This window comes from Pinus tabuliformis, chromosome J (assembly GCF_031772625.1).
Source record: "Pinus tabuliformis cultivar Carrire ecotype Pingquan chromosome J, CPIR1, whole genome shotgun sequence".
NCBI lineage: Eukaryota > Viridiplantae > Streptophyta > Pinopsida > Pinales > Pinaceae > Pinus > Pinus tabuliformis.
The window spans coordinates 435,627,233-435,699,321 of NC_142295.1; positions in this window are offsets into that span (position 1 = coordinate 435,627,233).

Here is a 72,089-nt window from a genome sequence, read left to right on the forward strand (position 1 = left end):
TGTCCTGTTGAAGGCTGGAACTTGACTGCCTCGACATCGGGGAATACCACTCGGTCGGGCGCTTAAAGCAACTACATTTCCATTGAAATTGGTGGGTCTGACTAGGTATAAAGTGACCAGTTTCTTGTTTTAAAGAGATTTAATATAATAACAAAATGAAACTGATGAAATGATTTTATATTTAATGATAGAATTACTAAATAAACGTATTCTACTTATTTCCCATGATAGCACATCTTTGTATGTGATTCAAAGAAATATTTCACAATGCATATAACAATATAGATCATTCAATATTTTGATGAAAAGAAAGCATATATGATAAAATAAATTAATTAAATAGTTAATTAATCTAGTTGGTTAAAACTCAATCACATAAAAGATCTCGTTATCTCATACATAATCACAAATCATTCAATTTTGCACATCAATAATGATAATGACTGATTGTTTTCAAAGAATTTATATAACAAAATAACGCATAAGAGATTCACTATATAATTCAGTAATACATAATGATAACATAAAGATAATAGTATATGACTCATTAGCGCTCCGCTTATGAAAAATATAGCTTTCAGGCTCAAATTCTCAATTAGATATCTTTGGATCAAACAATAGTGCAAGTTCAAAGTTGTCTTCTCAAAATTCTGGACCCCTTTCTACATGCATGAAAGGGGTTTAAATAACCTATTAATATTACAAAAATAGTAAACTTAAAATAAAAGTCTTCAAAAAACTTCAACAAACTAAGCTAAGATAAAGGACAAATAAATTAGTGATCTATTGTAACAAGAGCTCATGATTGTGCTCCATATTGATTCTTCATCTGCTTTCTGAGATCATATATGCCTGAGATTGGCTTCAGCTGAGGGGGATGTATTGATTGCATGTTCATTTGTTCTGTAAACACTACATCACTAAGACTTGGAATCAATTGCATTGTTGCATTCGAGAGACACCTCAGCACGAGCCACTGACTATGAGGATTCACTAGAAAATGCCAATAAATTTCAAGGTTCACTTGTGATAAACTCTAAATTTCTTGGACCTTCTTCTTAGATGTCTCTTGCCAAGATTGTTTTAAATCTTTGACATAGAAAAGTGTCCTTTGGGAATTCTTTGTTAGGAAATTATATATTACGGAGCAATGGAACACATAAAATATTGCAGAAATATAAACACAAAAAATGCATAAAACAAGAGAGACACAGATATATGTGGTTCACCCAGTTTGGGCTACGTCCATGGAGAAACAACCAGTCCCTCCTTTTATATTATCCAGCAAACTGAAGAGATACAACCTATAGCAAATCCGTTGTAACACCCTCTTTGCTCTCAATCTCCTCTCTCTTCTTCACTCAAAATACAGATATGCATAGACGCAATGCAATTCCCTCATATATAGTGACGGGTTGCCTTCTAGGGCAAAAAACCCTAAATTAAACATAACTTCTACCGTCAGATCATCCGCCTAATGAACGTCCCAGATTGACTAGAAATTACTAGACTTTTACAAGGTAATTTTACATCCATTTTTAGCTTCGGGGGCGTTGCCCCCGAACCCCCACCGTGGAACCGCTAGCCCCTTGACCCCCCAGCCAGGGGGGATTAGCCCCCCCGGACCCCCAAGGGGGGGACAAGTCCCCCCCGCGTGGAGGGGTGTATAGTCTTCCTAGGGTATACATTCGGTTGAAACCTTTGAACACAGAAGATAATCAGGCTCCACACCCAACAATCTCCCACCTAGAGACTGATTATAGCAACTCCACCGTTGCTTCATTTGCTAGAAAATAACTCCACTTTGGACCTGGCTGTTTCTCATCTACTTCATCATACTTGAAGACCAATTGAAACTGAGCATATTCTCAGTTTCTCCCTAGTTACAACTTTTGTTAACATATCTGCAGGATTCTGGCTAGTCTATATCTTTTCCAACTTCAACTGTCCATCTTCCAATGCTGACCGTATGAAATGGTACTTGAGCTATATATGTTTAGTCTTTGAATGAAATGCAGAGTTCTTTGCAAGATGTATGGCACTCTGGCTGTCACTGTATAACCTACCCAACTCCTGCTTCTTGCCCAATTCATCCAGAAACCTTTGTAACCAAATCATTTCTTTACTAGCCTCTGTAGCAGCAACATACTCTGCTTCTGTTGTTGAAAGTGCAACAACACTTTGGATTTTTGAAACCCAACTGGTAGTTGTTCCACCTACAGTAAACACATACCCTGTTGTGCTCCTCCTGTTATCTCTATCACTTGCCATATCTGCATCAACATATCCCTGTAGAGCAATGTTTGAACCACCAAAGCATAATGCTTGATTTGTGGTACCTCTCAAATACCTGAGAATCCACTTCACTACCATCCAATGTTCTTTTCCTGGATTGTTCATGTACTTGCGTACAACTCCCACTACATGTGCAATATCAGGCCTTGTGCAGACCATTGCATACATTAAGCTTCCAACTGTTGATGCATATGGAACTTTAGACATATGATCCATTTCTTCCTGAGTCTTTGGACACGCCTCCTTACTTAATTTGAAATGGCTAGCCAAAGGTATACTAACTGGTTTTGCATTCTGCATATTAAACCTTTTCAACACCTTTTCTATGTACTCACTTTGAGACAATGTTAATTTGTGATTCTACCTATCTCTAGTTATTCTCATACCAAGGATTTATTTTGCAGCACCCAAATCCTTCATTGCAAATGAGTTTGCCAATTTCCTTTTTAGCACATTTATTTCCTGCATGTTAGAACCTGCAACAAGCATGTCATCTACATACAATAACAATATAATATAGTTGCCATCATTTTTCCTTTTGAGATAAACACAATGATCAGAGTGACATCTAGTATAACCTTGTTCAGATATAAACCTGTCAAATTTTAGATACCATTGCCTTGGAGCCTGTTTTAAGCCATACAAGCTCTTCTTCAACCTGCACACTAGTTTCTCCTTCCCTTTTACCTCATATCCTTGTGGTTGTTGCATATATATCTCTTCCTCCAAATCCCCATGGAGAAAGGTTGTCTTACATCTAACTGCTCAAGATGCAAATCTTCAACTGCTACTTGACTTAAAATAGTTTTGATTGAAGTCATTTTAACAACAGGAATATTTCATCAAAATCAATATCTTTCTTCTGTGCAAACCCCTTCACCACAAGTCTAGCTTTGTACCTCTGTTTTCCTCCATCTTCTTCCTTCAGCCTGTAAACCCATTTATTCTGCAATTTTGTTTTACCTGTAGGCAACCTGACTAAGTCCCAAGTCTGTTTATGTGCTAAGGAGTCCATCTCTTTTTTCATGGCTTGCTCCCACTTCTTCCTAGTTTCTACCTGCATTGCTTCTTCATAACATTCTGGTTCACCACAATCATTCAACAATACATAATATAATGAAGGAGAGTATCGTTCGGGGGGTCTACTTATCCTGGTAGATCTTCTAACACCACTTTCAGGTGCTTGAAGTGCTTGTTGCTGTTGTGGTTGTTGTTCTGGTTGTTGATCATTATGATTTTCAGGCACCATCACTTTTCCTGTGATATCGTCAAGCACTATGTATTCCCTGTTTTCTTTTTCTTGTTTCTTTTCCTGCAACTGATTCTTATACAAGACCTTTTCATTGAATATTACATCTCTGCTCCTAATGATTTTTTGATTTTCATAATCATATAAGCGATAACCAAAATCATTAACACCATATCCAATAAAGGTACATTTCTTTGATTTTGCCTCAAGCTTTGTTCTATTTTCTTTGTTAATGTGGACAAAAGCTTCACAACCAAAAGTCTTTAAAAATGAGTAGTTTACCTTTTTACCTGTCCATGCCTCCTCTGGAATACCACCATCCAAGGAACTTGAAGGCCCTCTGTTTATTAGATAAACAACAGTATCTACAACATCTGCCCAAAATTGTAAAGGCAATCATGCATGCAATCTCATGCACCTTGCACGCTCCATGATTGTCCTGATCATCCTTTCTGACACACCATTTTCTTATGGTGTTCCTGGAACTGTCTTCTCTCTGCGAATTCCATTCTCTGAACAGTACCTATCAAACTCTTTTCTACAATATTCACCTCCATTATCTGATCTGAGACACTTCAACCTTTTCCCTGTCTCATTTTCAACCAAAGATTTCCATTTCTTGAAAGTATCAAATACATCATATTTATTTCGAATACAATAAATCCAGGTTTTTCTGGTTGCATCATCAATAAAAGTAACATAATAACAAGAGCCACCAAGAGATGATACCTGAGCAGGTCCCCATACATCTGTATGCACAAGCTCTAATTTTTCGCTCTTCTTTTCTTTCCCAACTCTAAGGAATCTGACTCTTTTGTTTTCCATAAACACAATTCTCACAGAATTTTAAATCAACATGCTTCAAACCTGGCAACAAATTTCTTGAGTGAAGAATCTGCATCCCCTTCTCACTCATGTGCCCGAGCCTATGATGCCACAATGTCGTATCTTCTCCTGTAGAGGTTAAAGCATTAACAGAATTAGAAATACCATTGCATAAATACAATGTACCAACCTTTTCTCCTTTCACTATTACCAGGGATCCTTTAGTGACCTTCCAGGTTTTATCTGTGAAAGTAGTTACGCAACCTTCACCTCCCAACTGCCCTGTTGAAATCAGATTTTTCTTTAGATCTGGAACATGCCTTACCTTCTTCAATAGCCACTGATTTCCATTTTGTTGTTTTATGAAAACTGTACCCATTCCAATGATTTTACAAGGTTTATCATCACCCAATCGAACTTGTCCAAAATCTCTTTGAACATAATCCTGAAAATGTTTCCTATTAGGTGTGGCATGGAATGAGGCCCCTGAATCTACCACCCAAGCATCAATAATATTTTCTAATGAAATAATCAAAGCATCTTGCAACACATCACCTGTTACATTCGCTTCATGATTGTTTTCTTGTTGTGCGTCTCCTTCTTTTCCCTTCCGCAACTTGCAGTCTTTCTTCAGGTGTCCTTTCTTCTCGCATTTCTAGCACACTATCCCCGATCTGGACTTGGATTTGCCTTTTCTTGACTTAGTGTGATATCTTGGGCTCTTTCCTCTTTCCATTTTTCTTCCCATAGTCTCTGCAGTCAAAGCATTACCTGATGTCTCACCGAAGCTTTTCCGTCGCATTTCTTCGCTAAGGATTGCACCGACAACATCATCAAAATTTAAAGTACTAGATCCAGAGACAAAGTTACTAACGGCCATAACTAAGGCATTCCAACTTTCTGGCAATGAGCACAGAAATAATAGAGCCCTAACTTCATCATCAAAATTTACCCCTACAGAACTTAACTGACTTGTAACTGTATTAAAATCATTTAAATGGTCTGCAACAGATCCACCTTCTGACATATTCATATTAAATAAATGCTTCATAAGAAATACCTTATTTGAAGCCGAGGGTTTTTCATATAGTTTGGCCAATGCTGACATTAAACCCTGTGTTGTCGTTTCCTTTGAAATATTAAACGCTATTGACGCCTCTAGGCACAACTATATTATTCCAAGTTCCTTTCTGTCCAAAATATCCCATTCTGTGTCTGTCATACTCGTCGGCTTCTTTGTCTTTCCGCTCAATGGTAGGTACAGATCTCTCTGATACAGATAATCTTCCATCTGCATCTTCCACAACTGGTAGTTTTGGCTATTGAATTTTTCAACCCTAAACCTACCATCTTCCGCCATTGCTCCCACTTGAACTAGGAACCCTTCTCTCCTGCGAGTTTATTAGCTAAATAGACCTTCGACTCGGATACCAGTTGTTAGAAAATTATATATTACGAAGCAATGGAACACATAAAATATTGCAGAAATATAAACACATAAAACAAGAGAGACACAGATATACGTGGTTCACCCAGTTTTGGCTATGTCCATGTAGAAACAACTAGTCCCTCCTTTTATATTATCCAGCAAACTGAAGAGATACAATCTACAGCAAATCCGCTATAACACCCTCTTTGCTCTCAATCTCCTCTCTCTTCTTCACTCAGAATACAAACATGCATAGACGCAATAAAATTCCCTCATATATAGTGAGGGGTTGTCTTCTAGGGAAGAAAACCCTAAATTAAACATAACTTCTACTATTAAATCATCCGCCTAATGAACGGCCCAGATTGACTAGAAATTACTAGACTTTTACAAGACAAGTTTACATCTATTTTTAGCTTCGGGGGCACTGCCCCCAGACCCCCCAGCCGGGTGGTATTAGCCCCCCCGCACTCCCCCCCCCATGTGGAGGGGTGTACAATCTTCCTGGGGTATACATCCGGTTGAAACCTTTGAATACAAAGATAATCAGGCTCCACACCCAACATTCCTGAATTAGATTGGCTTGCAATAAGGTATCTGTAATGTATTCGGTGAAATTTGAGGGAAGATTTTTGGCTCTGATAATAGCCATTTCTGCCTATTTCATTTTGATATGCCAGTCACCGAAAATGATATCCTTCTGTGATTCTTCAATTAGAGGAAGATCAACTGATATTCACATTGTCTTGCCAATCTATATACTCATAAATTTTCTCGTCAATTTCTTCATAAAACGTCCTCAAATAAAACAATTGGTTTACTAAGGAATCGCTGGTCTTTGACAAGTCATGAATTACAACCAATTTGTGATAGAAGATAGCATGTTGCTTTGTTAGGAGTATATCTAGTTCTGATGCCTTCTTGTGGACTTCATTTATCTCTAGATTTTCCCTCAGATAGTTTATCCTTTGTTGCAATTGCAGTATCTGTTCATCTTTGTCCTTCACTTCAGATTCAAATTGTAGCTTTAAATCATTAAAACTTTTCTACAACTCGGTAATATTTGCTTGTCATTGTTGCACAAATGCCTACTTTTCAATCTAGAAAGTTTGTTCTAATTGAACAGTCCTTTAATCTTTTTATTTCATTAGTAGTTGTATTTATGCGGCTTTATCAATGGTAGCACTAGTGTAAGCTCCTATGAACTGAGATAATATGTTCAATTCCTCGTCAGGAGTTGTTTGAGCTCCTTTCCAAAGAATTTGAAAAGGAGTCTCATTTGTAACTAGTGCTTGCGATTGCTCTAACTTTCTTTTCTTCCTTGACCTGCTCATTATTGCTTTATGCTTTGGACTATAAAATACATCCAAAGGGAGTATTTCTTCAATCTTAAGGACTATCTCGGCAGTAGGGAATGAAGGAATTATTTCCATATCATCAAAAATAGTTGATTGATTGACAATTTCAGCATTAATATTATTCTTGGGAGTTTTAGGAATAGTATTCCGTTGGGAAGCCTCAACAGTAAACGAGGTTGTCACTATAGTTTCTAGAACCTATTTTGTCTCTCTGCTTACTGTAACCTTTTTTTCTTGTATATCGGCCGAGATACCTGTAACGCGAGTTTCTTTTGTTTTCAAAACATGGTTGAACTCCTCCCATAATTCATCAAATTTTTTATCCTCTTTAATTTCACTTGTTTTCTCAACAACTATAGTAGTTGTTTCAAATACTTGGGAAATAATTGGAGATTTTGAAGAGGAAGTTGATGCATCTGAAACTTATGAATTATGTTGAAATTGTTTCCACAGGGATTCTAGCAAATGGGTTATTCTTCGCTAATGATCTTGATTGAATCTAATCAATTCGTCATGACTTAAACGATCTGCTGCCAATTTTTCTACCATATATTACTCTGGAACCATTTCAAACAAATCATCGAACTTGTTAGGCTCACCTAAAAACAATTTGAGCTTAGCCTGTGTTGTAACATCTTTCACTACACCATTAGGGTCATATGGCCTGTTTAGTATGGTTGGAAAACTAAAGGCTTTTAATTGTTAAAATTCAACTAAGAAATGCTTGAAATTCTCTAAGGCATAGGTACCGCAGGGGATAGGAAAATATGGCCAGGCGGATTTCTTGGCATCTTTAAGTACTTTAGTTAAGCCCTTACCAACTATTTTATAAGTGACTTCCTTGGCCAGCAATTTATCTGGGAAAAGGAGGAAAACATGAGGATGGGCGAGGCTACCAAAAACCCGAATTTAAGTAAATGACTCTACTCCAAACCACTTTCCTATATGCTTTAAGTCTTTATTAGCTTTTGCAGTAAATCTAGGGGCTTTTCTGCCAAAGACCTCTTGGTGGGTAGGGAACATGACCACATGACAAATTTTGTAGAAGTGAGCATGGTATTTGGTTTCCCAAAGGATATCGAGATAAACAAATATAGGACTACGAAATTGGTCTGTCCATTTCCATATTCGAGATGGAAAATCATAAGAAATAAATTTGAGTCCATGACATAGGCGGTCATAAAGAAAGTAGGAGTCATTCTTTCGAGAACATCACGCTTATGTCTGTAATTGTGGATTTGAGTGGTGTTTTCGAGAAAACTAGTGTCTTTTTGATCTGCTAGTCCCACTAAGACGGGCAGCTATCTTAGAAACAAACAATCAAAGCAATTTGAGATTTCCTTTATGTATGATAGATGAGAGAGAATCAAAGGGGACCAACCTGGATCTTCCGCTTGGCTCCTTACTTGATTTCTCTCTCCTTTGATAGAGTTTTCAACTCCTCTCCTACTTGTCCCACTTTAGAGAATACCTGTAGAATCAAAGTAACAAAACACCATCAAAGAACCTCGATCTATAATATCATAAACAATGCAGAATCAGAAATAGATTGACCATACAATTTCATTCACAAATACACGATTATATGGAGGAAAACTCAAAGAACTTTATTAATAGTAGAAGAGAGGATTACAACCTAACTGTCTGATCTAGCATCATCCTCCCAGCATCAAAGCCCTCTTCACCTCATGAAACGAAAGATCACCCAACAATACAATGTCTCTTCTCAGAGATAAACCAACAGCACTTCCTTACAAATTACAAAATTCCAGCCTCCATATCTCTCAGATGAGGGATCCATTTATAAATGTCTTGCAAGGGTGTGAGTCAGCTCTGGGTTTTTGATTAGTGTCATTCCACTGATAGTTCTTGGTTCCACTTGGAGATTTCATTGATATCTTACTCATCCCTGGGTGAATTCAAAGATGCAAGTGTCAAGGGAGAAGTTTCTAGAAGATTCCATGAGCTTCCACTTAGCAAACTATCTCTGACATTTGTCCATTCTCGCTCATCACACCCTACAGAAGGCCTCTTCAGTATGCTTCGCAGTTGGCTAGTGTAGCAGCCAGTATGCATCGCACCTTGACCATGGAGCAGTCAGTATGGTCCAGTTTTGGCCAGTTCAGAGTGGTTTTTCAGGTGGAACTTCTGGGAAATGATGTAATCAGTTGACCATGATCCTTTAGGGTATGAAACAACACTTTTAGGGGTTAAAGAGCCCTTGTTTTATGGACATATAATTTTGGGGTTGCAGTGCCCAAATATGTCTATAACAGTTTCCCCCTAAAGTATGAGGTCGTAAATCTTTTGATGTCAGGTGAAATGATTTATCATGAGGATCCAAGCTATTCGAACTGGAAGGTGACCTGTATAAGATACAATACAATACATCATCATCATATTATTTTTATGAATTAGCTGAGGCGGGCATTCCCATGCTTATCTTTATAAATTCATTTTCATGTACATAGGACAGATAATCATTTGTTGTCGCAAACTGGTGATTCTTTATATGTAGAGTCATCATCCCTTAGCTTGGATGATCATCTGTGCAGCTTCTATGTACAATTGATGTCTTTATTTTCCTGAATATATCGCAGCTCAGATTGATGAAACTAGATCCGGGTCTTCAAACTTGTTCAATCTTCGCCCAATGTATAAGTCGATCCATGTGAAAAGATGTTCTAAAGTCAAACATGGAAAGACATCGCCTGATTACCAGCCAAAAATGTAAGTTGTTAATCGGCGCGAGAGGAGTCACCGATAATGATAATGATCCTCAAGGTACTACAATACAATTCACGTGGTGTGAATATATGAGCCGATGTTGAACACCATGCAAAATCTTTCAATCGAAGGCCATTGATGTAAACTTGTCGTCAGAAGTGAGAAACTTGCCATTGAGGCATGCAGGCTTCAAAGTACTGAAAGGGTTGTTTCTAAGTCAACTTCTTGGATAATGAGCTGATGTCGACAAGAAGTGACTTGCCGTAGGAGGGCCTTAATGTATCCCACATCTATGACACGAAATGGAGCAAATGATTTTTTGGAGGTGAAAACGATATGATGATACAAGGTTCAGGTTTGGTGGTCACGAAAAATGAAGGGTGAAGGTATTGCAGTGGATGAGGCGTTAGCTGGATGGTGAATTCTCTGAATGACTTCTCTTGAACATGGTGGCGACACTGAGATGGATTAGTAGCATTAACCCCAAAAGATGGATGGTACAGAGGACCAATGGTGATATGACCGTGAACGGAATAACCCAACCTGACTCAATCATGGTGATGGAGTGAAAGTGTCATGTTCAAGAGCGACCTGCTACCAATAAAATTCTTCAAGTTTTCTTCCCTTTTTCCCCAGTCATTGCTGACCAGTACCTCTTTATTTTTTTCAAGCTTGAGGAGGATAACATATGCTTGTTCTATAATTTTCCCTTCGGGCAAACCTGTTGCTATGTTTTAGCGAGCCTAGCAATAGCGAAACTCATTCTTGTCTGGATGGACAAGTTTGTAGCTATTGCTTTAACAAGTTTAACGAAAAAGATAACTCGGTCCTTTTCATGTTTAGAGAGTTTGAAAAGGGACGAAAAGGAAACTCCAGCAGTCCTTTTTCGTAGCATAATCCCTTAAGTCCGAAAAAGTATAAAATAATATGAAAGGGATGAATTTTCGATCGCTTTAGCAAGCCGAAAAATACAAGAGCTCGATATTTTTGTTTGATAATCCCTTAGGTCCAAAAAGATTAAAATGTACAGGAGGGATGGCGCTTCCCGTTACTTTAACGAGCTGGAAAGGCCAATAGCTCGACAATATTTTTATATTTAACAAGTCTAAAAAGAGTTTAAAAGAGACTTGTTTTTTAGGAACGAGTGGTGTTTTGGGTAGCAACTAGTTCCGGGTAGGCTTGGAACTTCTCAAAACATGGCAGTCTGAAGAGGGTGGCTAACAGGACCACTCGTCACAGTTGTTCCTCAAAAGGGTAAACAATCAAGTGGAAGCATATGATTGGCCAAAAGAATGGAGGTGACGGTAGGAACACAACCAAGGTTCAAAAGGTTGATAGCAGGGAAATCACAAAGGTTATTTACCGAGGGTGGATTCATTTTTTAATGAGCTCGAACCGGGAGAAACTATGCTCATAGGCGGGTTTAATTTTTAATGAGCTTAAACGTTGCGGAAACATTGCTCATAGATGGGTTTATTTTTCAACGAGCTTGAACGTTGCGGAAACATTTCTCATAAGTGGGTTTATTTTTTAACGAGCTTGAACCTTGCAAAAACATTGCTCATAGGCGGGTTTATTTTTTAACGAGCTTGAACCTTGCGGAAACATTGCTCATACTAGTCGTTTAAAGATGTGTCTCATTGGTAGGTTTATTTTTTAGTGAGCCTGAACTCTATGTTAGAAAATTATATATTACGGAGCAATGGAACACATAAAATATTGCAGAAATATAAACACAGAAAACGCACAAAAAAAGAGAGACACAGATATACGTGGTTCACCCAGTTTGGGCTAAGTCCACCCCAAACAACCAGTCCTTCCTTTCTATTATCCAGTAAAATGAAGAGACACAACCTACAGCAAATCCGCAGTAATATCCTCTGTTTTCTCTCACAGTCTCACCTCTCTGTTTCTTGCTCACAGAATACACATCTATTTCATAGCCTCAAATACAATACCCTCATATAAAGAGAGGGGTTGCCTTCTAGGGCAAAAAGCCCTAAACTAAACATAAGTTCTACTGTCAGATCATCCGCCTAATGAACGGCCCAGATTGACTAGAAATTACTATACTTTTACAAGGCAATTTTACATTTGTTTTTAGCTTCGGGGGCGCTGTCCCCGAGCCCCTGCCGGGGGACCGCTGGCCCCCGGACCCCCGCGAGGGGGACAAGTCCCCCCGCACCCCACGCGTGGAGGGGTGTACAAGACTTCCTGGGGTATACATCCGGCTGAAACAAATACCTTTGAACAATCATGCTCCACACACAACAATCTCCCACTTGGAGAATGATTGTAGCAACTCCACTGCTGCTTCATTTGCTGGACAATGACTCCTCTTTGGACCTGGCTGTTTTTCATCTTCATCATCATCCTTGAAGACCAATTGAAACTGAGCATGTTCTCAGTTTCTCCCTGGTTACAACTTTTGTTAGCATATCTGCAGGATTCTTGCTAGTGTGTATCTTTTCCAGCTTCAACTCTCCATCTTCCAATACTGATCATATGAAATGGTACTTGAGCTGTATGTGTTTAGTCCTGGAATGAAATGATGAGTTCTTTGCAAGATGAATGGCACTTTGACTATCACTGTATAATGTGCCCATATCATGCTCCTTACCCAATTCACCCATAAACCTTTGTAACCAAATCATTTCTTTACTAGCCTCTGTAGCAACAACATACTCTGCTTCTGTTGTTGAAAGTGCAACAACACTTTGGATTTTTGAAACCCAACTGACATCTATTCCTCCAACAGTAAATACATATCCTGTAGTGTTCCTCCTGTTATCTATGTCACCTGCCATATCTGCATCAACATATCCTTGTAGGGAGATGTTTGAACCACCAAATCATAATGCTTTATTTGTGGTACCTTTCAAATATCTGAGAATCCATTTCACTGCCATCCAATGTTCCTTTCCTGGATTGTTCATGTACCTTCTTACAACTCCCACTGCATGTGCAATATCAGGCCTTCTGCAAACCATTGCATACATTAAGCTTCCAACTGTTGATGCATATGGAACTTTAGACATATAATCCATGTCTTCTTGGGTCTTTGGGCACATTTCCTTGCTAAGTTTGAAATGGCTAGCAAAAGGTGTACTAACTGGTTTTGCATTGTGCATGTTAAATCTTTTCAACACCTTTTGTATGTACTCATTCTGAGACAATGTTAATTTACGATTTTTCCTATCTCTAGTTATTCTCATACCAAGGATTTGTTTTGCAGCTCCCAAATCCTTCATTGCAAATGAATTTGCCAATTTTCTTTTGAGCACATTTATTTCCTGCATGTTAGATCCTGCAACAAGCATGTCATCTACATACAATAACAATATAATATAGCTGCCATCATTTTCCTTTTTCAAATAAACACAATGATCAGAGTGACATCTAGTATAACCTTGTTCAGACATAAACTTGTCAAATTTTAGATACCACTGCCTTGGAGCCTGTTTTAAGCCATACAAGCTCTTCTTCAACCTGCACACTAGTTTCTCCTTCCCTTTCACCTCATATCCTTGTGGCTGCTGCATATATATCTCTTCCTCCAAATCCCCATGGAGAAAGGTTTTCTTTACATCTAACTGCTCAAGATGCAAATCTTCAGCTGCTACAAGACTTAAAATAGTTCTTATTGAAGTCATTTTAACAACAGGAGAAAATATTTCATCAAAATCAATACCTTTCTTCTGTGCAAACCCCTTCACCACAAGTCTAGCTTTGTACCTCTGTTTTCCTCCATCTTCTTCCTTCAGCCTGTAAACCCATTTATTCTTCAATGTAGTTTTTCCTGCAGGCAACCTGACTAAATCCCAAGTCTGGTTATGCATTAAGGAGTCCATCTCTTCTTCCATGGCTACCTCCCACTTCTTCCTGCTTTCAACCTGCATTGCTTCTTCATAACATTCAGGTTCACCAGAATCAGTCAACAATAAATAATATAATGAAGGAGAGTATCATTCAGGGGGTCTACTTATCCTGGTAGATCTTCTAACACCACTTTCAGGTGTTTGGGGTGCCTGTTGTTGTTGTGGTGGTTGTTGTTGTTGATTATTATTATTTTCAGGCACCTTTACCTTTTCAGTGATTTCATCAAGAACTGTGTATTCCTTGTTTTCTTTTTCCTGTCTCTTTTCCTGCAACTGATTCTTATACAAGACCTTTTCATTGAATATTACATCTCTGCTCCTAATGATTTTGTGATTTTCGTAATCATATAAGCGATAACCAAAATCATTAACACCATATCCAATAAAGGTACATTTCTTTGACTTTGCCTCAAGCTTTGTTCTATTTTCTTTATCAATATGGACAAAGGCCTCACAACCAAAAGGATTTAAAAAAGAGTAGTTTACCTTTTTACCTGTCCATGCTTCCTCTGGAACACCACCATCCAAGGAACTTGAAGGCCCTCTGTTTATTAGATAAACAGCAGTATCTACAGCATCTGCCCAAAACTGTAAATGCAATCCTGCATGCAATCTCATGCACCTTGCACGCTCCATGATTGTTCTGTTCATCCTTTCTGACACACCATTTTCTTGTGGTGTTCTTGGAACTGTCTTCTCTCTGCGAATTCCATGCTCTGAACAGTACCTATCAAACTCTTTGCTGCAATATTCACCTCCATTGTCTGATCTAAGACACTTCAATTTCTTTCCTGTCTCAATCTCAACCAAAGCTTTCTATTTCTTGAAAGTATCAAATACATCAGATTTATTCTTAATACAATAAATCCAAGTTTTTCTAGTTGCATCATCAATAAAAGTAACATAATAATGAGAGCCACCGAGAGATGATACCTGAGCAGGTCCCCATACATCTGTATGCACAAGCTCTAATTTTTCATTCTTCTTTTCTTTCCCAACTCTGAGAAATCTGACTCTCTTCTGTTTTCCATAAATGCAATTCTCACAGAAGTCCAAATCAACATTCTTCAAACCCGGCAACAAATTCCTTGAGTGAAGAATCTTCATCCCCTTTTCACTCATGTGTCCGAGCCTATGATGCCATAAAGCTGCATCTGCTCCTTTGGAAGTTAAAGCATTAACAGAGTTAGAAATACCATTGCATAAATACAATGTACCAACCTTTTCGCCTTTTGCTATTACCAGGGCTCCTTTGGTGACCTTCCAAGCTTTATCTGTGAAAGTTGTCACACAACCTTCACCACCTAACTGCCCTGTTGAAATCAGATTTTTCTTTAGATCTGGAACATGCCTTACCTCCTTTAATAGCCATTGATTTCCATTTTGTTGTTTTACAAGAACCTTACCCATTCCAACGATTTTACAAGGTTTATCATCACCCATATGAACTTGTCCAAAATCTCCTTGAACATAGTCATGAAAGTATTTCTTATCAGGTGTGGCATGGAATGAAGCCCCTGAATCTACCACCCAGGAATCAGTAATATTTTCGAAAGAAAGAATCAAAGCATCTTGTAACACCTCACCTGTCACATTTACTTCATGATTATTTTCTTGCTGTGCATCTCCTTCTTTTCCCTTTCGAGATCTACAGTCTTTCTTTAGGTGTCCTTTCTTTCCACATTTCCAGCACACTATCCCCGATCTGGACTTGGATCTGCCTTTCCTTGATTTACTGCGATATCCTGAGCTCTTTCCTCTTTCCATTTTTCTTCCTCTAGACTCTGCACTCAAAGCATTTCCCGATGTCTCACCGGAGCTTTTCCATCGCATTTCCTCGCTAAGGATAGCACCGACAACATCATCAAACTTTAAAGTACTAGATCTAGAAACGGAGTTACTAATGGCCATTACCAAACCATTCCAACTTTCTGGTAATGAACACAAGAATAACAGAGCTCTAACTTCATCATCAAAGTTTACCCCTACAGAACTTAACTGACTTGTAACTGTATTAAAATCATTTAAATGGTTTGCAACAGATCCACCTTCCGACATATTCATATTAAATAACCGTTTCATAAAAAATACCTTGTTTGAGGCCGAGGGTTTTTCATATAGTTTCGACAACGTCTGCATCAAACCCTCTGTCGTGGTTTCCTTCGAAATGTTGAAGGCGACTGACGCAGCAAGGCACAACCGTATTGTTCCGAGTGCCTTTCTATCGAGAAGGTTCCATTCTTCGTCTTTCATACCCGTCGGCATCTTTGTTTTTCCGCCCAATGGTAGGTATAGATCTTTCTGATACAGATAATCTTCCATCTGCATCTTCCACAGTGAGAAGTTTTGGCCGTTAAATTTCTCGACCCTAAACTTACCATCTTCCGCCATTGCTCCCACTCGAACCAGGAACCCTTCTTTCCTGCAAGTTTATCAGCCAAATAGACCTTCGGCTCTGATACCAGTTGTTAGAAAATTATATATTACGGAGCAATGGAACACATAAAATATTGCAGAAATATAAACACAGAAAATGCACAAAACAAGAGAGACACAGATATACATGGTTCACCCAGTTTGGGCTACGTCCACCCCGAACAGCCAGTCCTTCCTTTCTATTATCCAGCAAGATGAAGAGACACAACCTACAGCAAATCCGTTGTAATATCCTCTGTTTTCTCTCACAGTCTCACCTCTCTATTTCTCGCTCACAGAATACACATCTATTTCACAGCCTCAAATAAAATACCCTCATACAAAGAGAGGGGTTGCCTTCTAGGGCAAAAAACCCTAAACTAAACATAAGTTCTACTGTCAGATCATCCGCCTAATGAACGGCCCAGATTGACTAGAAATTACTATACTTTTACAAGGCAATTTTACATTTGTTTTTAGCTTCAGGGGCACTGCCCCCGAGCCCCCACCTGGGGACCTGGCCCCCGGACCCCCCAGCCGGGGGGATCGGCCCCCCGGACCCCGGGGGGGACAAGTCCCCCCCGCGTGGAAGGGTGTACAAGACTTCCTGGGGTATACATCCAGCTGAAACAAAGACCTTTGAACAATCATGCTCCACACACAACACTCTAAGATAACATGTGCTCATTGCCTTTTTATGTAAGCTAGAAATGACCAAAATACAAAGCTAACTACATTAAAGCTAAGGAACTACTGAGGTTAGGTAGGATAGTTCTGTCTGTCGTCTAGAAAAAACACTTCCTTTGCTTCGTCCGCACGTTGCAGACAAAGGTGAATGGTGGATCAGACCAAACACCAAACCTAAGAAGTTGAACTAAAATGCTAAAAAGCTAAAAAATGAAATTGGTCATTTTTCACTTGCATAGAAAGGTTTGCATGCCCCCAGGTATTGAGAAAAGGAGAGTTTCCAGGTCACCATATGGAAGTCACTGTGGTTAGGCAAGATTTTTTCTGTCAGCGATTAAACAAAAAACATTTCCTTGGCTTTGTCCATTGAAATAGACGAAGGTGAATGGTGTGAGCTTCCAATCACATAACCTATTAGGAAACCTATATTTTCAGCTGGGTTTGCCTGCCGAAGCAGAACAAGGTGCATGCCTCCTAAGCTTTGTTACATTCACCGGACTACTTGTGGTAATTAGGTGGATGAAATGAAGGTTGAAGAGACATTCTTGATGCAAAGAGACCATTTAGGGATGATGTTTGACTCGTAATTGTGTTTGAACCGGGAAATGAAAGCTGGTCGATAAGCTATACCATTTGGCCTTCATGCGGGAAACATATCACTCGAAAGAGTGTGGAAACAATAGCTTCCATGCTATAAACATAGTCACGCCCAAGGAGTAGATTGTAATCTAATGGCCCTTGGACTACCATCACGTTCAAGTGAACAGTTTTCCTTTTCAAAGTTATTGGCAACTTCGGAAGGATCCCTAACAGTCGACTGGTTCCTTTGTTAAAGCCTGACAAATTTTTCATCTCAGGCAAAAGCGATGGCGAACCAAGCGCTTTCCAAGAAGTTGAGGAAAGGATACTCGCTGAAGCCCCTTCATCTATGATAGTGCCAAACATAATCATTTTGTAAACTTGTACTATGATCCGGAATGGTACATTATACGAAGGCGGGGTCTTGCTAGTTGATTCCAATCAACAGAAATGACTAGCCTGCTCGGAGGAGGTACCAGATAAACAACTAGATGAACTTCATGAAATGGGGGGCTTTCCTCCTGTTGTAAAGGAATGGGTGGATTACCCCCATGTTCATTAGACTTTGTATTGACAAAAAGAATTTTAAGGGTGTCATTCTCATTCTCTTTGGAAATTGTATCATCTAAAGGTTGACTTTCTGAAGGCAAGACTGGGTCAACTGCCATCTCGACATGTTGACTTTAGTCTAGTATAGACTCAGAAGGTTCACTTTCCACAATAGGCGTTTCGACCGACAATTGAGTTATGCCAGTCAGGTTTTCAACTAGCGACGAACTTGGTGAGTGTTTCTTGTATCCAGGTGGAAGTCGCTGCGGTGAAGCAGGACGGTTATCCAAGGCACTTTTGGCTTTGTCCAAAAAAGTACAATGGTGAAGAGCATGACTACCTTCACATAACCTACATGGAAATCTGACCTTTCCTTTCTGTCCATTGACTTCATTTTCACTAGTTGATGGTGTGTTGTCAACCTGATTGCCAAAGGTTGATGACACCAGATGGTGCGAATGGGGAAACCATTCTCTCAAGATCCGCGGAATGCAAGGACAATCTCGATGACAGTGGTATCCCTTGTAAATTATGCATGGAGATCTATGCTTGGAAAGTTTGGTGTGTGGATTTTCACCGGACGATGCATGGTTGCCCTCTTGTTTAACTAACTTCTTCTTCTTCTTCTTTTCCTTCCCTTTCTTCTTCTTCTCAGCTACTTGTTTTTTAGTATCACTAGTTTCACCAAGCAAAGAGGAAGAAGGGGAGGAAGAAACAAACGAAGTAGAAGGTGAAGGGACAACTTCAGTATCATCTGGTTGCTGATTCGATTGCTGAGGAATCACAGTATTTTGAACGACAGAGGTTGAGAATAGCCACACCAGCAAGCCAATTGTGATTCCTAGAAGGGACAATGTAGCCATATACGAAGCACCAATATCTCCCCAAGAAGAGAAAGGATTAGGATCCCCCCCAAGAGGGGTTCCTTGATTGGTGGACTCCATTATCTCAACCTAAGATCAACGAAGGAACACGGATGTTATTCTGATTTAAATAAATTTTAAATGATGCTTTGACACAAGTTTGCTTTTTCAATTTTGAAGAGTCGAGAAAAAGCTAAAGATGACTCTAGTCGCCTTCGATTTTTAATGAGCCTGAAGTGACAAGTGCTCAGATGGGCCTTTTCTTTTAAGGAGTCGAAAAGGAACGAAAGTGACTACTCTGGAAATCTAGACAGAGGGATTACCAAACCAATCGCAAAACTGCAAAATACACCTTGGTGATAAATTAAAGAGAAATTACCAAGGACTTATGTACAGCAGTCAATCTTCCTGAATGTTGTGTTCAATGCATTGTGATCGATAGGGCGGTGGACACGACTTCCTACGGATAAAGGATATCAGCCTATTGTGGTCTCCCAATATATACTCGATGGTACGGGGAGCACAAGTCCGTACTGGCATTTTTCATATCACAGAGGAGGAATCACCCAACCTTCGATGAAAACGATAGTTACCAGGTTTTGTGACGCTGGAACACGTCTCTAGCCTAGACTTCTAGATGTGTTGCGTTAGGTTCCAAAGCATTTTTATGTTCATTGAGATTTATTTTAGAGTTTATCTTGTTTAGAAGTTTGTCTTTCAAGGTTCACCACGTGATGTAGATGTAAAATTCCTCAATATACAATCTAAAATGATAAACATATGTTTATTTTCTTTTAGCAATGAAAATCCTAGCTACTAAGGAAAGAAGATTATGATTCTTTCAACAGGGAGAAAAGAGCACACACTAAATTCACTTTTCCTAAATCATTTTCGCACATAGTCTAAATGCAAATGCACATGCATGTATTTGTTTTTCGTTTCCTTAATGTGAGAATTCCAAAAAGGAAAACTAAGTATAGATCTGAATTATTTTCTTCAAAGCGACATTTCGACAATTTCTTTTCAAAATGAGAGGAAGACTAAACGACACTTTTCGATTTCGAATAGAAAACTGCTCTCGGCACTTCAAATATTAACAATTCAAATCAAATAGATGACAAAAAGTACAATCGACTATCTAGAAGAGGAAGACTTTATGACACTCTTATTTTTGACTCAAAATGACAGTTACGACACTTTTTGCATCAAAATGACAATTCGATTAAGCTACTTTTGACTAAGGATTGCAAATGATGGACAAATACATAAAAACATTCACTACTCCTAATCAATGGAGGCTGAAATATGTAAAGGAAGGAGGCTTCAGCAATGAGGTACTGATCATAAGCAGCAACACAATCAAACAGAGCTGAAAACAAGGACAAAAACCAAATTTCAAAGAGAGAAACGAGATTACTCAGTCATCGCACCTGTGCTTCTCAGAAACAAGGATGCATCTCACCTGCTACACACGGGAGATGTGATGCATACTGGTTTCCAGTTACAGACAGTGTGATGGGCCAGGGAGCGAAACTGAGTTAGGTTTTTGGTCAAATTTTCAGCTGAGTTTAGGGATTTAGGCTGAGCTATTATGAACAGTAAAGAACAAAGTACAGGGGTATGATATTAAGAGGTTGTTGAGCTGCCACAAGGGCGCTTAGAATGCTTGTAAGTCAGATGTTCAGTTCATAAACCAATCTGGAGATTAACTGAAGTAGCATTCATCTACTTTGCAATTACATAGCAAGAGTAGTTCGAAGGCTATCTGGCTAACTTCAGGCTCCGTCTGTAGTTTATAAAGCAAATAACAATAACAAATAAACAAACTATTCACTCCCCAACGAAGTCGCCATTTTGTTTCCGAGAAAACTAGTGTCATTTCGATCTGCTAGTCCCACTAAGACGGGTAGCTATCTTAGAAACAAACAATCAAAGCAATTTGTGATTTCCTTTATGTATGATAGATAAGAGAGAAGCAAAGGGGACCAACTTGGATCTTCCGCTTGGCTCCTTGCTTGATTTCTCTCTCCCTTGATAGAGTTTGCAACTCCTCTCCTACTTGTCCTACTTTAGAGAATACCTGTAGAGTTAAAGTAAAAAACAACATCAAAGCACCTCAATCTATAATATCATAAACAATGCAAAATCAGAAATACATTGACCATACATTTGCATTCAAAAACAACAAGATTCACAAATACACGATTATATGGAGGAAAACTCAAAGAACTTTATTAATAGTAGAAGAGAGGATTACAACCCAGCTGTCTGATCCAGCATCATCCTCCCAGCATCATAGCCCTCTTCACCTCATGAAAATAAAGATCACCCAACAATACAGTGTCTCTTCTGAGAGATAAACCAACAGCACTTCCTTACAAATTACAAAATTCCAGCCTCCATATCTCTCAGATGAGGGATCCATTTATAGATGTCTGACAAGGGTTTGGGTCAGCTTTGGGTTTCTGATTAGTGTCATTCCACTGATAGTTCTTGGTTCCACTTGGAGATTTCATTGATCTCTTACTCATCCCTGGGAGAATTCAGAGAGGCAAGTGTCATGGGAGAATTTCTAGAAGATTCCATGAGCTTCCACTTAGCAAACTATCTCTGCCATTTGTCCATTCTCGCTCATCGCACCCTACAGAAGGCCTCGCAGTATGCATCGCACCTGGATAGTGTAGCATCCAATATGCATCGCACCTTAACCATGGAGCAGTCAATATGGCCCAGTTTTGGCCAGTTCTGAGTGGTTTTTCACGTGGAACTTGTGGGAAATGATGTAATCAGTTGAACATGATCCTTTAGGGTATGAAACAACAATTTTAGGGGTTAAAGAGCCCTTATTTTATGGACATATAAGTTTTGGGTTGCAGTGCCCAAATATGTCTATAACAATTGGTCAAATTTTTGGATAAAATAGTCACCCAATCCATGACATAGCCATCAACAGAGACCTCTATCAATGACACCCATTCTTCAGAGAATTTCTGCATATTTGGATAACCATAGAGGCGACATAACATAGCAGAAATATGAGAGAGAGGGCCAACAATAGAGGATAATGAATACATACCCCTATCCTCTTGCTTGTCTTTGCTTGGGTCCCTTCTCCATTCTCTGATCAGCTCCATAGGATTCATATTCTCTTGCATGAATTTCTGGACTAATTATGTATCATATTTCTTCTGAGGTTGAGGTAGATGATACATTTTCCTTAAATCCTTAGCTTTAAAAGACCCAATAACTGTCTTCCTCAGAGTTATAAACATTCTTTCTGTAATTTCTAGATGGTCAACAACCCATCTCACCATATCTGTATATGGTAGAATTTTGGGGTGGGCAACAATTCTGTGGAGAAATGAATTGGCCACATCATTCCATGTGTCATTGTTACTCGGAGGAGAATCATCAGCAGTAGCATCCTGTTTCATGATTATTCTCAGATTTCCATCCTCAAATAGTTTGTATATTGCCTCCCAAGGGGAAGAACCTACACCCAGAGTGCATGTAGTATCTGTAAATAGTGGAGACATCTTGGACACTTCTTTAGGGGGCAAGGTTGGTTCTTGTTGTATTATAGACTTCCTCCTCACTTTGATTACTCTTGAAATGTCCTTTAACTGCTCTTTATTGGAATTTACTTGTAAAGAAACAAACCAAGAGAAGAATCAAGAGCTTTGAAAGATGCAAATAGTCATATCAAGTCAATGCGAGATTTATGGAAAATCCTTTCACATTAACTCAAAATTATTACAAATCATAAAAAAATCTTGAAATTAGAACTACACAGAGTGGTCATTTAATTTTCAAACATTTGGTCACGTGGCACTGACACGTCATTATATTGGAAAATCTTTTATCAGTGTTTGGTATCGGGTGATATTAACATAACTCAGCGATATGCGATTTCCAAAAAACATATAGGTATGGGATCTATATTAGAGAAATATTGGAGTTTTAATAGAATGGGATATCGAATTTTGGCAGATTGCGATATTGATTTTGGCATTTCTCATTTCGACTTTTCGCTATTTCGCTTATCAACTTTTTACTGTTTCGCTTATGGGATTTTCGCAATCGAATGTTCGTTGTTTTTCTATTCTTTGAAACTACCGATACTACGTGTAGGTTTTAATAAGACCAATCTTTTACGATATTTTTATTTATTTGTTATGATTTTAGGATTCGTAAGACTTGAAATTTATCTCCTAAAACTACAAAAGGATTCCTAAAAGGTTTTATGCCCTTTTCATAAACTTTCTTGTTTTATTAAAATATAAAAGAGTAAATATAAAACTTATCCTATTTTATCTAAAAAAGGAAGGATTCTATCCTAAATTTTTTTAAAGTGTCCCCATTATTCTTTCTCCTAAGTCTAAAGCTAATGGGGGATTGTTGAGTACCACAGCTTGTCCACGCTTCCTCTTTTCTAAATGTCTTCGAAAAAATGCCCCTCATTTACCACATTGTGATCCCTATTCTATGCATCTCCTTCTCCTTGTTTATTCTCTTATGTTACGTGTTAACTAGAGTTTACTCTCTTCGTCTCATGCAAACATGAATGGCTCATATTTTTACTCAAGTGCCCATATTCTAGTGTTAGTGTCTATACAACATATTTTTAATGCGACAGGGAGACAGGTGGAGATTAAATGTATAATTCTGAGTTTGGCTATTTTCTCAAGCAATTCCCAAGCAACTTCCCCTCCATAGACTCTAAATCTGTGTCCCATCTTAAGTCCAATCATCATTTGACAATTTTCATCAATTTACATGAAGAAATCATATAATAGTATTTGGATTAGGGTGATAAAAAAAAAAATGTTGTTCCAATTATTAATTTGGATAATATGTATTATATAGATACACATATAATAAGAAAGTTAAGATTTTTAAAATGTATAAAACTCCAATAAATTATTTGAATTATTAATTTGAATGTGTTATATAAATATACATATAGCATTTTTAATAAAAGATATTCATCATTTTCATTATAATTATTACCAGCCTAGATCCCTCTTAACTTCGGATCTACCATGCGCCGAGAGGGATCAAATCTATTTTCACTTTAAAAGGAGTTTATATCTCAAGATATTTGATCTCTCTCCTCGCTTGGTAGATCAAAAGTTAAGATAGATCTAGGTTGGTTTTAAAAATAGTATAATTTTAGTTTTTATTTCATGTCTCAAATATGCTCAAGTATTAGTGTTTTGTTTGCTAAATATTATTTTTATAAATTAATATAAATTATAATATATTAATAGTAATTTATGTTGAATATATATATATATATATATATATATATATATATATATATATATATATATATATATATTATTTTTTAAATTATTCATTTTTAATTGTAGAATTTAAAGTCGTAACTAATATAAATTAATTAGTATCTTAAATTGAATTAGGCATAGTCTAACTAATAGAGAAAATGACTCTTTGGCTGGATACAATTTCTTGCAAGATTGTGATTTCTTGTAGTTTAAAATACACTTTTGAATACATAAATGGATTATACACCATAAAAAAATACCTACGGTATATCATTTACTATAATTATTGTTAAAGTCTCTCTCTGTCTCTTGTGTGTGTGTGTACACACACATTAATTAGTTTAATGGGCCAAGCACATATTTTGTATCATAAATTTATTATTATGTAAATTTTGATGGCCAAATTTAACTACCCTACATTAATAAATTAGTTATTTTTTATTAATTTTAACACATTTTAAAAATATTATTAAATTATGAATTTTTTAATTTCTATTCAATTGATGATGATGATGATGATTAATGTCCACTAAGACCAATGTGGTCTATAAGATGTCAAGAAAAGAGATTCTAATTGTCATTCTTCAAAATCTTGTTTCTTTGATCAAGGAGAAGGGAAAGAAGCGCTTCAAGATTACTATAGTTGGGATGGCTTAATAAATAAAGAATATTGGAGGTGTGGCTGATGATAGGGAATTGAGAGCGGATTTGGGCAAGAGACGGACAATCTAAAAGGAAGTGCTTCTCATCTTCCACCTTCTTAGTATCGCAAATATGATAGATTCTATTATCCCAGGGTGCCTTGGGAGTAGACCACCGCCCAATCTCACTTCGAAGCTCATGATAATTAGTTCTTATCCTAGCAATGTTCATTTTCTTCTTAGCATTGGTCAATATAGAGAGATAATTTTGATTATCAAGGGTGGAGTTAATCACCTCCTTATAGTATCTTAGCTTCTTTTTACCCTCCAGCTCCTTATCCTCCCACATATTGTCCTTATAATTGGAGGTAATAGTATCTTTGATACTATCCTTCCTTCCCATGATGATATCCTCCTTAATCCCCCAAAGGTTGAACCAAGACTGGGCATCCTTATGCCACCTGCGCTTTAGGCATAGGTGGGTTTTGATCAAAGTTAGAAGCAATTTTTGGGAGCCTCTTGGATTCCATGTTGTAAAGCTTCTTCTTATACTTCAGATATCTAAGCATAGTTGTACTCTCAATGGAGGACAAGGAAAACTTTGATCAAGAGAATAGGATATGGAGTATTTCCCTTGATCTTGAGGTTATATGTTACGAATTGCTTTTGTATCATCTCAATCTTTCTCCACAACTCCATAGATATACTGCAACCCCAAACTTCACATCCATATAAGATAATAGGGGTGACAAGAGTCTCAAAGAGGAACCTTTTTTTTACTCCAAATGTAAATATCGATTGACTTACAATTATTTTCAAGCTCATATTAAGTTTTCCAAACTCCAATAGTTCTTTTCTCAATGTTATAATTCTAGTTGAGCCGATGAGGAAAGTCAATACCCAAATATTTATAAGAAGAAACCTACTCTAGATAATGGTTATCATAGATGAAACTACCATGGGTGATCTTTTTGGATTTAATGATCATTCCTTTAGTCTTGTCGGTATTAACCGTCATACCCATCTTGGAAAAGTAGACATGAAGAGTCTTAAGTTGCTTGTCTTGGTCATCATGGTTTTTTGCAAGAAGAACAATAACATCAATATAGAGGAGAAGAGTAATGATTATACCAACGATCTCAGTGCCCTTGCAACCCACAGTTTCCAAACACTCTTCTAGCTTATTGATATAAATACCAAAAAAGGTAGGGGAAAGGGGACACCCTTGCTTAACCTCGATATTTCATTTAATATCTTTAGATCACCCTTCATTGGTCTTAAGCTTAGCAATGACAGTCTTGTAGAGGCGAATCACAACAATCCTCAGTTCAGGAGGAACCTATAACTTAGTAAACCATTCATTTTTATTCATTGGAACCTGTAACTTAATAAACCATTCATTTTTATTCGTTGGATTTAATTGTGTTAAATTAGCTTTTGAGAATTGTTATCGCCTATGGTTTGGTTATAACCGATGGTTCTACAAGGATTTATAAGTCCCTCACATCATGAGAATGGATCCGAGTTTACTCAAATCTCGAATTTAACCAAGATCTTTTGCTTCCTTGATGTAGATAGAATTGCATTTTATAAGAGCATATATGAAAATATATGCATGCTTAATCAAATGGAAACATAATGACAATTAGAAAATCATAGACATGAGACGTTGATAACAGAGTTCGTCCAGTGTGGACTACATCTCCGGGACCAATGTCAAGATGGTGTTGGCCGCTTCATTCAATGTTGGAAATGGTGAAGATGTACATGGGCTATGTTTTCTATCATACAAGGATATGTGACCTCTACATGAGTGGCAAATTCTCCCCATGAGACTTTCCACTGCAGGAACTATCACTCACAACAGACATCCTATCAGCATGACATCATCATACACATGGTAACAATGAGTACCCTGCCATCATGGCATCAAAGGGATCTCAACCAAAACACCCATGGTGACAATGAGTATCCCACCATCATGGCATCAACGGGATCTCAATCAAAACATACACAACAATCCATTATGAATACATCTCACATGAAATAGACATAAAGATTCTACATCATACATCAAGTAGGAATCGAAACAACATAGTACATCTCACAACAAATGATCAAAGAAGTACATGACGACAACACTTCATATACCTCAACGCTGATTCTAACTAAAGAATAGAATACTCAGCTTCTGGATCTGAATGCACCATTGAAATCATGGCGTCGCATGGCATAATATCGATTGTCCACACTCTGAAATCTGACACCATCACTCTAATCTGGAAAATGGCCAAAAAATAGAAAGATCATCTGCAAAACCTGACTACACAACTGAATTTGTGTCGTCAAAGGTGTAAAATCGACTATCCATTTGTCGAATTCTGAGACTGGAAAAATCTGGGCATGTAGGAATCTTTTAGATTCCCCCACGATTCTCCAAAGATTCTCTCCTCTAGGTTGACTGGAGATCTGCAACTCAAATAAAAAAAATGATCTTTTCATTGCAATCCTTGCGAAATTCTGAGAAGAATGGGTATAAAGTTGGTTGCATTTTGGATCTGGGAAATTTCAGCCTCCAAGGAATCTGGAAGATTCCCTCAAGATTCTCAAAGATTCTCCTTCGCTAGGAATCTGTAAATCCGCTGCTCAAAATGTGAATCTGACCTCACCATTGTGTTCCTTGTAAAAATTTTAGAAAAATGATTGTAAACTTGATTACATTCTGACAAAAGGAATTTTTACCTCCCATGGAATTTTTTTAGCATCTTAAGATTCTCTACAAAAATTCTGTCTTGAAAAGTGTGCCATCATGGTTCCTCCTCTGTGGACTGTGTCATGGTTCCATTTCTCATCTGTTTCTCCGTTTTGTTCCCCATTCGGTGCCTCCATTCTTCCCTGTGAAAATGAATTAAAGAGTTTTTATACAAATGGGCAGCAGATTTTTCAATGAGCCATACGTGGTGGAGCAGTTGGGCGTTGGCACCAAAGGCGGGAGATCAGGGGATCAAATCCCACCCCCGCCAAAAATACATGCAGCACATTAATTTTAAACAATGGTTTGATTTTTGTTTTAATATTTAATAGTTATATGTTTTGGTGTTAATACATGATGTGTCGGTTTGGGTTGGGTCGACCACGTGGTCGAGCGGGTTCAATTCTTGCCGGCCCATAAATGTCATAAGTTGGTTGTACACGGTGGTTTACACCCCATTAAACATGTTTTATGTTTATTTTTGGTCGGGGGTTGGAGGGTCCGGCAGGGTCATGGTTGTCAACCCTTTTTAATGTTTTTAATATAAATGCGGTTGGGGCTAGCGGGGGTCATGGCCTGTCGGCCCATCTTAAATTATTTTTTTTTAATACATATATGTGAAGTCCGATAGAGGTGGCGGGGGTCACGGCCCGCCACCTATTTTAATATATATATATCTATATATATATATATATATATATATATATATATATATATATATATATATATATATATATATATATATATATATATTTATTTATTTATTTATTTATTTTTATTAATAATAGCTCAGTTTTTTTATTTTGTCTAATATAAGGGTTATTAGACAAATTATGTATCCAACAAATTCACCCACTCCTCGGGAACCAATTCCATGACCGGGACTCGGTCAATTTGCAGGACCATTAAACCTGGCCCACTAAGGAACCTTGACCAAACTTTTACTGGCTCTATCTCCTCCATATGAGTTCGGATTTGAGTGTTGTTCACACCGTTGGAAACAAGGCGACGAGCACTTCGATCTAGTGGTAGTTTGGATCAATATGACCACTTTTAATTTTGACCCTTTCTGAGTCCTCTAGGACTTCTACATGTGTCTGGAGCCACTTGGATCAAGAATAATCATATAAACATCTTATTGCAACACATTGATTCAGTGGTCATAGATATCGTCAAAGGTCAAAGAGGGCTTATAATAGCTCAAAATTCAAAGTGGTCATATTGCTCTCAAACTAGTACCATATCGAAGTGCTCGTTTCCCTCATTCCAATGGTGCAAACGATACTCCAATCCGAGTTCGTATGAAGAAGATAGAGCTAGTCAAAATGGGCAAATGGGCCTGGTTTAATGATCCTAGAAATTGACTAAGTCCGGGACATGGAACTTGGCTCCTGAAAGCAGGTGAATTTGTTGAACACTTAATCTTTCTAATGACCGTTGATTTCGGTCAAATTGACAAAAATATTTTATAACAAATAAAAACAAAAAAAATATAAAAAATGGAGGTTGTCACCCTGCCACCCCCACACTATTGTTATAATATATTATAATATGGCATGTAATGGATTGGGTCGGTGCCACGTGGTGCGGACCCCACCCACCATATAACCAACCCACAAAGACCAAGGGCCGAGACCAACCCCCACCACGCGGTCTCACAATAAACAATGACGCTAAAGAAAACATTACCAAATTTCAATGCGATGGGTCATAAAATGTTAATGCCGACAACGAGGAACACGTGTTGACCGCCAGAGTTATGGACCATAAGACTTGTTATAATATATTATATTATGGTATGTAATGGATTGGGTCGATGCCACGTGGTTCAGACCCCACCCACCATATAACCAACCCACGAAGACCAAGGGCTAAGACTGGTCCCCACCGGGCGGTCTCACAATAAACAACGACACTAAACAAAACATTACCAAATTTCAATGTGACAGCTAATAAAATGTTAATGCCGACAACGAGGGACACGTGTTGACCGCTGGAGTTAAGGGACCACAAGACTTGACCGCCAAAAATGTAATGTGACAACTTGCAAATGCCCAAGTTTGGAGGGGCGAGAATTTGATACCCCGACCCCATAGCGATCATCACTTGAATTAATCAACGGGTCAAATGACCATATAGTAACATCTGCCCCCTCAAAATTATTTAAACCATATGTTCATTTGACGGGCCAAAGTAGGAAAGGAGTTCCGACCCGTGGAACGTTGAGCGACGGAATCATAACTTGGAGCGGAACTTGGAGCAAGGTGGAACCGCGATTTGCAGGGACGATACAACCTTGAAATATGATGCTAAAAGATTCCTTGGTAGGTAAAATTTTACAGTGTCAAAATGTTATCAAGTTTATAGTCATTCTTCTCATAATTTTGCAAGGATCACTATGGTGAAGTCAGCTTCACCATCTGAGCAATAGAATTGCAGGTGCCCTATATCAAGGAATCTCTTAAGAATTTGACGAATCTTTAGATTCCCTTGGAGATGAATTTTTCCAATGTCAAAATGTAGCCGAATTTATACTCATTATTCTCATAATTTCGCAAGGATCGTGATGGAAAGATCAGATTTATCATTAAGCAGTAGATCTCTAGTCTACCAGTGGAGAAGAATCTTTGGGGAATCTTCAAGATTCCCGAGGGTCCAAATTTGATGGTGTCATAATTAAACAAGTTGATAGCCGATTTTACACCACTCATCACCAGGAATTCAGTGGTCCAGTCCATTTCAGTAGTTGAGCTTTGCATTTTTCGGCCATATTCAAAGGTGGAGGTATTCGATGCAGTTATGTTATGCTTCCTTTTGTTTTGTTGCGATGATGTATTATTGTTAAGATCTCTGTGTAACACTATGTTGAGGGATACTTGTTGCCACATTATTGTGAGATTTTATTAGCTTCTCATGCTAAAGGAAGACCCATTTTGAGTATGTGTCCCTGCAGGGAGACGTCTCATGGAGAGGCACACCACTCTTGTTGAGGGTATTTGTCCTTGTTATGACAAAGAACATGTCATGTACATCATCATCATTTGCAGCAATTATATGAAGCAACCTCCACACTGTTGACACCAGGCTCGGAGACGTAACCCACACTGGGTGAACTCCATTATCAATGTGTTGTGTTCTTGATTTGTTGATCATCATTATGTTTCATCTTCTTTACGATATGCACATGTGGCTTTTCATACTCTTTCAAATGCAATTTTGCTAACATCATAGAAGTAAAAGATTTTGGTTAATTCTGATAGCTGATGAGATATGGATCACACATAGGAGTACATATTCCTCATTGATAATGCTAATACACCCATTTTCATGTAATAATATTAATCATCACTCAGATTGCACAAATATGCATAGAGATATAAGTAAAAAACTTATCTTAATGAATGAATGACTGACAGATGATAGAGGGACTTCAACTCTCGTCTCAACCATAGGTCAACTACATTATCAATCTTTCTTGCAGTTAACCACCCTCAAGCTAGATTAGAGCATAAAGAGTGATGTTCTCAAGGGAAATTCACACTAGTCCAACTAACACATCGCATGAGATTCCAAAGAACATAATGCCTCCACCTTACAACCAGGAGTCTAGAGTACATGTTGTCTCCACCCAACAACACTTCAAGGGATCTAGAGCACACAATGCTCCACCCAATCAATCACTACAGGAATCCAAAGTTTAAGAGCATATCCACCTGCTTCACATTTCAAGATTACAAGGTCCACAATGCTTGCACATGTCTCCTGCAATAATATGAGCACACTATGCCTCCACCTAATAGGTTCCATGGGCATCAATAAATCTTGGCCTCTACCTATTAAACAACACACAAGAATCTAGAGCACTCTCTAGTGCTCCACTTGACGAATTACATAGGAATCTAGAGCACTGTTAAAAGGCTCCCCCTGATAAAGTCACTCAAGAATCTATAGAAATAAGTCTCCAACTTATTAAAAACACAGGGATCCGGAGCACTTCCTGCGTGCTTTCGCCTTTACATATGTGCTTCCTCTAAATTTCTGAATGTCTTCGAAAAATGCCCCTCGTTTACCACATTGTAATCCCTCTTCTATGCATCTCCTTCTCCTTGATTATTCTCTTATGTTACATGTTAACCAAAGTTGACTCTCTTTGTCTCATGCAAATGGCTCATGTTTTTACTCAAGCACCCATATGTTAGCGTTAAAGCATATACAACTTGTTTTTAATGCTAGAGGGATACAGGTGGAGATTAAATGTAGAATTCTGAGCTTAGTTATTTTCTCAAGCAATTCTAAAGCAACTTCCCCTCCATAGACTCTAAATCTGTGTCCCCTCTTAAGTCCAATCATCATTTGATAATTTCATCAATTTACATGAAGAATTCATATAATAGTATTTGGATGAGGGTGACAAAAAAAATTGTTCCAAATATTAATTTGGATAATATGTATTATATAGATACACATATAATAAGAAAGTTAAGATTTTTAAAATGTATAGATTCCAATAGATTATTAGAATTATTAATTTGAATGTGTTATGTAAATATAATATACATATAACATTTTTAATAAAAGTTATACATTATTTTCATTATAATTATAACCAGCCTAGATCCCTTTTAACTCCAAATCTACTATACGCCAAGAGGGATCAAATCTATTTTCACTTTAAAAGAGGTTTGTATCTCAAGAGATTTGAGCTCTCTCCTCGCTTGGTAGATCCAAAGTTAAGATAGGTCTAGGTTGGTTTTAAAAATAATATAATTTTAGTTTTTATTTCATCTCTCAAATATAGTTAAGGGCGTAGTCTAACTAATAGACAAAATATCATTTTCACCAGAATTCATCAAAATCTGGCAATACAATTTCATGACTTTTTGTTATTTAAAATACATTTTTGAATGCATAAATGGATTCAACACCCTGAAAAACCCCTAAGGCACTCGAATTATATAGATTAAACAATTTAATCTCAATTTTTTAAAAGCCTCTGTCATATTTTGATTAAAATTAACCTGAAAATTGGTCTTGAAAAAAGTCATTTCATCTATAAGTTAGACTACACCATACTTAAGTATTAGTGTTTTGTTTGCTAAATATTATTTTTATAAATTAATATAAATTATAATATTTTAATAGTAATTTATGTTGAAAATTTTGATATATATATATATATATATTATTATTATTATTATTATTATTATGGTTACAATTTAAACTTGTAAATTAATATAAATTAATTATTATTTTAAATTGAATTAGGCAGAGTCTAACTAATAGATGAAATGGTTTTTTGGTCTGATACAATTTCTAGCAAGATTGTGATATATTGTAGTTTAAAATACACTTTTGAATAAATAAATGGATTATACACCCTTAAAAACACTTGAAGGACTTTTGTGTGTGTGTGCATAATTTAATGGGCTAAACACATATTTTGTATAATAAATTTATTATTATGTAAATTTTGATAGTCAAATTTAACTGTCATACATTAATATTAATTATTTTTTATTAATTTTAATTGATTTTAAAAATATTATTAAATTATGAATTTTTCAATTTCTATTAAATTAAATATCATATATAAATATGAGTCTATAACTTAATAAACCATTCATTTTTAATCATTGGTTTAATTGCGTTAAAGTAGCTTTTGAGAAGTGTTATCACTCATGGTTTGGTTATAGCCGACGATTTTGTACTTTATATGTTTTTGATCTATTCGTTTTTTCCATAGTTTTCTTAGAGCCCATGGTTTTGTACTTTATATTTTCCCAATTTATTAATTTTTGTTGGTTAAATTTTCTTTTATAAATTAAGATCAGGTAAAATGGGGATGAATATTAACTGTTAATAATCTTATTATATTGAAAGTTTATTATAAGTATTAAATTTTTATCTGCTTATTTACTAAATTTAAATATACATCTCTTCGCAATTATAATTTTATATATTTTTAATAATTAAAATTTTATTTGAAATAAAATTATAAATGATTAATTTTATATAACTTTAAAATTTGGGTATTGTGTATTATATAGATATACACATAATATGAAGGTTACAAAATTTTAAAAGTTATAAGATTCTAACAAAATGTTAAAATTATTATTGTGAATAAAGTGTTATATGATTCATGATTATACCAAATATTTTACGTATCAAATCATATATAGATTTTCATGTCAACCTTTTCTAACCACTTACTATGGTTCATCATTAGGATATATATGGTTAGTTGAACTAGAGAATTAATAAATACTAGAGATGCAACGACTTAATCCGAATAACCATTTTTTATATATATAATTATTTTTTCATTTATCTATTATTTAATTAAAGAACAAAAAATAATAATAATACTAATAAAAATAAATAAATAAATAAATAAAAATAAAAATAAAATAAATAAATAAAAATAAAATAAATAAATAAATAAAATATAAATAAATAAATAAAATATAAATAAAAATAATAATAAAAAATAATAATAATAATAATAATAATAAATAAGTAAAAACTTTAAAAATCCAAACAAAATAATTAAAAAAAAAAAAAAAGAGTAAAATGGAAATGGAAATTAGAAATCAATTAAAGAAATTAACCAAAAGTGAAAAAATGACACGTATATCCATTTATTTATCTATTATTTAATGAAAAGGAACTTAGATAGAAAAAGATCAAAGTAAAATTAAGAAAATTAAATTAAATAAAAAGCAAAGTAAAATTAAGAAAATTAAATTAAATAAAAAGCAATAAAAAATTAAAAGGAATATTAAAGAACTCAAATAAAACAAAATAAAAATATAAAATTAAATTGTAAACTAGAAATCAATAAAATAAATTTACCACAAAGTCAAAGAATAATACATAAGTAGAGAGAATTAAAGAGAATGGAAAAAATTATATCAAATAAAATATATACATGAATCATGGAAAAAAAAATTAAAATGACTAAAATCAAATCAAATAAATTAATAAATTATTAAAAGATTAGAATTATAAAAGTAAAGTTTTTCGATAGAAATCAATCTAGTTCTATAAAGTTCACCATGGAATTTGAATGTAATGGTAGTCTTCCCTTCCTTGACGTCTTCCTCTCAAGGAATGAAGATGGCTCTTTTTCCCATCAAGTATTTCGTAAGAAAACTCATACGGAACAATATCTTTATGTTAATTCTCATCATTTCCCAACTCAAAAGCTTGGTGTTCTCAACACCTTAGCAACAAGAGCTTTAAGAGTTTATGATGACAACCATCTCAATGAAGAGAAAGCACATCTCCTAAGTGTTTTCTTTAATAATGGGTATAGTAGACACCAATGTTTTAAGGCTTTCCTAAGAGCTGAATAAGGTCCTAGTGCTAAGAAAGATACCAAGGATCAATTTTCTGGTGTTCATCTTCCTTTTATCCAAGGGACCACTAACAATATTATGAGGATCCTAAGGAAACATAAGGTGGCTTCAACCTTTAGGCCTTTAAATACCATCCAAAGCTCCCTTAGATCTGTAAAAGACCTAGTGAACCCTAAGAATATGAAGGGTGTTTATGTTATCTCATGCTCTTGTGGGACTCCCTACATTGGTCAGACTGGTCGCTCGATTAATCAAAGGATTCGTGAGCATGTTGTTGACATCAAGCATGGCAGGACCCGCTCCCCTGCTTTGGCGAAGCATTCATATAAATCTAAGCATCACATGTGCATTGAGGAGACCCAAATCATTGCTATGGTTAGTCATTTCCATCATCTTAAATTGAGGGAGGCCCTAGAAATTGAAAAAAAAACCAATAATTTGAATAGAGATGATGGTTGAAATATTAGTAGAAGTTGGGTCCCTGTCTTGTCCTCCTAGTTTTTTAGGCTTCTTTTTGTGATTTATTTTGTTTGTTTGTTTATCTATGTAAGTATTGGCGTCCTTTTTATAGTATTTGTTGTTGATTTATTCTTCATTAGAGTTTATTTTCTTGATCCTTCGTGTTTTTATGTATTTAATCATCCTATTAGTTCTTAATTCTTTTTAGTATTTTTGTTATTTGTTTAATGGGCCTGAGCCCCATATTTTATTATTGAACCTGTTTTATTTATTGGTTACTTTTCTTTGGATATATCTATATATATATATATATATATATATATATATATATATATATATATATATATATATATATATATATATATATTATTTCTCAAAACTAGCTATTTAACATAGCAATTACTTTCTATATTCAGGGTTCTGTGATCCATAATGAATCAAGCAAAGTCTTTCGGTAGAAATCACATAAGAGAAATTTTTGGCCGATGTGTTTCGAACCAACAAGTGTGGCTCATCATCAGGACAAGATGAAGAGGCAGAGCATGGCAAAGGCTTAAATAGAGAGCAATGTAGAGATATAATTTCAAGTAACCGCTATATATAATATTTAAATTATGATATTAATTTATTAATATATTAAAAAAAATTATTAAGTAACGACTATATTAAACGGCTAGTTTTTGAAAAATAAAATTTTAAATAATTATATTAGTTTATTAATTTATTAAAATATTAATAGGTAACAGCGATATTAAACCGCTAGTTTTTGAAAAATAATATTTAAATTAATTTATTAAAACTAAATATTACTAGTTTTTGAAAAATAATATTTAAATAATGATATTAGTTTATTAATTTATTAAAAATTATTAATAAGTAACGGCTATATTAAATGACTAGTTTTTGAAAAATAATATTTAAAGTAATTTATTAAAACCAAATATTACTAGTTTTTTAAAAATAATATTTAAATTAAGATATTAGTTTAATAGATCATTGCAGTGCGCCTGAAACCCTTTCTATCTTGCTATATTTCAAAGGAGCAATTTGGTTTCTTGGATGGACGCCAAATTCATGAAGCTATAGGGGTAGCTCAAGAAACTATTCACAGTATCAGGCAAGCAAACAAAAAGGGGGCAGTGCTCAAAATAGACCTATCTAAAGCATATGACAGGGTCAGTTGGATGTATTTAAAGCTGCTCTTGACACACCTGGGGTTCCAGGTGGGCTTCATAAATTGGATCATAGGATGTATCACAAATGTAAATTTTGTTGTCCTGATAAATGGAGCTGCTTCTCAATTCTTTAAAAGTCAAAGAGGACTGCGCCAAGGGTGTCCGCTTTCCCCTCTGCTATTCCTTCTTGCTGCAGAAGGCTTGAGCAGACTTATTGCAAAGGCAAAAAGCTCAGGTTTGGTAAAAGGTTTGGAAGTTGCTGTTAATCTGTTCATTACTCATCTGCTCTTTGTCGATGATATTCTTTTGTTTTCAAATGGGAACTTAAATGAAATTTTAGAGATTAAGCGCATTCTTGATCAGTTCCTGAAAGCTACAGGGCTTCAAATAAATGAGAGAAAGTCTCAACTAATTTTCGAAGGCTTCAATAGACAGGAGGAGGCTATGATTGCTGCTCACTTGCCTTTTGGAACCTGTAATATGGAGCAGCCGTTCAAATATCTTGGTTTTTGGCTTAAACCATCATCTTACAGAAAGCAAGACTGGAATTGGCTAATTGCGAAGATTGAACAAAAAATATCCCATTGGAGTTTCAAGTGGCTTTCTAGGGCAGGAAGACTTACATTGGTAAATTCAGTCCTTCAGGCTATTCCGGTTTTTTGGGCAGCTTTGACCTGGATCCCAAAAGGGATTCTTCACAAAATTAAGCAGATTTGCAGTAGGTTTCTGTGGTCTGGGTCAAAAGAGGATTCCGTCCTTCCATGGGTGGCATGGGACAAGATCGCAAGACCAAAAGACTGGGGTGGATGGGGATTGAAAAGTCCCACTGACTTCAGCCTAGCCTTAGCAGCTAAATCAGGATGGAGAATCATCTCCATGGAGAATCTCTGGACGAAGGTAGTTAAGAGAAAGTACATTGACCCTACTCCACTCGAAGATTGGATTAGAACGCCAAACAAAAAAGGAAGAAACTGTTCTATCATCTGGAAAGCCACTTCTGAGGCTTTTAAGGTAATTGAACAAGGGCTGGCTTGGCGGGTCGGAAATGGAGAGAATTTGAGGATTGGTAGGGACCCGTGGGTTGGGTGTAGTGAGGGTTTTGCTCTTTCTCCTGGAATGCTCACTCACCTGGACGATATTGGAATTAGAAACTTAAGGCAGATTGCAAATATGGAGCAGTCATCTATATGGGGGCAGGCTTGGAAGTCTGAAGTCGATCTAGGAATAGATCCCGCCTGGAGGAATGAATGGCAGCTATTCATTCAGGAGCTTAGAAGATCCAATGTAAGAATAAAGGATAGGCCGGACTCTCTGGTTTGGGCTCATGCGGAGACAGGGCTATATTCTCCAAAGGCTGGCTACAGTTTCTTGATGAAGAATAAAGGCTGGAACCCTCCTGTTTGGTGGTCAAAACCTTTGTTCAAACTTAAATGTCCTAAAAAGGCTAGAATCTTTTTTTGGTGCGCCTTAAACCATAAGATTCCTACTTGGGAAATTCTTCAGGCCCGGTTTAAGCAGGGTCCTGGAAGATGTCCCCTGTGTTTTGCTGACTCCGAATCCATTTCCCATCTTTTCCTATCATGCCCTTTTACAAAACAGGTTTGGAATGAAGCGGAAAGGCTCATAAATGTAAAATTAAGATGGGAGGGAGAGTGTATGGCCTCAGCCTGGGAATATTGGTGGAATCACTTTCAAGAGAGGAATCTGAGGAATTTACCCCCCATCATTTGCTGGGGTATTTGGATTGCAAGGAATCGTAGCATTTTTAGAGACTTGTCGACCCCGGTGGCTGCTATTGCCATTCAAAGCAGTGCCATCCTTGAAAGCATTCCTGTAAAGGAGGAACCTGCAAATCTTGACCCGCGGAAGGAACCTCGTATCAGAGAGGGGATACCTTGGGCTTTCTTTGACGGGGCAGCTCAAAACGATCACACGGGTGCTGGGTTGTGCATACATCTTAGCGATTCTCACTCACTAAAGGCCTCAGTGGGAATAGGGAGGGGAACAAATAACTTTGCTGAACTCTCTGCTTTAAAGCTGCTCCTTTGTTGGCTCTTACACAAAAATATCCTCACAGTTCAGATTTATGGAGATTCGATGAATGTTGTTAACTGGGTTAATGGGAAACATAGATGCCAGCACTATATGTTGATGCCTTTACTAGAAGAAATTCAAATTTTAAAACAGCAGTTTAATGTCTTTTCTATTGAACACATCTACAGGGAGTACAATGAGGAGGCGGATCGACTATCTAAAGAAGGTCTGCAGCAAGCTGTGGGCTCTTGGAGAGTAACAGAACAGGTTCAGGATCAGATCCGTGTGTCGGATCTCCCTCCAAACATATAATGTTTTTTGTTTTGGTTTCCATCTATATGCACTAGATTATCTGTGTTTCATATGATATCGGTGGCATATGTCAACTATGTTTTTTATTTCCTCTTATATACTGTTATGCTCTGGTTTGATAGAGCGGATTGTGATCTGGTTACTGTATGGTTTTTTCTGGGTTGTTTTCCTCATGAAAGGAGACCCAGGAGACACTGTGGACTTCAGCTCTTTTTCTTGGTTGTGGCTGTTTAGGCCGAGTACAGGAGACTTTGTTAGTGCTCTGTAGGGGTGCTGATGATCTTTATCAGAGGAGTCTTTGCTCCTTATCAGCCAGCTTTTTTGCAGAATGTTAACTCATATGCTTTGTAACTTTTTTATTCCTTATAAAAAAGTTCATTTTTTTCCTTGGAAAAAAAAGATATTAGTTTAATAATTTATTAAAAATAAATATTAATAAGTAACCGCTATATTAAACAACTAGTTTTTGAAAAATAATGTTTAAATTAAACAAACAAACAAACAAAAAAACCAGTCAAACTCTAAACAAGGAGAGAAGTCAAAAATTATAAAAATGAGTCAAGATCCTAATCGAGACAAGATCATTTAATACATAAAATAATTAATGGAAATAAAATAAACTAAATCAAATATAAATAAAATAAAATAAAAATATACACAAGTCAAAAGAAACACACACACACACATATATATATATATTCAAAGAAAAGTAATCAATAAATAAAACAGGGTCAACAATAAAATATGGCGTTGAGGCCCATTAAACAAATGACAAAAATACTAAAAGGAGTTAAGAACGAATATTATGATAAATTACAAAAAAAAAATAGCAAGAAAACAAACTCTAATGAAGAATAAATCAACAACAATTACTATAAAAAGGACACCAATACCTACATAGATAAACAAACAAAATAAATCCCGACAAGAAGCTTAAAAAAAAACGAGTAAAACTCTAAACAAGGAGGGAAGTAAAAAATTATAAAAAGGAGTCAAGATCCTAAACGAGACAGGATCATTTAATACATAAAATAATTAATGGAAATAAAATAAACTAAATCAAAAATAAATAATGGAAAAATAAAATAAAAAATATACACAAGTCAAAAGAAATATATATATATATATATATATATATATATATATATATAGATATATATATATATATATAGATATTCAAAGAAAAGTAATCAATAAATAAAACAAGGTCAACAATAAAATATGGCGTTGAGGCCCATATAACAAATGACAAAAATACTAAAAGGAGTTAAGAATGAATAAGATGATAAGATACAAAAAAAAAGGATCAAGAAAACAAACTCTCATGAAGAATAAATCAACAACAAATACTATAAAAAGGACACCAATACCTACATAGATAAACAAACAAAATAAATCCTGAAAAGAAGCTTAAAAAAAAAAAAAAAAACTAGGAGGACAGGACAGGGACCCAACTTCTACTAATATTCCAACCATCGTCTCTATTTAAATTATTGGGTGTTTTTTCAATTTCTATGGTCTCCCTCAATTTTCAATGATGGAAATGGCTAACCCTAGCAACGAATTGGGCCTCCTCAATGCAGATGTGATGCTTAGATTTATTTACATGCTCTGCCAAAGCAGAGGAGCAGGTCCTGCCATGCTTGATATCAGCGGCATGCTCACGAATCCTTTGATTAATCGAGCGACCAGTCTCACCAATGTAGGGAGTCCCACAAGAGCATGGGATAATGTAAGCACCCTTCATATTCTTGGGGTCCACTGGGTCTTTTACAGATCTAAGGGAGCTCTGGATGGTATTTAAAGGCCTAAAGGTTGAAGCCGCCTTATGCTTCCTTATTAATATTATTATAGTGGTTACTTTTTTTTGTAAACATTGTAGAGCTCTCTATATTTACTTTTTGAGAAAAAATTACAAACATGTCCCCCGGCTAGTCACCTGCCTAAAGGAAACCAGGTGACCATTGGTCAGCATTATACCCACTCCAAATTTTGAATAAGTTCATCAAAAACCACCTGATTCTCGAGAGCTTATCCCTATTGTCTTTACAGAACATAACAAGATTGTTTATTTTCTACATTTTAAAACATTCAAAGACAAAAAAAGACAAAATAGACTAATCCTCATTATAGGATGTTATCTATACTGAAGCCTTCGCACCGGAACTTGGAACCTTCACCCGTGGACCTAGAATCTCGCGTCCCTGTGACAATTTCCACTTTATCTCTGACAGAGTCTACTCAATTTGGCCCAAGGCAAGATTATTCCTGTAGGTTTGGATCTGTATTGTCACAAGGTCTTTCAGAATTTCCGCTTGGATAGGGTCTAGCTCCTTACTCCTTTCCTGCTTATCCAGAACTTCCCCTTCCATGTGTTCTTGATGAAGAGTCATGGATCGAGCTACGACCTGTTTCATGATCCAATATTGTTGCACAGTCTTTTTGAAGAACGATTGCCTACCGTTTGAAGTTCCCAAGTCCTGCAACATTCCTTCCCATTCATCCATGGGTAGGTCTCTGCTTCTGCGGTTATTTCTCAAATCTCTCTCCCAACTCCAAATTTGTTCTCTAACCTCCTTCGGGTTGCCCTCCATGTAGGATTCAATGATTTTCTTCATTTGGTTTCTGTCCAACTGCCTACCCCTTTTCTTCCTTGTTCTGCTAGTTCCTTCTTCTTTTTTAACTGTCCTCTTGCTACGCTTGGCAGCCATTCTTCTTTTCGTCTACTCCTTAGCTCTCTTTGCCTGTAGCTGTTCGTTCTAGTTTGCAGTTGTGCCCTTTCCTGGGGCTAGACTTATCACAGAATGAGCACAGATGTCAGTGTTATCAATTATGTTTGCATTTTTATCCGAGGTATTTCTCCCCCCCTCTTCTTGGTTTCGCTCCTGCAATTTCCTTCCCTCTAAGGTTCCGCGCTCTCGTTTCCTTCCTGTTTAGGCAATAATATGGCCTCTCTATTTCTTTTAGTTTTGGGGTACCCTTGTTTACACCGACTTGCGCTATGCATGCTAAAATCCTTTTCCTGAGTCGAGTGCTCAGGCTTTCTTAAGAGGGCACGCCTAACGGTAATTGGATTGCATGCCACTTTCCAAATTTTGGCTTTCTTAGTACTGTTAGCCATATAATGGTTGATTACAGTTTCTCCCCTCACCATGAGATGCCTCTCATTCCTCCCTAGTTTTTGGATTTTCCCATCCCCTCTGTCGTTGTTCAACATGACATGCAAACTTCTTGGACTGTTATTTGCCAAGACATCAATTATATTGTGGGGGTCCTACAAATTTGGGCCCTGCGAGCCCTTTCTCTCCCTCGCCTTACCCTTATGATTTTCCTTCTTTCCGGCCTTGGGCCCCAGGGATTCTTCGCTGTGAAATTCTTTCTTATCTCTACAATTTCTATCGTAATTTCCATTATCAACCGAAAGCTGCATAGCATTTTTCATACCTACTCTATATTTCAGACTGGTTATTTCTTCATAAGATGGGGGAGGAAGTTTCACATACCCTTTTACCTTCCTTCGCTTCCCTGTATCCTTCGGTTCTCGCTTGTTGTCTGTTCTTTCGATCTCACCACCTTTCTCCTTGCTCATCCACATGCAAAGTGCATGTTTTGCCTTTTTCTTAGGCATTATCCCTTTGTCATTTTCCCTTCGTAATTTTACCGCTAGTTGTCCTCCCTTCCCTCCTTCCTTGGAATGCCTCCCTTCCCACCTGCCTTGGGATGCTACCCACATGTCCTGTCCGCCATCCTTCATTTATTACTTTCCTCTCCTGGTTGCTCTTGCCATCTGTTTGTTGACTCCACTCTGAGACTTGGTGTTGGTTTGTTTCTCATCCTCGGACTTGTTGTCCTGCCCTCTTTTCTTCCATTCCTTTCCATCTCTGCCCCCGATCTCTCTGAGCCTGTCCTTCCTCTGCCCCCCTCCGTCGTTCGACTCAGCTCTGTTCTTGCATCTGTCCTTTGATGTTCCATGTCTGACCTATTATGTCCCACTTGCATCTGCCCTTGTCCTTCATCACTACCATTAACTCCAAGTGAATTCTCTAAATGCTCGTTTTGGTGCCTGTCTTCTTTTGATGCCTGAATCAGTTGTCCCATTTCCTCTTTTTGATGAAGCTCTTCCGCGCTCGCATCCAACCGTTGCTTTCTGTTCTGGCATCGCCAGTTCGCAAGGAGGTCTGTCAGAGCATTTCCTTTCCGCTTCACATGGGACGATATGGTGTATGCGACCTTCCTTAATTGTTGGCTTATTTCAGTTATTACCCATGCCATCTGCCAACTTTTACTCATTTTTTCAGTTGGTGCACCCTGTTGGAGTTGTTTAATTGTTTCTATCACTAACATCGAGTCACCTTCGATCTTTAGGCTTTGGTATCCTTCCCTAACTGCTATTGCTAATCCCCTGTTTAGCGTGTGGAATTCTGCCTCATTGTTGGTGGCGATTCCATAGTTCATTGCATAGGCCCTTCTAACCTCCCCTTTGTTGTCTCTAAATATCCCTCCTATTCCAGCCTCCCCTGGGTTGCCTTTTTCCACACCATCAAAGTTTAGCTTAGTGAAACCCTGTGGCGGATTCCTATAGCTTTCTTCGGCTCTTGCATTGCCTGCCTTGTGTTCCTTCCCTGTCATGTTTGTGTTTTTTACTTTGATTTGTAGGCGGTTCATAATGCAGGTCTCTGTTGCCTCCGTCTTCCAGTCTTCCTCATTCCAATTTTTGAGGATTACTATTTCTCTTATGTTTTTCATGGTTTGGCTCCATATTTCCTCTTTGGCTTTTTTATATTCTCTGAATATCACCCGGTTTCTTGCCTTCCATAGGTTCCATAGGAGGAAACCGATGGACAGATTCCAAGTGCGGTTCAGTATTGTGTTGCGGTACAGCTTGCTACTCCATTTCTCTATTGTTGTTCTTATGCTACCTATGTTCCTGTCAGTGATCTCGAAGAGCTGATGGTGATTTTGCCACAGGTTGTTGCTGACGCTATAGGAATTTGCAACGTGCTCCATGGTTTCTTCTTGGTTTTGGCACAAGGCGCAGTGTGAAGGTCCATGCATCCCCTTCCTTCTCAGTTGGTCCCAGGTTAAGGCACGCCGTGCAGCAATGTCCAGGTAAAAAACACCACTTTTGGCCAAGTTTTTAACTGCCATATTCTATCCCATTTTTAATGTCTAGGTTTCCGGTTCTTCCTACCTTTATATGATATCCTTCTGAGATAGTAAACATGCCTTTTATGCGTTTACCCCATCTTATTATATCTGGTCCTTCTTTGATTGCAATTTTCCTTGTTTCCATTTCATTTTGGTAATGTATCCATTGTTCTGTTTCTGGTGCTTTGGGCCAGTCGCTCTTCATTTTCCATTTTCTCCAGTAACAATCTTGTTCTAGTAACCAGTAATTTCTAACTGCATCTTCCACCATTTGGGTGGTGTACTGTTGGATGTCTTGGAGTTGAGGTTCCTAATTAAGGGTTCCTCGCTGCTGCCACGCCTCCTGCCAAAAGTTTGCTTTGTCCCCTTCTCTAATTTCCCAAAAACTGTGTTCTCTTATCAATTCCCTGTTAAGACTTGCAAGGTTTGAGATGGTTGAACCTTTCTTTTCTGCTTGGTTTCGGAGTTTGCGTTCAGGTGACCTTGCCTTCTCGTATTTCTTTTCCCATGACGATTTCCATAGATCTTCCCCTCCTTAAATCCACCTCAACCATAATTTTGCACCCATGACTTGGTTTAATATGTAGGGATCTCTCAGGCCTAAGCCCCCTTCTGCAACCAATTTTCTTAGCCATGTCCATGAGACTGAAGCCCACTTTTTGTTTTGTTTGTACCTTGCCATAGAAATTTTTGAAAATTTCCACCATTTTCTGACATATGGTTTTAGGAATCGCTTGACTAGAAATTTAATAAATTGGCATAACTTGACTTCAGGAGGATGAGTTGACTTGGTATATTTAGCGTTCTAAACATCCAATTGTCCATTCTTTTTTGAATTTTCCCTATCAAGCCTTTCCAATTCACTATTATGTTTTGCTTGTCACTCAGTTGTACTCCCAGGTATTTAGTTGGGAGCTTTCCAATTCTAAACCCCATTGTTCTGGCTAAGAATGCTTGAGCCACCATTGGGGTGTTAAAGAAAAATATTTTTGTTTTATCCTTATTTACCTCTATTCCTGATGCATTTGTGAATTCTGCAAGGATTTCCACTAGTTTCTTTGCTTCCTTAAGATTTGCTTGACTATACATCATTACATCATCTACAAATTGTTGATGTGTAATGGTTAATTCTCCCCCCCATAATCTGAGACCTTTAAGTTCCCCACTGCTTACTCTTGCTTTTATTAATCTACCTAAACCATCTGCTGCTATTATAAATAGGAATGGTGACAGTGAGTCTCCCTATCTGAGTCCGCGGGATGGCTTGAAGGTTTCTGTTGGTGTTCCATTCAACAATATAGACATACTTGGAGTGGATATCATTGACACTATCCATGTTGTCCATCTATCATCAAACCCATATTCTTTTAGGATTCTTTGGAGGTATTCCCAGCTGAGTTTGTCATAGGCTTTTGATAAGTCAAGTTTTATCATCATTCCTTTATTTCTCAACTTTTTTAATGAATGTATCCCCTCTTGAGCGACTATGATCCCATCCACTATCTGTCTTCCTTTCACAAACCCTATTTGTTCTTTTGCTATCATTTATGGAAGTATTGGTTGTAATCTTTTTACCATTATGGTGGCTAGATTTTATAGATTACATTGCATAGGGCTATTGGTCTAAAGCCATGAGGTTCATCAGCGTTTTCTACCTTTGGTATTAATGCTAGAAAAGTTGCATTCCATGTTGGGTGCATTCTTTTATTACATATTGATTCTTCCACTGCGTTTATAATGTCTTGTTTCATAAAGCTCCATGTTGCTTGGAAGAACTCTGTTGTAAATCCATCTGGGCCTGGGGCTTTGTTTTTGGCCATTGTCTTCACTGTATCCTCTACCTCTTTCTTAGTGATTACCCTTAGGAGGGCCATGTTTTTCTCCCTGTTTACCTTTTTAGGAATGTATTGACTTATTTTCTCTATCTCCTCTTCTCTATTTCTTTGCATCTCCATCAATATGCCTTTGAAGTGTTGTATCAGTAAACAGGAACGGTGACAAGTGAGTCTCCCTGTCTGAGTCCGCAGGATGGCTTGAAGGTTTCTGTTGGTGTTCCATTTAGCAGTATAGACATACTTGGAGTGGATATCATTGACATTATCCATGTTTTCCATCTATCATCAAACCCATATGCTTTTAGGATTCTTTGGAGGTATTCCCAGCTGAGTTTGTCATAGGCTTTTGCTAAGTCAAGTTTGATCATCATTCCTTTATTTCTCAACTTCTTTAATGAATGTATCACCTCTTGAGCGACTATGATCCCATCCACTATCTGTCTTCCTTTCACAAACCCTATTTGTTCTTTTGCTATCAGTTCTGGAAGTATTGGTTGTAATCTTTTTACCATTATGGTGGCTAGAATTTTATAGATTACATTGCATAGGGCTATTGGTCTAAAGCCATGAGGTTCATCAGCCTTTTCTACCTTTGGTATTAATGCTAGAAAAGTTGCATTCCATGCTGGGTGCATTCTTTTATTACATCTTGATTCTTCCACTGCGTTTACAATGTCTTGTTTCATAAAGCTCCATGTTGCTTGGAAGAACTCTGCTGTAAATCCATCTGGGCCTGGGGCTTTGTTTTTGGCCATTGTCTTCATTGTATCCTCTACCTCTTTCTCAGTGATTACCCTTAGGAGGGCCATGTTTTGCTCATTACCCTTTTAGGAATGTATTGACTTATTTTTGCTATCTCCTCTTCTCTATTGCTTTGTGTCTCCATCAATATGCCTTTGAAGTGTTGTATCACTAAATTCTCCCTTCTTCTATTATTTTCTGTTGTATCTGTTAGCTCTGTTATAACATTGATCCTCAAAGGTTGAAGGCAAGATAGGTCCGCGGTCGTGCTCAGTGAAAGATTTATGGTGGCTGCCTTTCCCCCCTCTTCTATCTCCCTTGCCTTCCTCTAATCTTCATTTCTCATGCTTCTTGGCTTAAAAACCATAGTAAAGTGCCCTCGCTCTTAAGCCCCAAGCGCTAAAGTTAAAGCCACATATAACCTGCGCTCATATTCTCGCGCGCCTTCATTAACCCTCCACCGTAATCCCAGCCGTTGGTTGCCATACCCCAATCCGATGGTTCCCGCCGCTCACAACTTGCCCATTGGTTTTCCCGTCATCCGATCATCTGCCGCGCGATCGGACGGCATTCACTCCTCCCGCTATCGCAAACTGCCCGTGTGTTAACTCGCGATCACGGCTGTTTTCCTCCTGTCACATCCGTCACATGTCGCACAAGGACTATGATCATTGGCCATTGTACCTTTACCACTCACCCACCAAGAGCAGTGCGGGCAATACCACTTACCACCTACTCGCCTGTCCCCACGCATTAACCCCCCATGCATGTCTTCCACCCGATCACCATCGGATCTGTCCGCCCGAGATCCGATGGCTCACGACTATCCGCCTCCCATTTCTGTCCATTACTCCCAGCTGTTAAGTCCCCGCACAACTTCCGCCCCCGATCACCGTTGGATCTTCCTGTGTTTAATCCAACAGCCCTCGTCCATCTTGATCCCATATCTCCCCATACCTTCTGCAAAACGATCCCCGCCATCGATCACTGCGATCCAACGGTTGATGTTCGTCCTCCGCCCACTCGTACATCCTCCATGAAGTCAACACACCCTGGTCATGCCGTGCACCTGAAGGACGACAGTGATCATCTACCAAGTACCTAGTGCATTTCCTCTCCAACAACCGCATTCAAGAAACAGAGTGGCTGAGAAGAAAAGGACCAGCCTCGAGCAGTTAAATGCATTTATCAATTATGGAACTTCTTCCATATTACACTCCACCTGCTCAAGGAGTACAACAGAGCATCAGAGAATGTCAAATTAATTTATTGAAGTAAGCAGAGTGTAGCAGAGACCCATAGCAGATAGTTAAAGTGGTTGGTGGACCATTATGACCCCTCCACACATAGAATAACACATAATTTTGTAATCAACCTCTATATATACCCAGAAACAAGATGTGATGAGGGTTGATGGTTGTTGTTTTGATGTAAGGTTCAACTTCTGGAGACTATAACTACTGTGATACTTGCAGCGTATGGTCTTCATTTTCAGCTAATATAAGCTTCTTTTGCTATTAATTTCTCACTTTCCATTTCTACTCTGTTATAGGTTGTGCCTGTTATGCATTTGTTCATGTGCTCTTGATATTTAGCATTAAAGGGGCTGTCATCCCACCTCTGTGTTGAAATCTAGTATGTATCATTGAATGTGTTATGCGAGTTTATGTTTACTGAGTGCCAGAGAGCTGTCATTCTGTATGTGCATTAGGAAATAAATTTGCAGACCTCTTTACTGGTTGCAGCTGGCCATCACATGGTCTTGTGCATCTACTGGTGTGGTCAGTGTTCTCCATGTTCACATAATCCTCAAACTGTGAGTAATTGGTGGTCTAAAGCCTTGTAGTCTGGGGGTGTTCACCCATGTCTGGAGTTAAGCATAGTAGAAGTGGTTATCTGGATTGAATATACATCATGCCTTCCATTCATCCATTTCCAACATTTTGTTGAGTTTGTAATGTTCCCGAGCATCTCTGAGATACAACCTAGGAGAGTTTCTTGGGGTGATAACAGTATCCTTTTCATTTCTGTTTGGAGCTTTTCTTGGTCCTGTTGAATGTTGCCAAATTCTTCTCTGTTCCAATTCTTGATTTTGCCTTTTAACTCCTTTAATCTTAATTGGAGTGTGTGCATCTTGTTTTTTCCTTTTATTTCCTCTTCACTATTCTGCCACCAGTTTTCCATTTTTTCTATGAGGGTTGGGTCTCGCAGCCAAAAGGCTTCAAACCTGAACAGTTTGTGCTAGTTTTGATTATTCATGGCAATTTCAAGTTTTATTGACCAGTGGTCTGATCCTTGGCATGGTAGGATAGTTGCTTCATAGAATATGTCTTTCCCAAGAAAGTGTTCCGTTGCTAGGAACCTATCCAGTCTGGAGGCTATCTGCCTGTTGCCTCCTCTTCTATTATTCCAAGTATATTTTCCATTAATGGTGTTTATATCAATCATTTTTAGGGCTGCCTGGGTTTCCCTGAATCTTTCCATGTCTGCATCCTCCTGTTGCAGTCCGCCCTTCTTTTCCTCGGTAGAGGTGATCATATTAAAATCTCCCGCTATCACCCACAGTTTTTCTATGTGCAGGTTTCCCAACCGTTGCAACTGTGTTAGGAAGGCCTCTCTTTCCACCGGTATATGAGGCCCATAAACCACCGATACTAAGAACCACTCTCTTTGTCCTATCATTCTGAATCTCCCTGAGAGGATCCTCTTCATTCCTATCCAAGGTCTAAAATGACTTTTGCAGGGTTCCACAAGATTACAATACCCCTTTCACTCCCTTTTGCATCCAGCGTCATGCATTCATAGGTGGGCTTGATTTTTTTAAGAATCTCCTCCATTATTTCCCCCGTTATTTTTGTTTCTTGAAGCATCATGATTTGGGGTTTTTATTTTTTAATCCTTTCTGCTAGGTACCTTTGCTTACCCTTGTTGTTAAGCCCCCTAATATTCCATGATGTAATTATCATTAAGAAGGTGGGGTGGTTTGGTGGAAGATCGCTGAGAGCAGTACTACTCTTTCGATATTAACTAACATTTCTCCCATTGCCTGTATTGACTCCTGGAGATTCTTTATTCCTCGTTTTTTCCCTCCTCTTCCTTTACTTTGTTGTTCTTGGCTGTTGTCAGGTTGTATTCCTAACTCCTCATTCATGCCTGTGATTCCTTGCTCCTATTTTTCTTTATATTTTTGGAAGATTTCCTTGTATAATTTTTTATCCTCTTCTAAGATCAACCTCTCATCCAGATTCCTCCACTTGTCCAGTAGTTTCCTTAGAATTTCTTCTTTTGTTGTTGGGTCTTCCACTTTACTCATATCTATTTCCATTACTTCATTTTGTTGTTTATCCTCCTTTTCTTTTCTCCCCTTTTCCCCTGTTTTCTTTGGGATTTCTGTTTGGTGTTGCTTGTGTCTTGATTTATTCTGCCTTCCTGTTCTTCTTCCTCTTGGTAGTCCATGACTTGGGTTTCTTCGTCTTCTTCTTCTACCTATAGGATTTCAAACCTGTTCACCTCATTTTCTCTAGCTGGTTGTTCTTTTCTTCCTTCCTTAGGGGTTTCCTTTGCAGGTCTTTTCCTGGTTTTGATCTCTTGAAACCCTTCATTATCTTCTGTGTTTTTCCTCTGTTGCTTAGTCTTTCTTTCTTCCTCCTCAGCATTTGAGGGGCATTCCTTGTAGAGGTGCCCATATTCGTGGCATTTTCTACATCTAAAAGGTATATGTTCGTAATCCAGAGCCTGTTGCCATACCTCTTCGTGGTATTCTAGTTCTACTGCTCCTAGTATGGGGTTCGCAATGTTCATGTATACGCAAAAACTTGCATAAGAGGTATATCTTCTTTTCTCAGTTGATTCCGCTATTTTTAACAAAGCTGCCTATGGTGTTCCTTATTCCTTCCAGGATTTCTAGGTCCTAAAATCCATGGGTAATCCAACCAGTCTGACCCATACGGGCGCTGCTAGGAATTTCTCTTTATCCAGATTGTAGCATTCCTCCCAATACCTCATAAATAAACCTGCATTTTATGGAAATATGGGCCATTTTCAAAAACTTTTTCTTTGTCTTACAGGTTAGAGAAGATTACCGTAAAGAATCTGCGTGCGCCTAGCTTCAACTCGATGTGTCCGCTGTTAGTTTCAGTCTTTGCAGCCTTCCTCCAGTGATCAAATATGCTCTTACAAAGTGATTTTAAGGTGTCAAGGTCAATTTTTTTCATTTCAGTGAGTCTTCAAGCAAAATTTGGTCACTAGGCATTAGGTCTAGGGTTTTCTTTTACTTTTGTCAAAGTTGTCCAAAACTCGGTCCATGTCACCATTCAGATGAGTGTGCCATCATTCAAAGGGTTGTCATCATCATGTCAGGTTCTATTGGATCATTTTACACATTGTTCATGCTTCAATTGCGCCTAGGTAAGGTCATTTCCCTCTCCTAGGGTTTTGAAGGCAATTTCTCTTGGATGGTCAAATCACCGAAAAAACTTGTATCCTGATGTTCATACACCTTCCCCTATCTTTAAGGTACCTTATTAAACACTTTCCGTAACTAAGATCCCCCAAATTCCTCATTTTTCCACAAACCCTAGTTTCTTGCTACAACTTGACAATTTCAAGGCTAGGCTTGTGTTTAGCCCTTTTGGACTCCTCCCCCTCACTAAATATTTTAAATTCCACTTTCCCTTGCTTCCTAACATCCCTCCCTACTTCCCAAAATTTCCTCAAGAATTTAGAAGCCCCTTATCCCCTTTATTTCGCTTCATTTCGACAAATCCCCTGTTCCACACATCGGGGTAGGTTTTACTAAAATGATGTTTCTGAGCAATGAAAGATGAATTTTGGAAACCTGAGAGAGGTTTTTGTCCAAAATAGGCCAAGGAAGAAAAACATTCTTCACGTTTTACACAGGTGTCATGGTTTTAGATAAATTTCAAAAATACCGTTGCCTTAGGAGAATTGAATGCACCTCTGAAGTGACCTTGGGAAAATCAAGGTTTCTCCTAGCTTGGTTGGCCAAATGAACTTCTTGATGAGTCAAATAATAACTAGACACAAAGATATTTGCAATAATCTATCATTATCTCAATTGGGAGTTGAGGAAGGCATTCAAAAGTTGACTGCAATAGCACGCTGCCTTTAGGCAGCCTTATTTGGCACATTTTGACCAGTATTTGGAGATTTGATTTTTTATAGGTCAAATGAACTCAAAATTGAAAAATTTAAGTTGGGTTGGAAAGTAGACTCAAATACCTTTCCAACTAGCTATCCTGCACCCAATTTTGACACCAGGAAGACCTCCAAAAGTCTCCTGGAAAAAGCACTACGCATAGGGAAGGCGCGGCGCATTGGGCAGTAATTTCCAGTGTAAATTTACACTGGTGCGGCGCATAGGGAAGGTGTGGCGCATTGGGAAAAAAAGCCTGAAATTCATTGAAATATTCCTCCAAATTAAAAATTCTTCATTCCACAAGTAGGTAGAGCCTCCATTTTTTTGTTTCATCCAAGCTTGTGCTAGGGTATGGTGGTTGATGGATGGTAATGCCAAAACAAAAACTCAAACCCTACCATGTCAAAATCTTCACATGAAAGTTTCTATTTATGGTTTTCACCAAATTCATTCCCCCATCCCATTTCTCCCTTATTTCCATCATTCCTAAGCTTCCCCACTCCCTAAATTCAACAAACCCCTATCTCAAATTCTCTGTCCCAAATTTCTCAAATTCCAAACCCTAAACCCTAACCCTACAAAACTCTCCTAACCCTATACATAAAACCCCTCAAACCCTCCTACATTTCCCTAACAAACTTTTTCCCGATAGTCCCTAATCCCTTACTATTTTTTCCCCTTCCTAACAGTCCCTCTTTCATTGTTTTTCCCTTGGTGACAGAGTCTAGGCATATCACTAAAAGAGCAGTTCAGCACAGTTTTCATACACCTGCATCTATTTCTCCAAAGCAGTCTAAATAATAGCAGTCATGGCATCTGAGCATTCATCTGATTATGAAGTGGAGACCGAGAGTGACTCTCCCACAGAGGTACATGCACCCAGGAGGCCTCATAGAGGTGGCAAACATATTCGAGAATCGCCAAGCTGCCCAAAGGAGGAGGGTGGAGTTTACTTCACTTGAGGAGGAGATCAATGCCGACCGAGAGTCTTGGCTCAAGAGAGTCAACATCCATTTGGAGAGACCGCTAGACAAGGCCGATAGAGACAAATCATTGTTGAGACACATGGCTTTCACTACATGGCACGCGACATATGAGTTCCAAGGCACGAATCAGGAATTTAAAGGCAAAACTAAAGAAGGCAATAAGGAAGCAAAAGAGGCAAAGGGAGCTTGATCGTCTTTAGATATTGGTCGAATCCTCTTTAGCCCAGCATGACACTTAATGAAGAAGCTCCGGCCCAAATTTCAAGAAATTTGGGGCATTTTTGACATTTTGACAAATTTTGGCACAAAAAACAGGGTTTTTCTCCCTATGCGCCGCGCCACGTGGCGCGCGCTTTTGATAAGGAGCTCCAAATTGCAAAAAGTTTACATCATTGGATTTGGCATGAAAAATAATGACTTCTGGTGCATGGCTAAGAAGTTTGAGCAAGTTTTGAGTCCTCGGGAGGTCAAAAACACCCACAAAATGACCTCTCTGCCCCTATTTTGACACATAGGAAGCAGTCTTGGAAGATTGACGTTTTGGAGGGGCAAATGACATCCAAATTCAAAAATTCCACTTGGGTTGGAAAGTAGACAGGTAGGGATTTCCAAAAAAAACACTTGCGCTTAATTTGGACTTCAGGAAGTGCCTCAAAATCAGCTCCAAAGTGGCGCGACGCATAGAGGATTTGGCGCGACGCATAGAGGATTTTTGCTCAATTTTACACCTTCCAGCTCAGAAATTCGACCAGTTTGACTAGTTTTGCTTTTTGATGTAATTTTTGATCTATCTTGATGTAATTGGATAAACATGATGTAATTTTGGCACTTATTAACTTGTTCTAGAGGATTCATTCACTAACAAGTGAAAATTTAATGAATGAGTCAGTTTCCTACCTTATAGAGGCAAGTTGTTTTGATTGCCTAGATTTTAGTGCTTTGTTTAGAATTGGTTGAAGCATCTCCTAGAATGATGAGCTCGACCCCTAGAGGCAAGGGAATGGGTTGGGCTAGTATATATCATGTAATTCCTAAGTCATTTTCAGGGTTGGACACTAGGGATTGCTTTGGCATATCATTTTACATTCTATCTCTGCATTTTTGGCTAAGGAAAGACCAGGGTTTTGCAGCATTGTTTGGGATCCATGTGGCTTTATGTTTTGATGGTGTTCTTCTCTAAGTAATTGTAATTTCATTAGTGTTATGTGTATCATTTTCCTGTGTTTTCTTCTGAATTTGAAAAAATGAGTGATTAAGGTAGAATCCATTAACTGCTATGCTCTGCCTTTGAATTTGTTTAAATTTCCATGTTTTCATTTGTTTAAAGAGAATTCTTGAGACTCTCTTACTCTCCTTAGCTCCTCACCAGTCTGATCTATCCATTCACTCACTTTAAAGCATCAAAATGATTGCCTTCCTTGTCCCAATCAGAACTCTGCAGAAACTGTGCCTCATCCCCGAGCCCAATTTGTCTTTCCCTGTTTCCAGCACAAAACCCCCAAAAACTCAAATCAAATCCTTGTACTTCATACCTAGCCTAAAATTAGCTTTTATTTCAGTCATCTCGAGCCCCATCACTTTTCCTTTGCCGAGATCGACCCGGAGAGAACCCTCTCCTGTCCTCGTAGGGCTAGCTACGAGGCTGAGCGTGGTTTGATGTGGACCTAGACCCTTGCCTTTCCATCCTACGGCAAATCTAGGCTCTAACATAATGGCGACTCCACCGGGGATGAACAAATGGTTTGCTTGTTAGTGTTATTTGTTTTACAAGCTACAGACGGAGCCTGAAGTTATGCCAGGTAGCCTTCGAAGCGCTTTTGCTTTGCATTAGCGGAAGTAGATAAACCCTGCTTCAATCAATCTCCGGTCTAGCTTGTAATCGTGACACTTGACTTGTTAATTGCCCCAGTACATATATCAAGTTCAGATCTGATGGTTGATGGTGGACAACGATCAGACATAAGAAGGCTGAAATAATTCACATAGTGACTCCTGTAAAGACTCCACTGGAGGACTAACTCTTTCTCTGATAAAATGGAAGGATCTTACACAAAGTTCGGGTATCCAAAGTGGAATGGTATTCTGGATCTAGTTTGCTTTCTTGTAAATTACTTCTTTGCTATTCTTGAAGCTGTTCTGAAAGTTTTTCAGAATTTGTTGTATGATGAAGGTGATCAAAATCTTCACTTGACCTATTCAAAATGTGTAAATACTGAGTTTCCCTTTAATCCTGGCCTCCTTACTTTTCCCACATCTCATGATGACTCTCTTCAGCGTGATGAGCCTAAAGAAAACAAACCTGATCCCATCACTCTTGTATATACCCCTACACCTTTTATAATCCCAGATAGGTATAAACCTCTTGTTTTACCTTATGTTCTTCATGCTTTCCCCAAAAACTATGATCTATACTTGTCGAGATTTGACGGTGAATGTAAGAATGTCAACACTGAGAAACATGTGCAGAATGTTGAGACTTTTCTAGACCTTTTTGAGGTTGATGACGAAGATGTTAGTATAAGGCTTTTTGCTCTTTCTTTGCAAGGCAAAGTCAAGAGTTGGTTCAAAACCCTGCCTGATGCAAGCATCTCAGATTTCCAGCAGTTCGTCAAAGTTTTCCTCGACAGGTGGGTGGTAAGACAAAACCTTTTCTTGATTATAGAAGAGTATAACCAGCTGAAAAGACAGTCAGGGGAGACAGTACAACAATTTTCTGCCAGATTTAACCAAGTTTATTATTCGATACCAGCTGATATAAGGCCTCCTCCTAGATCTGCTCTCTTGCACTATCGGGTGCCTTTGATCTGGAAATGGAGTTTCAGCTGAGAGAAAGGAATGTTGCAACACTTGAGGAGATGCAGAATAGTGCAGTAAATGTAGAGGCTCATCTGCAAATCCGAAGGGCAAGGTTGAAAGAAGAAGAGACGAAAAACATAGATCCGGAGAAATCGACATCTCTAGAGGTAAAGCTTGACATTTTGGTAAGTGCAGTGGAAGAGATGATGCAAAAGATCACCGCAAGGAATGATTATGATGTTCAAGCCCATGGCTCGCTGATTGAAGAAGAACAAGTTGCTGATCCAAAACATCTTCTTTCTTATCCCAGTTGTCATAGATCTGATAATGATTGTCTTATATATCATCTTGGAGAAGAGAGATCTGTTGATATGACATGTATGCTTGATGATGTCTTTTATACTAATGATTTTCCTCAGTTTGATCAGTATGATGATGATTATGTTCTCCAAACAGAAGCTAATCTTGCAGACAAATCAGCAGCAAGTTTGTGGGAGGAGGAAGTTCACTTTCAGCAGCTCGAGTACAGTGATCAACCGATGCATATCAGCTATGACAGTGACGAGGAAAGTGCAGCAAAATTTGAAGTAAGTGAAGGGTCATTGCCTTTTTGTTTTGCTTCGTTTCAGTTCATCAGAGACAACATTCATGCACTCAGAGATCAACTGTCAACAAGTCTTGATTTGGACCATCTTGAGGGCAATGAAAACCTTGTTCAAGACTTCTCATATCCAGATTTGCAGTCGCCGAATGCCATTGATTGTCAAGTTGCAGATGAGGACTTGGAAGCTGGCACATACGATCAAATGATGCAAGATGATTCCATACCTTTCTATTTTGAATCATTTCAGTTTTTGAAGGGTAAATTGCATGGTATATCTTCAAATGAGCAGCCTGTAGGAAATCATGTAATCTCATTGGAGCCAATAGAAAATGGGTTGCAGCAGTCTTTCAAGTTTTCCACGATCCAATAGCCGATGTGTTGGATGAGGTTTGCAGTCAAAGTCCTTCTCCATTAGCTACCTATGAGCTTGAGACGTGTTTTGATATAAACTTGATCCGGCAACCGGTTTCTTTGTCATTTTTAGCAGGAGTCTTGTCACAAAGCACAGATGAAAGTTTGCATTTATGGTATGAGGAAAAGAGAAGTAATCCATTGGATGAGCTAAGTCCCAGTGTGCATGAATTTCGAGATCCTTATGCAGTGTTTTTGGAGGCGGATAGAGAATCCATAGTATTCAATGGATCTGTTTGCAAGTTTTCATGGGAGTTGCCTTTCAGTAGTTCTCTCTTGTTGTTCATAAGCGAGCACTTGTGGAGAATTCAAACAGCAACCAGAATACTTACTTGGTTGCATTGGTTGTTTCATTTCACTTGATCAGGTGATGAATGAAACTGTTAGAGTAGGTTTTGATGAATAAGCGCTACTTTGAGCATCATTTCCAGTTTGTCGGTTGTGTTTAAGTGTTGAGTCAGTTTTTACTTGAGTGAGAGTCAGTTTGTTTTGTCAAGTCATCAGTTTTCAGTCATGCAGTTCAGCTGGAGTTTTTGACTCCATTGCCCAATGGATGAAGGCACTATCTGCTCTCCCAAAGATCTGCCCTTCTTGGAACCTCCAAGGAGCTACCATCCCCATTGGAGCCAATGTTAGTGTCAGTCTTTGTAGCTTTCCTCCAGTGATCAAATATGCTCTTACAAAGTCATTTTAAGGTGTCAAAGTCAAATTTTGTCATTTCAGTGAGTCTTCAAGCAAAATTTGGTCACTAGGCATTAGGTCTAGGGTTTGCTTTTACTTTTGTCAAAGTTGTCCAAAATTCGGTCCATGTCACCATTCAGATGAGTGTTCCATCATTCAAAGGGTTGTCATCATCATGTCAGGTTCTATTGGATCATTTTACACATTGTTAATGCTTCAATTGCACCTAGGTAAGGTCATTTCCCTCTCCTAGGGTTTTGAAGGCAATTTCTCTTGGATGGTCAAATCACCGGAAAAACTTGTATCCTGATGTTCATACACCTTCCCCTATCCTTAATGTACCTTATTAAACACTTTCCATCACTGATATCCCCCAAATTCCTCATTTTTCCACAAACCCTAGTTTCTTGCTACAACTTGACAATTTCAAGGCTAGGCCTGTGTTTAGTACTTTTGGACCCCTTCCCCTCACTAAATATTTGAAATTATACTTTCCCCTACTTCCTAACATCCCTCCCTACTTCCCAAAATTTCCTCAAGAATTTAGAAGCCCCTTATCCCCTTTATTTCGCTTCATTTCGACAAATCCCCTGTTCCACACATCGAGGTAGGTTTTACTAAAATGATTTTTCTGAGAGATAAAAGATGAATTTTGGAAAAATGAGAGAGGTTTTTGTCCAAAATAGGCCAAGGAAGAAAAACCTCTTTCACTTTTTACACAGGTGTCATGGTTTTAGAGAAATGTCAAAAATACCGTTGCCTCACGAGTATTGAATGCACCTCTGAAGTGACCTTGGGAAAATCAAGGTTTCTCCTAGCTTGGTTGGCCAAATTAATTTCTTGATGATTCAAATGATAACTAAACACAAAGATATTTCCAATGAGCTATCATGAGCTCAATTTGGAGTTGAGGAAGGCATTCAAAAGTTGACTGCAACAGCACTCTGCCTTTAGGCAGCCTCATTTAGCACATTTTGAGCAATATTGGAAGATTTGATTTTTGACATGGTAAATGAACTTCAAATTGAAAAATTCTAGTTGGGTTGGAAATTATACTCAAAGACCTTTCCAACGAGCTATCCTTCACCCAATTTGGACACCAGGAAAGCCTCGAAAAGTCTCCTGGAAAAAGCGCTACGCATAGGGAAGGCACGGCGCATTGGGCAGTAATTTCCAGTGTAAATTTACACTGGCACGGTGCATAGGGAAGGCGTGGCACATTGGGAAAAAAACCTGAAATTCATTGAAATCTTCCTCCAAATTGCAAATTCTTCATCCCACAAGTATTTAGAGCCTCCATTTTTGTGTTTCATCCAAGTTTGTGCTAGGGTATGGTGGTTGATGAATAGTAATGCCAAAACAAAAACTCAAACCCTACCATGTCAAAATCTTCACATGAAAGTTGTTGTTTAGGGTTTTCACCAAATTAATTCCCCCATCCCATTTCTCCCTTATTTCCATCATTCCTAAGCTTCCCTACTCCCTAAATTCAACAAACCCCTATCTCAAATTCTCCGTCCCAAATTTCTCAAATTCCAAACCCTAAACCCTAACCCTACAAAACTCTCCTAACCCTATACATAAAACCAGGGAAAATTTTAAGAACCCCCCCTAAATTTATAAATATAATAAATGGGCGAATCTCCATGGTATATAGGAAAAATGGAAGGCGATTTTATCAATAATATAATATGTATATATAATTTTTTGGCGAATCTCTCACCAGGCATGGCGAATATTTTACTCAATTATAAAATCTTGTAAGATCTTGGCGAGTCTTTCACTAAATAATAAAACTTTGTAAAGTCCTAGTGAATCTTAGCACAGGCTACATGCTGGTTTAATTCCCCCATTTAAATAGGCTACATTCCAGGTCAATACCATGGGTCAATACCATGCGCCATTTTGGTGAATACCATGGGTCAATACCATGTGCCATTTTTATTTTTATTAATTCTAATATTAGGGTTAATAATGGTTTTTTGCATGGTATTAATAACAATCTAGTCCATGGTATTTGTCCCATAGTATTTTGGCCATAGGTTTCACCTAAATATAACCCATTTTTTGAGTGTTCGTAAATATAAGGTGACTTATGGAGAAAATTTAAAAAAATGTTTTATTTGTTTACGATACCTGTCGTTTATTTATATTTTTATTAATTTACCATACCTCTTTTACAAATATGGTATTTGGCCCATAGGATTCACTTAAATAAAACCTCTTTCTTGAGCCTTCATAAATAGAACGAGGGTTATGGACTAAATATAAAAAGAGGTTTTATTTATTTACGATACGTCTAGTTTATTTATATTTTTATTTATTTACCATACCTTTTGAGTAAGTATAAAAAGACGTTTTATTTATTTACCATACCTCCACTTTACTTATATTTTAATTTGTTTACACCCTTACATGTATATAAGGTGACTTATGGAGTAAATATAAAAAATGTTTTATTTATTTACCATACCTCTCATTTATTTATATTTTTATTAATTTACCATACCTCTTTTATAAATATGGTATTTGGCCCATAGGATTCACTTAAATAAAACCTATTCTTGAAAATGGGCGAATGGAAGGTTGTAAGTCCTAATTTCAAGGGCTAAATTTACCTTTTTTACCCTCTCCCTTAAAATAAGGTGGGCTATTTGAGGTGATTTGTAAAAATGTACTATGATACAAAATATTCGCCCACTAAAAATTTAAAACCCCTTAATTTCGCCAAAGGGCAAACATTCGCCCCTAAAATTATCCTTGTATAAAACCCCTCAAACCCTCCTACATTTCCCTAACAAACTTGTCCCGATAGTCCCTAATCCCTTACTATTTTTCCCCTTCCTAACAGTCCCTCTTTCACTATTTTTCCCTTGGTGACAGAGTTTAGGCATATCACTAAAAGAGCAGTTCAGCACAGTTTTCATACACCTGCATCTATTTCTCCAAGGCAGTCTGAATAATAGCAGTCATGGCATCTGAGCATTCATCTGATTATGAAGTGGAGACCCAAAGTGACTCTCCCATAGAGGTACATGCACCCAGGAGGCCTCATAGAGGTGGCAAACATATTCAAGAATCACCAAGCTGCCCAAAGGAGGGTGGACTTTACTTCACTTGAGCAGGAGATCAATGCCGACCGAGAGTCTTGGCTCGAGAGAGTCAGCATCCATTTGGAGGGACCCCTGGACAAGGCCGATAGAGACAAAGCATTGTTGAGAGACACATGGCTTTCACTACATGGCACGCGACATATGAGTTCCAAGGCACGAATCAGGAATTTAAAGGCAAAACTAAAGAAGGCAATAAGGAAGCAAAAGAGGCAAAGGGAGCTCGATCGTCTTCAGATATTGGCCGAAGCCTCTTTAGCCCAGCGTGACACTTAATGAAGAAGCTTCAACCCAAATTTCAAGAAATTTGGGGCATTTTTGGCATTTTGACAAATTTTGGCACAAAAAACAGGGTTTTTCTCCCTATGCGCCGCGCCATGTGGTGCGCGCTTTTGATAGGGAGCTCCAAATTGCAAAAAGTTTACATCATTAGATTTTGCATGAAAACTCATGACTTTTTTTGCATGGCCAAGAAGTTTGAGCAAGTTTTGAGTCCTCAGGAGGTCAAAAACACTCACAAAATGACCTCTCTGCCCCTATTTTGACACACAGGAAGCAGTACTGGGAAATTGCAGTTTTGGAGGGGCAAATGACATCCAAATTGAAATATTCCACTTGGGTTGGAAAGTAGACAGGTAGGGCTTTCCAATGAGCTATCTTGGGCTCAATTTGGACTTTAGGAAGTGCCTCAAACTCAGCCTCAAATTGGCACGGCGCATAAAGGATTTTTGCTCAAATTTTCACCTTCCAGCTCAGAAATTCGGCCAGTTTGACTAGTTTTGCTTTTGATGTAATTTTTGATCTATCTTGATGTAATTGGATAAACATGATATAATTTTGGCACTTATTTACTTGTTCTAGAGGATTCATTCACCAAAAAGTGAAAGTTTAATGAATGAATCAGTTTCCTAGCATATAGGGGTAAGTTGTTTGACTACCTAGATTTCAGTTCCTTGTTTAGAATTGGTTGAAACAGCTCCTAGAATGATGAGCTCGACCCCTAGAGGCAAGGGAATAGGTTGGGTTAGTCTATATCATGTAATTTCTAAGTCATTTTCAGGGTTGGACTCTAGGGATTGCTTTGGCATATCATTGTACATTCTATCTCTTCATTTTTTGCTAAGGAAAGACCAGGGTTTTGCAGCACTGTTTGGGATCCATGTGGATTTATGTTTTGATGGTGTTTTTCTCTAAGTAATTGTAATTTCATTAGTGTTATGTGTATCATTTTCCTGTCTCTTCTTCTAAATTTGAACAAATGAGTGATTAAGGTAGAATCCATTAACTGCTATGCTCTGCCTTTGAATTTGTTTAAATTTCCATGTTTTCATCTGTTTAAGGAGAATTCTTGAGACTCTCTTGCTCTCCTTAGCTCCTCACCAGTCTGATCTATCCATTCACTCACTTAAAAGCATCAAAACAATTGCCTTCCTTGTCCCAATCAGAACTCTGCAGAAACTGTGCCTCATCCCCGAGCCCATTTTTCCTTTCCCTATTCCAGCACAAAACCCCCCAAAAAATTCAAATCAAACCCTTATACTTCATACCTAGCCTAAAATTAGCTTTTATTTCAGTGATCTCGAGCCCATCGCTTGTCTTTTGCCAAGATCGACCCGGAGAGAGCCCTCTCATGTCCTCATAGGGCTAGGTACGAGGCTGAGCGTGGTTTGATGTGGACCTAGAACCTTGCCTTTTCAGCCTGAGGCAAATCTAGGCCCTAATAGCCGCGTGGCTACCATTTCTGCTGGATCCATCTTGTCAGGTCTTTCTCAGACGGCTAGACACCAATAAACTTGCATATCAATGCATGGTCTTTCATGTAACTTCGGTAACGCTTGAGTTTGTTCATAGGGATAACAAATCTCGGTCTTTCTGTTGCGCATGGCAGGCATTTACCTTTGCTCCTTGCCTGCCATTTTGCTCCAAGGACTGGTCCCGGTGTCCTTTTCTCATCCTCTAGTTTGCTATTGCTTGTTCCCTCGCCCGTTGTTGCATCTCTGTAGGAGGGGATCTCTCCCCTCCTGGTCTCCTCTATCATTTCTGTGCCTCCTGTCCGCTTTGTTTTCCATGCCTGTCTGCTTGTTTTCGAGGTTTTCCATGCCGCCTACCTCATGGCCGCAAGGTCATTAGGGTTGCAGAGCTCCAAGAATCCCTCATCATTTTTTCCTAATATTATAGCGGTTACTTATTAATATTTGTTTTTAATAAATTAATAAACTAATATCATAATTTAAATATTATTTTTCAAAAACTAGTAATATTTGGTTTTAATAAATTAATTTAAATATTAGTTTTCAAAAACTAGTCGTTTAATATAGCCGTTACTTATCAATATTTTTTAATAAATTAATAAACTAATACCATTATTTAAATATTATTTTTCAAAAACTAGTAATATTTGTTTTTAATAAATTAATTTACATATTATTTTTCAAAGAATAATCGTTTAATATAGTCGTTACCTATTAATATTTGCAATAAATTAATAAAATAATATCATTATTTAAATATTATTTTTCAAAAACTAATCGTAATATAGCCATTACTTTATAATATTTGTTTTTAATATATTAAAAAAATAATATCATAATTTAAATATTATTGTTCAAATATAACAATTACTTGGAAATTATGTCTCTACATTGCTCTCTATTCTCTTTGCCATGGTCTGCCTCTTCATCTGGTCCTGATGATGAACCACACTTGTTGGTTCGAAATGCGTCGGCCTAAATTTTCTCTTATGTGATTTCTACCGAAAGGCTTTTCTTAATTCATTATGGATCACAGAAGCTTGAATACATAAATTATAAAAGTAATTAACATTTTTAATATTATTAAAATAGAATTAATAAAGGAAGAAGGAAAAAAGGGGTTATATCTAAACCCCTTCCCACAAAAGGAAACAGACACAAAAAAGGGAAATCTAGGAATAAATAGAGGGGATCCAATAACGACTTATCTTCCAACCAATATCTCTTTTAAGCATCTTGGACCTTTTTAAATCTCAGTGGCCTCCCTAAATTTACGATGATGGAATTGATCAATCTTGGCAATGACTTGAGAGTCCTCAATATTAATGTGGTGCTTAGTCTTCTTTGCATATTCTGCCAAAGCCGTGGAGCGAGTCTTGCAGTGTTTTATGTCGGCCGCATGTTCCTTAATCCTTTGATTAATGGAACAACCAATTTCTCCAATGTAGGTAGTCTCATAGGAACAAGGGATCAAATAAACAAGAGTTTTTGATCAATTTAATATATGATGCCAATCTTTAGGAGGCACTGTCAGATGTGGAAGGTTGGAGGGCACGCAAGCCGAAGGCTGTTGGCTAGGATGCACTGTGAGAGATTGTTGTGCTGAAGTCTACATCCTCTATAAAAGATAAAAGGTTCTTGGAGGGCTGAGGGATGTTTGGTTGGAAGGTGGGGTGATGGGGCACCATCAAGGCTGGTCGAAGGCTCATTTGAGCCTGCCTTGCCGGGTTATTTGGGATTCACCTGGTCTTTGACTGATCTCAAGGAGCTATGAATCGTGTTCAAGGATCTGAAGGTGGAAGAAACATCGTGTCCCCTAAGCACCCGAGAAATGTTGTATGTATTTCCCTGTATAAAGGGAAGTTGAACATTGGAAGCCAATTTTCTAAGTTCTTTCTTAATCTTCAAACCTTTTGCTTGCCTTTTGAGAAACTCTAATACATTCCAATCTGTTATAACCATTCATTTCAAAAACATTAAGAAGATGGGTTTTCTCACCTTTCAGGTGGTCTTCATCAAAAACCTGCAAAGCACAAGTAGCTAGAGCATTTAGAACCCCCAACTTTTGGGCAGGATAATGATGGGAGTCATAATGAAGATATTGTTTAGTGTGTGTTTTCTTACAAAAAAACTTGGTGAGAAAATGAATCATCAGACTTCTTAGAGATTAGAGGACCATAACATCAAGGAAGGGAAGGCTACCATTAATCTGAGATTCCATAGTGAATTTTATGGATCTTGATTGATTGTTAAGATGTTGAATAAACAAATCTAACTTGTCCTAAATTTTGCATATATTTAATATTTAAAATTTAATTAATTTTATATAGTTAAAGATTTTTCATAAAATAAGAATAAATATAACTCTTGTGTTAAGAATTTAGTTTGTCGAACCATAGACAAAGATTAGAAATAATTTTCTGTTATGATTGTGTTATGATTGGGTAGTGAGAGTGAAGAAAATAAAATAGGAAGAAATATTGGGTAGTGAGAGTGAAGAAAATAAAATAGGAAGAAATATAGTTGTGGATGAAAAACTAATAATAAATAAATATAACTCATGAAAATTTAAATAAAATTCAAAGAAGGGTTAAAGGCCAAAGGGCTTAATGAATGCGATAATGAGGGGAGAATAAAAATAAGATTAAAAACCCCAAAACAAGGAGGGAGAGAATATTTAGGGGATAAGGTAAATTGTTAATTATTATTATTATAAAAAAAATTGGTGAAATTAAACAAGTTAAAAGGTAATAATAAAATTGAATAGAAAATAAAACTAAGGGAAACAAAATATATATAGAAAGGGGAGGGAGAAATAAAATTGAATATAAAATAAGAAGTGGAAAAACTATAAATAGAAAAGGGAAAGAGAGGGTTCAATTATAGAATATAAATGCTAAAAGGGGAAGGATTTAATTTTTTTAATGGAAGCAAGGATTACAATTAGAAAAAAAAAAGAGGTGGGGGAGTTATAGAAAGGTAGAGAGAGAAAAATCTAGAAAACTTGGATGAAGTTAAAGAAAGGAAAACTCAAAACCTTGAGGGAGATTATAATGAAGATAAATTGATAACATGATGAATGATAGACTTCCAAAATTGGGTTAGCTTCCAATGAGTTCTTTTCGATTTTAAGAACTTCCGAATTTATATATTTAACTTTATGTAATATATACGATTATTATACCTATATAATAATATTATTAATTAATATATTTTATATTATTATTTTTTTGGCATAGTTTATCTGTTTTATGTTTATAATATTATTAAATATTATATTTTATATTATTATTTTTAGCGGTAGTTTATCTTTTATGTGTTTTGGAGCTTGTTTTGGTATATTTTTAGATTGAAATTGTTTAAAATTGGGTAGCGGAAATTTGATGGAATAGCAAATTTGAATTATATTCTACTGGAATTTTTTCAAGTTATTAAATCTATATATAATTAAAAACATATTTTAAATAATAAAATATGATGATTGTTTCAACAAATTATTAAAAAGACCGAAAACATAGATAATATTAAACATCTAATTGACATAGAAGTTAAAAGTTAACGTATCTCTTTCATTCGAATTTCTAACCTGATATATATATATATATATATATATATAAAAGAAGTTAGAAGTTAACGTATCTCTTTCATTCGAGTATATATATATATATATATATATCCACACACACATAACGGATTCCCTTCAAAGAAAAATATAAGTTTCATTATTTGCACGAGAAATACGCCCCATCATTTCAATGTGAATAACTGCATAAGCGCGTCTGAATTTTATTTATTTGATAACTTTTATCACTATCGTGATGATAACAAAAGTGACCACCACAACAGATATGCAGGACACAGATAAACATGAGAAGAGAACAATGGACTAATTATCCCCACATTTTACGTAGTACTGCCTATTCATATTCTCGTCAGACGATGCAAGAACGAGTAACAACCCTTTCAACTACTCCTGCAACCAGTGAAAACGAGAACAAAACAAAATCAACATCAATGCGGAAAAATCACGGTCGGAGAGATAAATGGTACACATAAATTAAAATGATAACAATGGAGGGAAGGGAAAGTACGTGTTGCAGTTGGTCTGCAGAGAAATTTTGAAGGGAAGATTAACAACGCAAGATCCTGGGAGACCATAGGCGGCCACTGAATTAATGTTTGGGAAATGGGAATATGCACTCTTCAGGGAACTGCACACTGCCCTCCTCGCAGGGGTTGTGTTGGCCAGAGCTGCCAAACTTTTCCTCCGCAACAACCGGGAGTTGGTTTTCCCTGGCTAGACCTGAGATATCCAACACACTGGCCCAAATCATAGGCGATCGTTCCACAACTTATGCCCGCAAATTCTGCTTGTATCACCATCATCTCCATAGACAGAAGAAAAATGACAACTATTTTGACCAACACAACAACTTTATTTTTACTAGGTTATTGATGCTTTATCACATTAGTTGCATTATCATCTATTAGGTCATATATTCATTGTTCATTCATTTACAAATCAAAACATGATGAGATCCATATATCATCATTGTCATAATATATTCTCATAACCAACATATAATTAACAGAAAAATACCATAGCCATAAATACCACATATAAACAATTATATTTACCCATCAAATAAAAGAAGAAATAATCTCTTATTAGCTTATGCAAAATGAAATGAGATTTGGGACTTCCACGAACCACCCGACCATAGACTTTGCTAAACCAAATCTCTCTTTCAGCTAGTCACACTCGTGTCATATTCCAAGCATGAATGTGGAACACATCCAACAAAATCGAGCCAAGGCTTCTAGAGGCCAAACCACATCAACCCTCAATCAGTGGTTCCACCTCACAATTAGACATCACTAACCCTCAATCAGTGATTCCACCTCACAATTAGACATCACTAACTATCATCAGATTGGTCTCTACCCAAGTTGTCCAGGGCTCTAAAAAATTTGTTCCAATCAGGTCTTCCATGTCTAGTAATTCAACCCACAGCTATTGTTGGGCTTCCAAAGCATTTTTTCAACCAGGGATTTCAGGACTAATAACTCAACCCATCTAAGGGCTTCCAGAGCAATTTTTTCAACCAAGGCTTCCAGGACTAGTAACTCTACCCAAGTTGTTACAGAGCTTTCAGAGCGTTTGTTCAACAAAGGCTTCTAGAAACTAGTAACTCAACCCACAACCAAAGGAACATGAGAACCAACAATAAAATAAAAATAAAGACACCCACAACACCATGGATATCCAGGAAATGGCAAGCCTAAGAAAATCCACCATCAATTCAGGCATTCCTTCATGCCAATGACAAATCATAACCAAGAAACCACATGCATATGCCATGCATGCTAAAACTAGCAAGGAAATCACACATGCCACTCGGTACCTGCAATTGTTGATCTTGATGTCCTCTTGTGACTTCTTACTCTTTCTTTGCCTTCCTGCTCCAAAACTCCAAGTATGCCACACTCCTCCAAGAGTGCTCGAAGAAACTCTAAGTGTCCAAGAGTATGAAAGAGAGAGAGTAGAATAAAGAGATCCAAGCTAAAACTGACAAAATCTTCACATTGATCTTTAAAATGATTTTTTATTAATGAGGCCTCTATTTTCTTCAATTTTCCATTATTTTCCTTCATTTTCCTCCTCACATGCAACTTGTGACCTTTCACCTTTTTTTTCTTCTAATTTCCATTATTTTCATAAATAAAATGTCAATTAATGCGATTTTTCCTTTCCAAAGCTTTTTCCATTGTGTTTACCAATTTCCATGGCCATTAATTAATCACAAATGATCCCCATCACTATGTTTTTGCCCAACATTCAGCATGTAATATGTGGCCCATGACCACGGTCTTATTTTGCCTTTATTAATTTTATTATATAGATTTTTGACCAAAATTGTTACATATTGCAACAAATATTTATTTAATTCATTTTAAAAAATAATAATAAAACCCCAAAAAAATAGACAAGTCCATTAATTATCAGAAATAGTAAGGATTGAAAGGGATATTATAATATTAAATATTTATTTAAATTATTTAGCAAAACAAGTATTACATGTAGGATCATGGATAAGTATTTAAATTATATGGAATATATATATATATGAAATAATCATTAAAAATAATTACTTTTAATATGAAATATTAATTTTGTTTTAATAATTATTATATAAAATTTTAATAATTTTTTAAAATAAATTTCATTAAAATTTTAAGAAATATAAATTATTTTATAATTTTAAGTTAATATAGATATAAATAATAATTTTAAATTAATATCATTTTCTTAAATATTAGTTTAGAGTCATCTTAATTTTGGATCTACCAATTCACTAAAAAGATCAAATCTCTTTTTACTTTAAAAGAGGCTTGCATCTCAAGAGATTTGATCCATTTTGACATAGATCTAGAGCTAAGATGGATCTATGTTGGTTTAATTATTAATTTTATGTTTTTAATTTTTATTTTTATTTTAATTTAATTTTTTTTTGCACCAGAAAAAACCATAATTTTAATTCTTTTAAAAGATACAAAATCACATTTTGTAGATGCACTCCCATGAAATGCAAGCATGAAAAAAACAAATTATAAAGGTAGAAAAAGTTAATCGAAGCAAATCCGATCGTTGGAATTCAGATTCCTCTTTACCCATGAAACAATTTTTCGTTGATGTTTTCGGTCTTTATGCTACCAGTTAAGGAACATTATGTTTAAAATTTTGTCTTTCAAGAGTGATGTTTTGATAATAAATTAACCCTTCATCAACAAATGTTAGATTAAAAAATTACCCTTCAATAACACACTTATGTTCAAAAAATTCACATATTTAATATAAGTAAAAAAAATGACCATAACACACAAATGATTTATTGAATCTTAAATCTTGGTTTGAAATTGCATGAAGTCATAAGAAAATCTCCATAACCTTGAAATCAAATTTCCTTGAGCCGAACATGCCATAGCATTTGTATATATGAGATATAAATAAGGAGATCTTATGAGATACATACTATGACAAACAAAGTAAAACTACGAGATTTAATTAATAAGAATAGATTGAATTAATAAGAACTCAAAAATAGATCAATTAATATGGTTTATGCTACAATTTATATAATCTAATATATATACTATAGGATCTAAAGATAAAGTATATATTTTAGCATTTCTTTGGATCATAAGAGATACACTAATATTAACAAGAATGAATGCATGATATTACCACCATATACACTAATATACCACACCTCAATGAATCAAATTCACAACATAAAACTAATATACAATACCCCAATGGATCAAATTTACAACACTGAACTATAACCCTTTACCCATTTGGCCAAATTCACTAAACTACTAATACACGGTGTTGGAAGGACACCATGACCCACAACTAAGACTAAAGACAAGACAAAGGGATATCGGTAAGAATGAAAGGAATTGATGCCAAAGAGATGCATGGATCTAGAGTGATAAATATGCACCTCTTAATATCTATCTCGCTACCTCATTACTCATTGTTGTTATATTGTAATTTGAGGACGTTTTCATTGAGAAATACACAAGTTGGAGATAATTAATCCCTTATAATCAAATATCACATTCTAGTCGATATAATACATTAAGATAAGAGAATAAACACTTACCACATACCAAAATTGTGTTTGAGCAATCAAAGTTAAACAATGTAGAAGTACAAAATAAATATTAGAAGCTTTGTCTCAAGATTGGCGAGCTATCTTAGAATATATCTCAATCTTACACTAATATAAGAAGCCTCTTGTTGGAAAGAATTAACAAACTCTTAGAGAATAGGAAAGACTCTTTATAGAGACTAAATATATCCAATAATGATCAAATATTATCACACACTTAAGACACAAAGACAAGTAGGAGCTACATGCTTCAACACTTCCTTTTAATAGTTAGTCTTAATTTTCATCAATTGAGGTCTTCAATATCTTCTTCTTTATAACAAATGCTTCAACGTGACTTTAAGAACCTCTTGGTCACTAAAGTCTACCTCTAGTTCAACCTAGCACTTTCACTTCATACTTTGATCATACAAACATCACCACATTTTTTATGTTGATATAAAGGACCAACCATGCATCAAAATGCATGGACACTCAACTATTGTAACAATCAATATTCTAAAATGTCCTTTGCATACATGTTTCATTCAACCTATTGATGAACTCCCCTTAAATGTAAAAATTCACCTCCTAGAGTCTACAACCAATAATATGATTCACTCATAGAGCATTCAACCAACACATGGCCCACTCCTCATAGCATTTAAGAACTCCCTAACACGGGCTACTAAACTAAACTAGACAAGCTACCAAGTCATTAAGGATACATGATAAAGGGGTATATATGCCTCTTTCATGTTACATAGATCTAGGTACATGCACAATTCATTTAATGGAGATACTAGATACGAAACTCTTTAAGAACTACTACAAATCAAAACATGACATAGAGACTATGGTCATGAGGTCAATTTATTCAAAACACCACACAAACTATCTTGGACACCCAATCCTTGATTGAGAAAATATATGAACATCACACCAATCTAGGGAGCATATACTTAAAGAGAATCTCTTACATCTAACCATAATTAACAAATTACTAGAGACAAGGAAGAAATTACTCGTAGAGACTAATTTTACTTAATAATGACCAATACCAATGGAAAATTTTAGGGGCTAATTTTAGTATACTTAATAATGACCAATAACAATGGAAAGTTTTAGGGGCTAATTTTACTTGATAATGATCAATAATCGGAGAAAAATTAGGGGCTAACATTCGCAGGTGCCCTAATTTTTCATGTTTTTTTAAGAAAATAGATTAGTCAATTTCCATCTTCTATAAAAATGATTTTCCCGCATTTTATAATATAAAATTATTTTCACATAAATATCACCAATATAATATAGAGGTTATATAAAATCATTAGAAGTTTGAACATTTTTATGTAAATACCACCAAACACTTTACAGTTTACATATTAAGGACTAGTAAGATTTGAGCTTCAAGATAAATTTCCATCCTTAAAATTTCCCTTGCCAATAATGTTCACAATCAAAAATGATCAGACACATAAGACAAATAAAAATTGCATACCTCAACCTAGTGCCTTTTTTAAATAAATTTAGGGTAAATTTTCATTCTTAAAATTTTCCTTGCAAATAATCCTCACAATCAAATATAATCAGACACTTAAAACAAACAAGGTTGCATAGCTAGCGTTCCCTACCGCTTAGTTTAATAAAATATTTTAATTTCATGATGTGTTGTGTGTACTCCCAAAAATAATAAAATTGTAAAATGAGTTATATGAATATTTGTTTAACCCTTTTTTTATTAATTTTTTTAATATAATTAAACATTTTTTCGTAGATAAAAGTTATATAGATATATATATATATATATATATATATATATATATAATTGACATTGAAGAGAATGATAACAAGTTAATAATTATTTATTTAATATTGAATGATGTCAATTTTTTATATAATGCTTATATTATAGTACACATGTCATGTTATTATAGTATATATTGATATAATGAAAGTTGTACAAATTGTACACATGTTATTTTACATTTTTTTTTCAAATTTATATTTTTTAAATTATTTTTTTATAATTTAAAAAATAAAACCCATAAAAATTGTCTATTCAATACTTTACACCAATGGTAAAATTGAATTTTTGAATTTAATTACAAACCATTTGTGTTTATGGTACATAGTAATTGATATATAATGTTATTTTTTAAATTATTTATATTTATTGTACATAGTAATTAATAATAGAGTACACAAAAACCAATTATTGTCATCATTACACAATAAGAAGGGAGACATTTCAATCAATTATATTTGAGATAAATAGAAATAAATTTTATTTAAAAATAATATATTTAATTTCATAATGTTAAACTTTGGATG